Raw genomic sequence first — 59,049 nt, 5'->3', positions numbered from 1 at the left:
AGGCATTCATGATTTAAATGAAAAAAACAACAACAAGATACTTTGGATCAAATTTAAAAAATTGCAGTTGTAGAGAAGTTACATTTATAAATGAAGACAATGAACAAAAGTTCTCCTCCAAAAACATTTATTACCATCCTTGAAACCATACCATGTTGTACTATTAAATTATTTCTCCAATAAAAGACAGAAAACAAAAATAAAATCAATAAAACAATGCATTTTAATAACTTAGCTTAGAAACTGTATAATCCTATTTGCTAACCATGTGAAAATCTGACAATTGTTTGACAAATAGTGTGACCAAATTTTTTTATTTTAATGTCAATATAGAATACGTTCTCTAAATATTTTCTGTCGGGCCACCAATGTGTGTTTGAGCTCACCAGGATAGCTCAAGTTAACGCATAGATAAGGCCAAACATGGAACATTCATGTGCGACTGATGGAAACTCAATAAATCACAATCCCGATTTTCTGTGGTGGCTGAAGACAGTCCTCTTCCTCCCTGAGGACAAACAGGGCCATCGTGCACCTCTCAAGTTCAGCCTGAGCTTCATCTTTCTGAACAACCTAATAAAAGAAAGCACATTTGTTAGACAAGCTGCTCTACTTGGCAAAACAGTGTCTTATGTATGAATGTAAAAATCCCTTTAATGCTCCCTCTGAGTGCAAAAAACACCTAGGATTATGATGCATCAAGTTAAATTTAATTATGTCAATAAATAGTCCAAAACAACGGACATACATATACACACACATTATATTGCCAAAAGTATTGGCTCACCTGCCTTCACATGCATATGAACTTGAGTAACATCCAATTCCTAATCCATAGGGTTTTATATGATGTTGGACATTTGCAGCTACAGTATAACAGCTTCAGCTCTTCTGTAAAGTCTTTCCACAAGTTCAAGGAGCATGTGTGTAACTAATGTAAATACATACTATGATAAAAAAAAAAAATAATGGCCCTGTGTAAAGGTTGTGCTGCAGCTGATAATGCCACTGACCTTGTAACATTTTTCAGTCCTTAGGTTAAAATGCAACAGTTGGTCCACATCTTCCACTAAATACACCATAAGACATTTCAGGAGATACTCTCTTCATACATTCACCTCCAGGCTCTAGGCATGTAAAAACAAACAAAGTATTATGTTAGGCTTTTGAAGCGTAATAAAATGAACATGGCAGACATTGAAACCTGTATTCAGACAGCATTCACTAACCATAAACAAGTTGAACTAAAATGTTTTATTCTGCTAGTTTTGTTTTAATTTAGTGCATCACAACCAATTTGATTTGAATGCCTTGCTCAGCTCCTGTGGCTTCCATTCACAATATTACATTTGACACCAAGCAAATTTCTGCTTTTTCGAGCAAGTACATACCAGATCAAGAACTTGAAGATGAAAATTATATCTCTGGTCTTCTCTCTGACAATTCCTCCCTTGTTTCTGATTATTTCAATTAGTTTGTAGTGTTGTTATTAACTCATAATTATGAGATAATTCCTGAGATTTTTTTTCTTTTGTGAATGCAATGCGCTTCCTTAGAAATGTTTGCTTTTAAGCAACGTAAAAATATCAGTTTTGTAATTAAAATTTCCATTAAATCAATGTAGAAACATACTTTGTATCAATGACACAGCAGTTTCACTTTTTTTAGTGTAATTCTTTATATTAAATTCAATGAAATGAAGTACATTAAATTAAGGAAACAGAAACAAATGTTTTACTTATAAAAATTTGTTATAAAAATTGGTTGTTTATGTAACAACCTCCGCAAACCATTGACTTATTGAAAGTCCAAAATTCTGAGTGCTTAGATAGAATATATTAGTTACAGTATATATATATATATATATATATATATATATATATATATATATATATATATATATTTTATAACTGATCCCTGAGGGAAATTAAATGAAGTTTTTAATAGTTTACTCATTATTTAGATTGGGGTCCAACAATTGGTATATAAATCTTACGCTAGAAAAAAGTTTTCCCCTGATTTCCGCCAAAATCTGGGAATCACGTAGTTCTTTAATAGTTAAGTTTTAAATAGTTTACTCATTATTTAAATAGGGGATACGTTTTCAGCTAATTAGATTTATTTTTAACCATCACAGCAATGGCTGCATGTCCATATGTTTTTAACTACAAAACAATAGCAGTATGGAAAATACAGTGTTTTTAAACTTTTTTTTTTTTTTTATGATTTTACTGTTGTACTGTAGGCATAGCTCCTATGGGTCACAATCATTTGCTAACCTATTAGCTTAACATGTGTGGCAATAGTTTAACTATAAAATATAATAATTTACAACATAATTATGTTAACATAATTACCACAAAGAGGCTGTAAAACTGGTTCATTTTTATGGTATGCCTTGATGCATCTCTTCAGGTTTGTGATATTTTTCCCAGCAATTGTTTGTCTACACCGTTTGCCCCTCCGATATTACTACACATCGGCTTTTTTCCCCGATCAATATGAAGAAAATGGGCCCAAATACCGTCTCTTCTCTTTTGCCAGAGTAATACTGCTGTACTGACAAAGAGTTAAAGATAACTGAGCTTGTAACATCTCATCAAACTACTCCTGATATGCCTCGCGCCGTGACCTGGAAAACACGGCTTCTCGTGCCATAATGAATGAGTGAATCTCAGTGGATATTGACGAAAATTATATGTTGATAAAAAAAGACAGATGTTTTATTAGTTTTTATTTCTTTAAACCAGATTTTTGTCCCATCTTTTTTCAACAATATTGCATACTGATTTACAGTAGTCACTGTCACTGTTCATTGATATCCGAGACGTCTCATCATTGTCTCATTTTGGTCACAGTTCGAAATTATTTTAACTAATATAAAGCCTGTAATTTGACTGAGAGATCCAAGCAGTACATGGATGTTTAGCAAGCATATAGGTTGAAAATTGTCGGTATAAAATTACGCTCCTGAAAGAAGTGGATCTTGGATCGGTATGTTTAATTGAAGTTGAAATTTTCATAAGAGAACAAGCAGAGAACCATTCCCAATAGAGGTTGTATTAGTATTTTTTATTAATAGGCCTTGTGTAACATTTTTTGTGTTTGAAATATATTTCCACATTTTAATAATACTGTTTATTCACAATATTCTGTGTCCTCAAGCTTAACTGATTTCATACAAGTGTTAATCAGTTCCTTTGAAGTCAGTCTCCTTGGTCATGATTGATTGTCAAACCAAGGTTTACTTCATGTCCTCTTGTGTTTCATTTGAGACATTAAAGTTATTCTCTGCACCCGTTGGCACTTCATGTCACATACTTTACTGGCTGCTCTTCCACTTGTCAAACACAAGCTTAGCAGCGACCGCATCTTGTATCCCCATTCCTGCATTGCAAAAGAGATACCATACATACTTAATCCATTTCGGTTTACACTGAGCAGCAGCTGCTTGTTTATTCCAGCACTTGACACATACATTATCAGAAACAGATCGTCCTACACATCCTTCAGTACGCTTAATTTATAATGGAGGCCATAAAACTGAATCATCACTAGCTGTAAATGAATGAGCTTTAAATATAGCCTGAAAGACCTTTTATTGTCTAAGGGAAACAAAGATACAGCTGTCTATCAAAAAGCAAACATTCGTGACATTTAGTGGTTCATATTTTCTTATTAACTGAAATTCTGTCTGCTTGTGAGAAACTGTCTAATTTCTTCCTGCCTTAATAGAAAATATTTACCCAGTGACTTAAACACTGTCGTCTTGTCGCGCAAGGCCGGTCGAGTTCCATTTAAAACTTCTCCAAGTTCAGCAAATACTTCTGCCTGCAGGAACGCAGAATTAGATTCTAATTAAACCTTAAAGTTTTTTTTTCATTTGTGTGTATAGTTATCATTGCTGTGATTCGAAACAGGAGAACAAATTTTACAGTAAATACCGTCTTGCATGTATTCAGTTTCACTGTACGAGTATATAAATGATCAGTGACTAATTCTTGGCTTACCCCAGTCAGAATGATGTCTCCAGACTCCAGTGCTGCTCCCTCTCTGCTGTCCACGTAAATCACAGCGTCTCTCATCAGTGCATCATCGAGTTCTCTAGCGTCTGCCCGACAAGCACCTACCGCTATAGTTGCAGAGAGATGTGTTACACAGCTTGTTTTCCTTTAGTTACATTGTACTGGGTTAAATGGTTCTTTTTATTTAATATGCCATGTCCAAATGTGCAGTAGATCTTAACCTGCTATATGAGCACCGGGTTTAACCCACTCCTTAAACAGCACTGGTTCACTAGAACTAGTGACTGTAATGATGAGGTCTGCTCCATGCACTGCATCTTTGGCAGATGAAAATACTTTAACAGGACCCTGAATACTTGCAGCAAACCGCTCGGCAGTCTCTAATCTCCGACTGCACACACGCACCTAAATATGAAAAAAGATCAGCACTAAATAAACTTCAATGACAATTATAATATAACTTAGTTCTTTTTAAAAGGTTTAGAGTATCATCATAATACTGAACTTTTTTAAAAACATGTTCGACATTAATAAGTCACTCAGACTATATAAAATAGATGGGATGGATCTGATGCTTTTACAAATCAGTTGATCAAGGAAACTGACAAAACTTCAAGATGTTGAGAATAACATTGTTCTTAAATATGGCATATAACACGATGTGCTGGTACTGAAAAATAATTGACAACACGGGTGTAGCTTAACTGCACCAATCTTGTAGTGTTTTTTTTTTTACTTGTGACTTCATCATACATGCTTTCACCTTTGGATGAATATATTTACCTCTTTAAAGGAAAAAAGCTTTGTGAAAACTTCATAATGGCCGACAGCCTGTTGTCCGCAGCCAAGGATGCACAAGACGTCTGACTGAGCTGGCATCAACAGCTAGTGAAAGAAAAGTAGTATTTATCTTCACTCCTGCAGCAGTAATGTGTGGTATAAAAGCCACAGTTTAAAGCAGGGCTCTTTATCTCCAGTCCTGGAAGGGCAGCACCCAGCACAGTTTGTAATTCACTAAAACCTAAACAGCCACATTGAACCTGGTAATTAACAGATTAGTTGAATCAGCTTTGTTCAGAAGAATAACCAAACTGTGCTGAACAATTCTGGTTTCCTCCAGGACTGGATTTGAAGAGCCCTGGTATCTCCAAAAGTTCAATCAGGGTCTTACTTTAGCAGAAATGGCTGACACAGCCGCTGTCCTTTTATTAGTAATATCTTTTCCATTCATAACCTGTACAAAGAGGTGGGGGTCAGGTGGGATGGGGTGGGGGAGGTGTTGGGGGCGAGAGAGGACAATGAAGTACAGTGACTACCTCACCATAATAGTTATTTTAAAGAGTTTACAGACCACAGTGTCATAAAAAAAACTTGCCCCTTCCTGCTTTTATTTTATTTTATCTTTGTTACACTTGAATCATTCTGATCATCAAAGACATTTTAATATTACACAAAGATAATCTGAGTAAACATAAAATGCAGTTTTTAAATGCTGACTTTATGTATCAAAGGGAAAAAAAGCTATCCAAACCTGCTTGGCTCCAAGTTTAAAAGTAATTGCCCCTAAACCTAATATTGATGGCAACAGCTGCAATCAAGTGCAAAACTGGCAATAAATTTTTCACTTCTCTGTGGAGGAATTATGGTCCAATTCCACTGTTTCCACAATGCCAAGCAGAACAGTATTGCTCATCATACTTTAGTATTACTTACATCTGGTTTTTAGACAATATACTTGAATTCAATTAGTTTACATGGAAGTTTTCCAAAATAACTCTGTGCAGTTTTGCTATATTTTGTTGTGGTAGACTCACCGCTGTGACATTGCCATACACGGGGTTTAAAAGTAACACAGTGGCTTCTATTGATGGTAAGTTCAAGTTCTCTGGCCGTCTGTAGGTAACCAACAACTTCGTGCACAAAGTGTCCTCATATGCAATATATGCAGGCATCAGCCCAAAACACCTGTTGACAGAAACCAGCGTTAGTAATCAGTCTGATTTTATGCTCTGGTCCTGATTCTAAGGTTAAGGATCTCCCTCGTACCCGCTGTGATTGTGTATCAGGAGCTCAGATCTCACGGGCTGCACCACATCACCTGAACGCCGGGAAAACCCTCCCATAACCAGCTCCAGTCGCGGGACCAAGTCTTCGTAAGTAAGAAGACGTGTAACGTCTTCGTTACTCAGAAAAACTGGCTGTTCGGGCATTTTCTTCTCCATGTTCGTCCCCCGGGAGATGCTTGACACCGAAGCTCCGAAGCTTATATCGAGCAGAAGGGGGCGTGTCCAAGTGAAGCATCAGTTCGAGGCGTGTGTCGTTTCCATGAGAGTTACGTGACCAAGGACGAAACTTAAACCTTTTTTGTTTTTTGTTTTTGTTTTTCACTCGAACTTTACCTTTACTTTTTATCTGATGTATGATTATAGGAAATACACACAAAACCTTTGGTTTATATTAATGACCTCTATCTATCTCATAAACTCTAGTGTTATTGTATCTAGTTTTTTTTTATCTCTCATTTTCCTCCTCCTCAATTTTTTCCTTATTGTGGGTCTGAATCACTTGATTAGTGTATTAAATCATTTACACAGAATGGCAAATGTATATCTACCCTCTGTTGAAAGATTCCAAACAGCTTGTTAGTTGTATTCGTGTTCATGTTCATATTTTTTTTAAATAAAGAAAAAAAAAATAAAGACTTCTTATTTGTTCTATACTTTTTTTTATGTTCTAGTTCTTAACTTAATTTTCACATATTCAGGGATGGTGATAGTGTGCATAAACATTTGCACTTGAACAGTGTTTTTTCAAACAACAACACACAACTGAAACATGACTGTCAGTGCTAAATGCAATATTACTTGCAGCTGCGTGCTCCATATTAATTGTGCTGCTTGCTACACAATAATTGTCCACTAGATGTCAGTATATGAGCCCTTAACTAAAGCTTCATGAAATGAACCTTTTGGTGAAACTATTGGATATATCTATTAGTGATGGAAAGTTTGAATCATTTTAATGACTCGGCTCTTTGATTCTCTTTCATCAAAATGAAGGAATCTTTTTTTCAGTCATTTAGGTTATTTTGATAAGAAATAAAATAAACTGTTGCATTTTCAATAGAAGGACCCGCAATACGTCTACATACACAAATGTTTTATCTGGCTATAGTTTCAGAAATGAAAATATTACAATGCAGCTAAGGACATATTATAAGAAACAGAATGTGCAGAAGGAGTAGTAGAGTCATTGAGAAAGAATCGCTTAATTCCGTTTTTCCTATATACTGCACTGCATAGCGTCTATGGGAGTCACGTGACAAAAGAACCACCGACTCGGAGTAAAAGAGTCATTGAGGAAGAATCGCTCAATTCTGTTTCCTGTACATAACCTACGGAGGTTTTGCGATGATTTGCGCGCGCGCGCCCAGTAGAACACGAACGAATCACTCTCCGAGACTACTCGTTCGAGTCACGTTAAAGATTTATTCAAAAAGAACGAATCGTTTAAGAACGACCCATCCATCACTACTGGAAAGACTCGACACGTAAATGAGGCTTCATCTCACCATCTCTCGATATATCTATTAGATAGAGGTCATTAATATACACCTAAAGTTTTGTGTGCATTTCCCACATTCATATACATTAGATAAGAAGTAAATGTAAAGTTCATTGTGTATGCAAAACAACAAAAAAGTTTAGGTTTACTGAATTTCCCCAAATATCTCACTGTGGCAGCCGGTCAATAAGGAGCGCCCCCTTAAAGTTAGACAGAGAAGAATGCTACATTAATATGTAATTATTTAACATAATAATTTATTAATGCAATAAAGCCATTTAGTCACAATATTTCCCTGTATTTCCTAATATAATTTATTTACAATAAAAAAATCTAAACTGTATTACGTTCGTGTTACTAGGCGAGGCGCCGGACAAACGAGTGTCTATGTAGGCACGAAAATGTTTGAAAAGCATTTGATTTGAGGCTGAGCTCCAATTGATTTCTTTTAAATCATCCATGGGGCGCAGCACTGTGCGCCCCGAACCCTCCTACTTTTGTTCTTAGCGAATCAATATTGTTTTTAAATATTTAGGCTGTGATTGGACCATTCTCAACAAATCTTATTATTTAGGGGTCGCCACAGCAAATCATCTGCCTCCATCTAACCTCATCCTCTGCATCCTCTTCTCTCACACCAACTAATTTTATGTCCTCTCTCACTGCATCCATAAATCTCCTCTTTGGTCTTCCTCTAGACCTCCTGCCTGGCAGTTCAAACCTCAGCATTCTTCTACCGATATATTCACCATCTCTCCTCTGAACATGTCCAAACCACCTCAATCTGGCCTCTCTGACTTTATCTACAAAACATCTAACATAGGTTGTCCCTCTGATGAACTCATTCTTGATCCTATCCATCCTTGTCACTCCCAAGGAGAACCTCAACATCTTCAGCTCTGCTAACTCCAACTCTGCCTCCTGTCTTTTCTTCAGTGCCACTGTCTCTAAGCCGTAGAGCATCCCTGGTCTCACCACTGTCCTGTACACCTTTCCTTTTATTCTCGCTGATACTCTTTTACCGCACAACACACCTGAAACTTTTCCTTACCCATTCCAACCTGCCTGTACCCGCCTCTTCACCTTCTTTCCACACTCTCTGTTACTCTGGACCGTTGACCCTAAGTACTTAAAGTCCTGCACCTTTTTTACCTCTGCTCCCTGTAGCCTCACCGTTCCTCTTGGGTTCCTTTCATTCACACACATGTATTCCATCTTACTGCGGCTAAAATGCATTCCTCTGCTTTCCAAAACATACCTCCACCTCTCCAAATTTTCTTCCACCTGTTCCCTGCTCTAGCTACAAAGCACAATGTCATCTGCAAACATCATAGTCCACTCCTGTCTAACCTCATCTGTCATCCTGTCCATCACCAGAGCAAACTAAAAGGGGCTCAGAGCCGATCATTGATGCAGACCCACCTCCACCTTGAACTCTTCTGTCACACCTACAGCACATCTTACCACTGTCTTACAGCTCTCATACATGTCCTGCACCACTCTAACATACTTCTCTGCCACTCCTGACTTCCTCATACAACACCACAGCTCCTCTCTCGGCACCCTGTCATACGCCTTCTCTAAATCTACAAAGAAGTGATTGATGTGGATGCCAGCAAAAGATGAGAGAAAATTCTATAATTCAATCTAGATATAATTCTATTTAAGAAAAAAATAAGAGCTTGGACCAGAACGACCTGATCTTCTAGTTAAGCAGCAATCAAGTGATCTTCTTATGGCTATTTACAGGCGATTATTAAAAGTTTCATTTTAATTTTGTCTGGGCCCCCCAAAACATTTGCACCAGCCGCCACTGATCTCTAATATGATTCAACAGTGAGACTTCATGAGAACAAACCTTTACTTAAACCAGGTAAAATACTGAACGTGTCAGTCATGTGATTTCGGCAAACGCGAGGCTTCATTTGCCATCACATGACTCTCATGGAAATGTTAAAAAACTTAAAAAAATTAACCCGTGTGGTGTTCATATTTTTGTTACTTAGCCAGTGTTCTGGGTCTGGTGGACCCGCTACAAGTTTTTAATCTAACACAATAAATTGTTTTTTTCATCCTGATTACAAGCAATATAGAATAACAGTTCCATGGTGGTAAAATAAGAGGAGACGGTGCACCCACTTGTCCCACACCGTCCTGATGGCAGCTAGATTGTCTCTCTGTTGTCAAGCTGGTCTGTCATCTCGTTTATCAAAACGGATAATCCTGGAAACTATGTGGACGTTTTCCAGAGACATTGTTGCATAGAAATGTTCTCTGTCAGTTTCTGCATCCTACTGGGATTCTGTGGATTCCCCTTTGGACCTGAAAACTCCAGCAAGGATAAGAACCCAAAAGTAGGCATGTGAATGTGAAAAAAAATATGCCTTCCTTCTAAATTAGTACAATCCAGAATAATTTTCTGGATGGAATCTGGGACAAAAAGTTCAAAAGAAGACTTGATGTCCTGCACATAAGTAACTGCAATCCCTGTTGGCCCTGGTTGCATCCTCATCACATTGGCGGCCATGCAGGGTGGCTCATTTCTTGGGCAAGAAGACTATTCAATTTCATAATTTTTGACATCCGTATTTTTTCTTGAAACATGCGATGGCTCTGCATTTCGTCTTCATTTTGGAACTAGCTGATGTTTATTCCCAACCTTTACCTCAAAGTCACTGTCAGACTCTGAATTTTCAGAAATGTTATCCTCACATTCTGAAACCTCTTCCATCATTAAAAGCATCTCTCTCTTCCAAAATCAGTTGCAATGTCCTCTGAACAGAGAATCTTTTGGCCATTTTGATCAGTTGTGATAAAGAACCACACTGGCAAAGCTATATTTATTGTGGCCAACATGGAATATGAAAAATGGGATAGAATATGAGTAAATAAAGATTAGTTCCCACAAGACAGAGGGTAAAGTGTGCGGAAATGTGAAAGCAGACAGATGCCGGTGCTTGAATTTTGGCGCAATGTTGTATGACAATGTTTGCAACTTTGTGTGGGGTGACAGGGACAAAACACTTACACACTCACACGGCCCAGATAGGAGGAGGACGGAGTGAAGGTACACAGGACCTACAATTTTCACACTTTTATTAGGCCTGGGTCCAGTGGACCCAAACATCCACTATGTAATATCAATGTGTGGGACCAGAGCATCAGTTCAGACTGATTACTAACACTGGTTCCTGTAAACAAGTTTATGGGGCTGATACTTGCAAATATTGCACATGAGGACACTTTGTGCACGAAGATGATGGCTACCTACAGACATGGAGGAAACTTGAACTTACCATCCACACAAGCCACTGCGTTACTCTTTAACCCTGTAAATGGTGATGTCACAGCTGTGAGTCCCAAAAAAATCAGCAGTAAGTTCCTTCAGAAAATTTTCATGCAAACTTATTTAATACAAGAATATTATCTAAAAACCTGATGTAAGTAATACTAAAGTATGAGGAACAATACTATTCCACTCAGCATTGTGGAAAATGTGGATTGGTTTTTAGATCTACTGAAACCCAAAGTTAACTTTTTTGTTGGTCTTGGTGTGCAGCGATTGAGGGGGGAAAAAGCATGGTGGTGGCAGCATCACATTGCGTCTTACCTTTGGCCTCTTGTTTCTCTGACTAAATTGTCACGTTGTCACTTTGTCGCCTGTTTGCACATTTACACATGCACTTTATGTTGTCTCTTTTGTATAGAACTTAGTTAGTTTTTCTGTTAACTTAAAAAATGTCATTCTGTCTTGTGTCAGCTAATTAAGTTTCTTAGTTAACTAGTTAGTTTTTGTTTTGTTTATTTTTTTTATGTTGTATGTAGCACAAGGGTCCTGAAGGATTGTTGTTTTGTTTCACTGTGTACTAAACTGTATATGGTTGAAACGACAATAAAAGCCGATTTGTATTTGTACTTATTCTCTAATGACCTCCTTACCTGGTCAGTGACTTAGTGAATGGCCTCCTGGTGGAGGAATTGTAAATTGGCTGCTTTTCAGTTTGATGGGCCATGACCGGTGATCGACTTCTGATATAAACGATTTTTTAGCTTCTAAGTGGCGCAAAAGTGACAGATGATAACATGGTTAACAAAATACTTTGTATTGTTTAAATTTTGTGCTTTTTTTTAAGTGAGAAGAGTAATGTCATAAGGAATGGGCTACATTTTATTCAAAGGCTTAAAATTGTAAAAAAAATAATAATAATAATAAAATAAATATGGGGGAGATGTAATATTAAATCAGAGTATGTATAAAATCGTGATACTTCATGATGGGTATTGTGATAATATCGTATTGGAAGGTGACTGGTGATTCCCATCCTTAGTGATTGGTGCTTGTTATAAACTTTGTCTTTAGAGATAGAAAGGTAGATAGACAGATAGCTAGACAGTTAGATAGATTACTTTATTACTCCCAAAAGGAAATTACATTAAAGAAATTGGATCAGTTGTTAAAGTCCAGACTTAAATCCGATTTAGATGCTGTGGCATGACCTCTGCAAAAATTCCTCCACAGAGATATGAAAGACTCATTGCCAGTTTTGCGACCATTTGATTGCAGCTGTCGCCAACAATTTTTAGGTTAGCAATTACTTTTTACACATGGGGCCAGGCAGGTTTGGACAGTTTTTTTTCCCGGCATTTGAAAAACTTATATTAACTCGGGTTATCTGTGTAATATTAAAATGTCTTTGAGGATCTGAATCCTTTAACTGTGACAAAAATGCAAAAAAATTATAAATAAATGCAGGAAGGGGCCAAGTTTTTTTTCAAAAGCACTGTGGTATGAATGCTTATTTAAGGCACTGTAAACTCCATGGTATAAATATTATGCCACTGTAGTTCATTGTTCCTGTCACACACACATTCATAACACTCTCTGCAACAATAGCAGTAGGTGCTTGTCGGCCAGACTGGAGAGACCTCGATGACATACAGATAAGAGAAGCTGTGATTTACATGGACAACAAAGAGGGAGCAGCACTGGAGTCTGGAGACGTCATTCTGTCTAGGGTAAGTCTAGAATTTACCACTGATCATTTATATACTCATACAGTGAAAATGAATACTTGCCAGATGTTATTTATCATACATTTATTTATCATAAATACAAATTACAGCAGTGATGGCTGTAATAAGCACTATCACCAACACTCATGATTGAACACTGAAGCACAAACTCCTGTTTGTTTAGAGCACATACACACATTTAAAAAAAATAAAATAAAAATCATGCATTACTTCAAGGGTTAATCAGAATCTAATTCTCTGTTCCTGCAGGCACAAGTGTTTGCTGAACTTTGAGAAGTTTTAAATTAAACTCCACCAGCCTTGCGCAACAAAACGACAGTGTTTAGGTCACTGGGTAAATATTTTCCATTAGGGCAGGAAGAAATCAGACAGTTTCTCACAAGCAGACAGAATTCCAGCTGATAAGAAAATATGAACCACTAAGTGTCACTAATGTTTGCTTTTTGATAGACAGCTGTATATTTGTTTTCCTTTAGACAAAGGGAATTTTAGGCCATATTTAAAGCTTATCCATTTAAAGCTAGATCCGGTTTTAGGTCTCCATTATAAATTATGCGTATTGAAGTATATGTGGTAAGATCTGTTGCTGCTAATGTATGAGTCAAATGCTGGAATAAACAAGCAGCTGCTGCTAGGTGAAACCGAAATGGATTAAGTATGTATGGTATTTCTTTTGCAATGCAGAAATGGGGATACAAGATGCGGTTGCTGCTAAGCTTGTGTTTGACAAGTGGAAACACAGCCAGTAAAGTATGTGACATAAAGTGCCACCGGGTGCAGAGAACAACTCTAATTTCTCAAACGGAACACGAGAGGACAAAGTAAACTTGTTTAAAAGACTGTTTTCAATGGAACTGATTAAAACACTATGAAGTCACTGAAGCTTGAGGATACTGATTTATATCTAGATAATAGTGTTAATATATAAGTATAGTAGAAATACAGTTAAAGCACAAAAAAATCTAACATGACTGAAATCTTACAATGAAATCTTATTAAAAAAAAATAAAAATAATAAAATAATAAAACCTCTATTGGGAATGGTTCCCGGCTCGTTATTGATTTATGGTTCTCTAAACTTACTGATTCAAGATCCACTTCTCTCTGTATACCAATTTTCATTATGCTTTTTAAATAATCCAATATTCTTGCTAAACAAATTAATGTTTTTTACAGTACTGCATTAATTATTAATCAAAGAAACTAATTACATTGCTCAGGTCATGATGAGCCAGTGAAAACATGTTTTGCTAGTGTAACATTTATGTATACCAATCGGCAAACCCCAATATGCTTCTAAATAACGAGTAAAATATTATAGTTAAGCATGTGATTTCCAAATTTTCCCTCAGGGATCAATTATAAATATATCTAATATATCTTGTTTAACCGCTCAGCACCTGCTGAATTGCGGACTAGCTTCAACAAGTCGATGGGTTGGACTTTTTGTTTTAAAACACAGTGATTGGCATTGGACTGTTGATTGGAAGGTCCTAGGTTCAATCCCCAGCACCACCAAGTTGCGTGAGCAAGGCACTTGCTCAGATGAAAATTATGAGATCAAATGAGAGTTGCTCTGCCAAATACTTAAATGTAAATTAGTGTTAAAATTATAAATTGAAGCTATATACATAGATTTGGATTTTTGGCAACTTTCATGGGCACCATTGCCCCATATAAACAAAACATATAAGGCTCTCATGGTTGGAAGAAAAAAAGGATTGTTTGGTTCACTGAAACAAACATGAAAAACATTCTTAAAAAGGCAGCAGGAATTTCTTTAAACATAACGAGGAAAAGCTTCCCCATCTCCTTGAGATTAACTCTAGGATCCTAAAACAGACTCAGAGAAGTAAATCAATCTAATTCTAATTACAATACAAAAGTAAGAGAGATGTATGGATGTGTGGGGATATGGTTTATAGAGTCTTCCCTCTTTGGTTTAACACATTTTCCCTTCCAGCACCTCTCCTTAGGCGAGTGCAGGCTATAGACGGTTCTTTATACACAACCTCTTTAGAGGAGAAGGCATCTTGGCTTTGGTTTTGGAACTGGTGGTGGACACAAGACTGCACGGATGGCTTCATCGAACACTGTCTTAAGGCCACGCTGAGTCAAGGCTGAACATTCCAGATATTTCACGGCACCTGTAGACATAGATTAGAATCTTATAGAACGGTACAAAAAGCAGCACGAGCACAAAGATTTGTGTCATTATTTAAAGGGGTGGTTCATGGGAATGTGCAACATGCGGTACTTTGCAAAAGTATTCATATCCCTTTAACTTTTTCACGTTACCATGTTACAACAACAAAGGTAAATGTATTTTATTGGGGTTTCATGGGATAGACCAACACAAAGCGGCACATAATTGTGAAGTGGAAAAAAATGATAAACACGTTAATATGCTTTGATCTAAACCATTCCCTTGCAGCTCTGGCTGTATGTTTAGAGTGGTTGTCATGCTGGAAGGTGAACCTTCACCCTGGTGTCAAGTCTCTGGTTTTCTTCGAAGATTGTCCTATATTTGGTTCCATCCATATTCCCATTAAGTCTGACCAGCTTTCCTGTCCCTGCTGAAAAAAGCATCCCCATAGCATGATGCTGCCACCACCATTCACAGTTTTAGTTTTCCACCACACATGGTTTTGCATTTAGGCCAAAAAAAAAAGTTGAATTTTTATCTCGTCTGACCAGAGCACCTTCTTTCACAGGTTTGCTGTGCCCCCCACATGGCTTGTCACAAACTGAACTTCTTATGGCTTACTTTCAACAATGGCTTTTTGCCATTCTTCCATAAAGGCCAAAATTGTGGCGTGGTGTGTTCCTTGGGTTTCAGGATGCTGTTTGGTTTGTTTGGTCACTAATGTTCTTTAACAAACCTCTAAAAGCTTCACAGGATAGGTGTATTTATATTGAGATTAAATTACACACAGTTGGACTCAATTTACTAAATAGGTGAAGGCAATTGGTTCCCCTGGTTTTTAGTTAGGGGTATCAGAGTAAAAAGTGTTAAATGCAAATCCACTCCACACATTTCCACTTCACAATTATGTACCATTTTGTGTTGGCCTATCACATAAAATCTAAATAAAATACATTTCTATTTATAGTTGTGATGTAAGAAAATGTGGAGTTCAAGGGGCACTATATAAGACAGGGCACTATGCTTTTGCAAGGCACTATATGAGACAGGGATGCTGAAGTGGACAAGTGTGCAATGCACTCAAACTAAGTCAGTAGTAGAGTAAACTAGATCGTATAATTGCGCAGTCCTATTAGTATGTAAATCTGGAAACCCTTTCCATTGCTAACCTATTTCTTTAGCCATAGCAAGGCCTTGTGGGTAAGTAATGGGAGTCAGTTTCTTTTCTTTCAGCTTCTCAACAGTGTCCTTGTCTTCTCTTAAGTCAATCTTGGTTCCAACGAGAATGATTGGGGTGTTCGGGCAGTGATGCCGGACCTCTGGGTACCACTGCAGGGAAACGAGAAGATGAATCATTCAGACTTTTACATATAAGAATAAAGAAATATAAACTTATTTTATATATATATATATATATATATATATATATATATATATATATATATATATATATATACACACACACACACACACACACACACAAGAAAACAAAAACTTTTTTTTCAGACAATATATTCTTTTAACATGTTAATAATAATTATTAACCAAATGTAGTCAATGAACCATCTTATCAGGTATTTTACAGGAAGTGCCATAAATGCTACATTGCTATCCATTTAGATGGGTGGATAGTTCATGAACTAAAAACTTTAACTTTTTAAAAATTTTCCCAAAACTGGTTATGTTATAAGGGAGTATATATGTTAAAAGTGGAAAGCATGAGCAACCACTGCTGCGCTAAATCCATTAGCAATTCATCTTGTGCTGGAAATTCAACTTTATCCTGTTTAATACCGTGACGCATTGTTTGTTCTGTTACTCCAACACATCACCACGATAACTAGCCTGCATACCCAATCCCTGCATCTCACATGAAATGAGTCAACTCCAACATCTGCAATCTTCAAAGAAATAATAATCATAATATTTCAGGCACAAGAGTCTGAGCAAACAAAATGCTGGAACTGCTTTACGCAATCCTCCAGACCAGACGCGTTATATCGGGCTCTTCCTCTTTCCTCGAAATCCAGATGTTCGTCTACACATGTCCGACACTTTGTATTATTTTACTTTCTCGTTCGCGCAGGTTTAAAAGGCAAGATGCTTACTTTGGCGCGGACGTTCTCGAACGAAGCAGGGCTCACCAGTGAGAAGCAGATTAAAAACACATCCTAGAGGGGGACAGAAAAATATATGCACAAGTATGAGATGAAACTACATCAGTAATGTTGAGTATGCAAGATAATTTCTGTGGCATTTCTTGTTTCAGCACGGCTGTGTGGAACCGGGATGAATGAAGTAACAGAGAGATCATTTAATGTGTGGCAGAGTGCAAACAGAGGAAGTATTCAGTTTCATTACAAGAATAAGGTGTGGTTAGGACACAAGCAGATACTTCATGCACATTGAAACACAAACAGATTTTTCATGACAATTGACACTGGCACGACAGGCTTAAATAAAGCATTAAGCACAATCATGAGGACTGAAAGGAGATGGACTGTTAATATTCACTCTGCACTGAGTTTGCTCTCGGCGTGGTACCGTTTGAGGGTAGGACAGAGGCCTGAGTCTGTCATAGTCCTCCTGTCCTGCTGTGTCCCACAGCCCCAGATTCACTGGCTTCCCATCTACCATCACATTCGCAGAATAGTTATCAAACCTGGTGAGAGACCGTGAAGGAGGTTTGTTTAAAATTATGTTACATGACAGGGGACTGAATTTAGCAGAGGAGTGTATAACATTACTTACACTGTGGGGATGTACTCTCCGGGGAAGGCGTTGGTGGTGTAGCTGATCAAAAGGCATGTTTTACCAACTGCCCTGTATTTGAAGAAATAATAATCTGCTAAGAATACTGTAGTGTACTGTATATAAAGGGTGTCACAAATACCAATATTCAAATAACACCATTGTTAGCAACACCCTATACTGAAATAAATAAGAAAAGATTTTGCAATACAAAGAATATTTTTCAAACATTAAGATTTTGTATGGAAACGGGCAATGTAGATTCCAATGATAAAATACATGCTCTAAAATACAGTACATCACCATGTTCATTAAAAAAAAATAATAATAATAATTTTATCATCAATATGCCACTGTTTGACTTTTTACAAACAACACACACACACACGAAGACCAAATAGCCTGGTCCCATAAGCATTTTGCCCAGTTTTAAATCAGTACTTTCCCTCTTATACTAGACTCATCATAGTTTTGAAACTAGCAATCGAACAGTAGGATCGAATAGAGTAAGATCCAACACCGCTTGACTTTTCTCTTTGGAGTCATCTGAAGCCAGTAGTCTATCAGAATATTTATATAAATTTACTTTTTTGTTTGATTATAAATATAAATTAATGTATCTATATACAATGCTAGGGCAAAAACGGTTGCACACTTAAAGATTTCATTGACCATCTTCCGCTTTGATTGTGGTGTACAGTGTGGTGGCGTACTAATGTGTGAAATTCTTTTATGCTCCCAGAATCACACTTTCACAACTTAAGTCTATCAAGGAAAAAAAACACATTGATGCGATAACCTGGTAATTCACTTCATTCAGCATGACAGCTGACTTCCTTTTATTGCCACATAAGGTTGCAGCGCCATGATCTGACTAACCGACACTAACACTTCCTCCAGAGACTTGTACAGTGGGCACTATATGCAAGATATGCACTATTCTTAACCTGACACACCCATCACTCCGGAATAGGGTCAATCTGAACCTATCATGACCTTTTTCAACTGCTTTAAAGTCCAATCTTTATGCTCCCTTAAAAATTTATTTCTCTCTTCCTGGTGAGTCCCACTAATAAGCGGTTTTCTGATGACCACACAGCTGTTTAGTCTCAACCTTGCGAGGTTTCATCACAATGTGTGTAATTAGAAATAATCTTATTTTCACTATTAAACTGTGATTTCTTCCGTTAGATTTTACCATGAATCTTTACTAAGCATTTCCATGAGGAATCTCAATTCATTATTACTATTATATATATTTTTAACCACATTTCTTTCACAAAGTCGAAGATTCAGCACAGACCCTACAGGTTTTAATGTCGTCCTAAAGGGTTCTTTAACTGAAAATTGTTCAATACTTAATACAGGCTAATAATTTTGTCCTGAAGGGGTGACTATTTTTTGGCCAGGTGGTCTACATGCCATAATTTGTATATGCTGTATCTATACATCTCTCAATCTAAACACACATTATTTGACATGTACTTTAAATAACCTGCCTTGCGATAAAATTGGCACCCTGTCCAGGGATAGGCTTCAGGCCCTAGGATAGGCTTCAGGCCCCCCCCGCAACCCAGAATACAGGATAAAGCGGTATAGAAGATGACTGAGTAAGTGAGTGAGTGTAAATAATGCAACATTTAGTTACTGTTATTGAAAAACCACACAGAACTTACTTAACACATGAAAGTGCTTGATAATGTATAAACAATTGTAATTTTCCATTTTCTGATTTATATTCACATAAAATCCAACACAAATATTTTTTCCCCATTTGACATTTAGATAATTTAATAAAAAAACACGAGGCAAATGCAACAACAACTCTCACAACCTGAGTGAAATGTCATAATGATTATGAATGAACTACACACCTTCCTTGACAAATAGTTTGTGAAGGTATTTATGTGAGAATTTTTTAAAAACAAAAGTTGTGTTCTTTTCCTGACTCCATGACACGTTAAGTGCGATAAATAACATCCTTTAATAACAAACACAAGACTAAATGTTACAAGCTTAAACGGTTAAATGGTGGTATCTCTAATTTAGCCAGTTTATTTAAAGATGAAGTCCTTAAATCTTTTAAGACACATAGAATGGATTACCAACTTCCTAAAAGGGGGATTTTTTTTTCCAAATTTCTCCAACTACGTCACGTTATTCAATCTGAAATGAGATAGGGGAAATTTTGCGGGGAAATATCTGATAATGAAAATCGTCTCCTTTTCCTGGGGGCACTGAAGGGTCAGATTTCCTATATGTATGGCTCCATGTTACCAGAAACCTCTTTACCTTTAAATCCTCAAAGAAAGATTTGGGAAAGGGATATGAGGCAATCACTCAATTATGATGAATGGCTCTCTATTCAGATGATTTTTTTCTTCAACTTCAAACTATATGTGTGAGCAAAACTGTGTATGTTATTTATATGATAAAGTTTTTGTTTAGCCCCAATATGGGTCTATAAAAATGGTTCATGGTTTGCTAGCTAGAAAATTCACATTGTTCCCATTAATATATTTACTAAATCCTTATATTTATTAGTTTATTAAATGATATCACTTATCTGACAAAGAATTTTGTATTTATCTTATGTTCATCTTCTCCCTTCTGTCATGACTTAAATCTAGTACTGAGTAAATCTGAACTATTCTGAAGGATTTGGGCCCCTTTGTGGGACTTACTTGAACAGTTAAGAACCCAGTCCTGAGTTGCATTCAAAAATCTTTTACCCATTTTTCTTTTCCCTAATTACTCTTTCAATAGTTTGTTTTGCCTCTTGCTTTCCATGATTCCAGTCTTTTATACCAAAATATCACTAAAATGATAAAATGTGTTTAAATGTCTGCTCTGAGTGTCAACTGTATACTGATCAATTGTTCTGTAATTTTTTTCCCTACCTTGCGAATGATAGCATGTATAGTTACCTCAGTCCATGCTACGTTCTTAAGTTTTATCAGTGAAACGTTTTCTAACAGGTGGCACGGTGGCATAGTGACTAGCACTGTATGGTCTAGATGACATACAGGTAGAAGTAGAACTTTATGTTCATGTTGCTTACATTATCAGAATATACATTCTATTGCTTTAACACTTTTAGCACTTTCTGGCATGTGGATTTTACGTTATTCATCAATCCATTAGTCGACTGTTAAATTAACCACGTAAATAAAATGTAGAAGAGTTAGTTCCCAGACTGCTGACCCAGGAGCAGAAGGTGCATGGGTCAAAGTCTGCCATAGAACAGATGACCCTTCATCCATGTTGAGGATCATTACCGGTGGCAAAATGTGGGTGGATGGGTACGATCCTGAGACGAAGCAACAGTCTTCACAGTGGAAGAGCCCATCATCACCATGTCCGAAAAAGGCGAGAGAGATCCACAGCTCGACCAAGTGCATTCTCGTCTTTTTTGACATTCAAAACATTGTGCTTTGAGAACTCATCCCCAGGGTTCTGACTGTCCGTAGTGAATTCTCCTGGCAGGTTTTATAGCATTTAAAGAAGGAAGTACATCTAAAGTGACCGGATCTTAAAACTTTTTGATACTACCTCGTATTACTTAACTTAGTATTCAGGAGTAGTAGCAGCATAGATATATGAGCGGGGCGTTATTAAAGAAGATGAACTGCGTATTTTGGTCTGCGCATGCGTACTGAGCGTGGGCAGGGCAAACTAATAGAGCACGAGCTTTGTTGTTATGGAGATAATAAAATCAATAGACATGATAAAAACAATTAAACGAGTGTGGTTTAGCGACCTGTTCGGGTTGTAATAACCAGGCAATAACAAAGTTTATAAGCTTGTTATTTATTAGAACAGGATATGCCTCTATTAAGACTAACACTGCAGGAATGCGGAAAACTAATGAGCAAGTGAGACAAGGTGATAAAGAGTGAGAAAAGAAAACACTGCCTAGTTTATAAACTACAGAGGCTGACATTAATAAGCTGAGTTTGGTTGTTTTGTATTATGATCAACTTTGACGGTAACAGAAAGTAAAAATCTCTTAATAAAAAAAAAAAAACAAGGAAAACAAACAAGACACACACTCACCCGTCTCCTACAACCACACACTTTATGGCCTGCATGTCACAGCTGGGTCTCTGCTGCTTGTTGTTTTAGAATAAAAAAAGTAAAAATAAAAGCACACACACACTCCCTCTGTCTAGCAAAAAAAAGCCTCCAGTTGAACAAACAGAAGCCACCACCCAAAAACAAACCGGGAGAAAATCACAGCTCCTTTAATAATAATACCGCCCTCCTCTTTTTTTTTTTTTTTTTTTTTAGCTCACATGCCTGTGACTCCCCCCGAATCCGTATTATGACGGACATCTTTCTTGCGCTATGATTGCCTGACTTTCCTCAAACATATCGCTGATTGGTTCAACTTAGTGCGCGCATGAGTCCTTAACCAATCGTAAAGTAAGAAGGCGGGGATTATTGGGAATACGAGTGGGAAGGAAAAAAGGCAATAAGGAAAACGCTCTACCGCCGTCTACTGGAGAGAGATGGGTAGTACACGTGGAGCAAACACAGTGAGATACTGTATTTAAAAAAATAATAATATTATTACTCTGATAATGGCATTTTCTTCCACTGAGGTGACTGACTAGATTTTTAGATAAAAAGGTGATTTTGGAACTTATAGGAGTGAGTATATTTTCTAATTAATTTCAATACAGTTAATTCCTTTATCGACTATATTGCTTCATTCAGAGTTTTAGGCCACAAGGCAGGGACCCAAAAAGGGTCACACAGACCCAAAAAAGGACTCGTACCCGTACCCTGTGATAACCACTAAGCTACCGTGACAAATAGATGTGTGTGAATGTTTTTTTTAAAAACTGATTTTAGTACTATCATTCAGGCATTTTGTTTCATTTAGGTGTCTAATTAAATAGAAGGGTGATTTGGAAACACAGGAATTAATTGTATTTAATTAGCGAAAAAAAAAAAAAAAAAAAACTCAACAAAAACATACATCTGCTATGGATGGTCTCATGGGAAAATACGTCACCCTTGTGCTCTTACGTGCAAAACTTTAAATAAAAAAAACAAACAAAAAAAAACATTTCATTCAACACACACTCAGTATTGTTTGATTACAGTAAAGCGTTATGAAATGATTTATAATTTTACCAGCTGCATCCCGGATAAGGCTGGGTTTCCTTTCGTCTTTACTTCTTCTTCGTCATTCCTGGCTTCTAGGAAGGAATCTAGGGTGTATCTACCATACAATAGGAGGGCAAATGTTTGTAGACACCGTTTATATACGTATTTACTGTTTCCTGAACTACTATATCAGATTTAGTTCCAAGTTGCTGTTATAACTCCACCCCACTTTTCATGGAAGGGTTTCTCCCAGGTTTTGGAGATTTTTCTCATTCAGCCACTAGTGAGGTGGGGGTCAGATACAGTACTAACGTAATCAAATGTAGTCAGTGTTCCAGTTGATCACACAGGTGTTCTGTGGAGAAGAATCCTCCAGTCCAAACTTGGCAAACAGTGCCTGCATGCAGCTCAGGCTGTGCACAGGGCCAGTGTCATGCTGGAACAGATTTGAGCCGCTTGGTTTCGGTTACAGAAATTCGTAATGGTACAAAATACCAAAAAAAAATTTAAAAAAGAAAACATTGCAGCAGTTTGGTGATACACAAGTATGATTATCAAGTGTCCACAAACATTTGGTCATATAATGTGATAAACAGTACCAGGTAAAAGACACCTTTTAATTATAATGGGGAAATTAAACAACAGTCAGTTGCTATTTTAAGACAAGGACAGTATTGTAGATAACCTTAGATTAGAGCACTTATGAGGCTTTACAGAGAATAAGTAGCAGACATCTCCAGATCAGCTGTTCACTTCCAGTCTTGGGTCTGTGTACATGGAGTTTGCATGTTATACCTGTGCTTGATGGGTTTTCTAAAAGGTATGCTGGTTTCCTCAGACAGTCCAGACATGCAAATTACCCTTTCTGTACAAACTCCAGGCCCTCGTGAATCTGTACAGGATAAGCAGTACAGAAGATATGATAAATGAATGAAAAAAATAATAATTAGATGGCGTGTCCAAACTTTTGATTCGTACTACATGTACATCACTGGTTGACCAGAATGGTTTTATAGGAAGTCGCCACTCTTCTTGGGTCTGACAAATGAATAATTAATTCTTAAAGCATCTTAAAAAAATTAATCTTTATTTAAACATCCCACACGAACAAAATATAACTTCATTGCAAAAAATCCAACCTGTGGTCCCTCGATAATTACAAAATGATTTGAAAAGCATTTACAAAAATACACAATATAAAGTCTTACTAAGATCAACACAAATACATAAAAAAATAAATAGTGATTAATAACAGTCTCTCTTAGCTGGGCACTTGAAAAATCATTACACTATATAGGAAAATGCAAAATTATTAGACACACTTAAAGCGGACAAACTATTAACATTATGTACAAACATGCTGTTTAAAATACACTGTAGTCCATTTTGTTTCGAATCAACATACTGAGTGTTCTTCAGTGCAGTTCAGACCACGCCGAGTTCGCTGCTCTGTCTGTGTCGCATGCCGGAGTAAAATCACACAGAGGTGAAAGAGGAGAAAAAAAATAATAATTAAAAACACAGGTTCCAGATGGAGAACTTTCTATTGTCCGAGAGGTACGGAAGTGCAAAGCACAGAGGCAACACTCTGAGTTAAAGCAAAAGTGATCATGTGTGTTTCCATGTTGTGTCAGTGTGGCGTGGGATGTCCTCTGTGAAATTCCACATCCAATTTAGTGTTCGATCACAGCTGTACCGGCTCGCCGTGAACCCGGAATCGGTACAGGCACGTGTACTCGGGGTGACCCCAGTTACTCAGCACTCGCAGCTCAATAATCTGGAAGGCTTCCGTGTTGTTTTCCTGGAAAGATTCAGTTAATGACATAAATATCATCATCAACAGGCGCTGCACTGATAAAGCATATTTATTTTTAGTACAATGTGTACAACTTGTAATGATAAAAGAACACAGAACTGAACATTGGGAATTAACTCGGGCTGCATATCTCATTATGGTTTCCCATCCTGCAATCTTCATTATTTCAACTTTAAACCAGAGGCATACCACAGGTGGCGATAAAGAGCACAACAGCACTGGGACACTGAACTACAGTACATGCAGCCTATATTCCCTATATATATTCAATGAGATATGTACTAGAAAGTAGGGAGAAGTAACTGGTTTTGAATGTGGTTTTTGGCAGACAGTCATGGAAGCTTGTTTAGCAAGAAAACAGATCTGATAACCTTGTGTCATCCTAAACACTTTGCCCCCAAAGTAAACCTTTCAAAATTGGTCCAGAATGCATCAGAACAGTCGATGTTGTTCAGGCTGCGCCCTTGTGCCTACATCACAGCCGTGCTGATATTCAGCAAAACAAAACGACTTCAAGTGTTATATTGCTTAATTTTGTCTATATACATCTGAATATAAAATAATGCTTTATAACTGTGCCATTATTATAGCTCCATTTTTCCTCTATGTTAAAACGCTTCCCCAGGTATTGTGTGTAATTAAGGCTTAACCTCTTAGACCATGTATATTTTATATATATATATATATATATTTTTATATATATATATATATATATATTTTTATATATATATATATTTTTATATATATATATATATATATATATATATATATATATATTCAGGTTTAGTTTAGAATTTAGTTTTTTTCCTCTCAGAGAAGGATGCTACATAAGATTCTGACAAATAAAATCAGAGAAAAGCACATTTAACATGCAGTACTGGGCAAAGGTCTTGAAGCAGCCCTTACATCTTCATATCAAATAAAATTATGTATATTAAATTAAAAGAATATAAATGCTTTATTGCAATAGCCTGTAAAGTGCCTAAACTTACAATTTAAAAATTGGTAGTTTATGCAACAACCTCATTTCCTGTCTCATCTGTTCCAGTCACTCAGAATTCAGGATCACCAGGACACTAATCGCCAGCCTGATAATCAATTATCTGTACCCGTTTCTCACTGGTTCATGCCTTAATTTACATGTTTTTTTCTTAAATGAACTATTCTTTAAAACTACATTAAAAGTCTGGCTCTTTGGAAGCAAACAAGTTGTTCGCACAGTGCTTTAGGAAATCCCATATAAATGAGACCCCATCCAAACAGGGCTTAAAAACATTTAGTGCGGTTCTCTTACCATGACCAGGTAGGTCTGCAGTGCGTCTCCATCCTCTTGGTAGACGTACTCCCCGAGCAGCTGCCCCTCCTCCTGCTGTTCATCCTCAAGACCCTTTACAGAATGGCAGAATAGAATGAAAGTCACCCTTTTACTGTACAACCTTCTCCACTTCAGAATTAACCATAGTCTAATTAAAAAGTACTCCTACACATACCACAGTATTTTAAAACAGACCTTGACATTACAGTGAGCGGACTTGTAAAAGTGGAGTGGCATAAAAATGACACATATCGCAAACATAATCTTTAATTAATAATTTTTTTAAATAAAGAAATTTTGTTGTACTTTTATTGTGCTATATATAAAGTTATATATTAATACTTATCTGCTTGGAACTGAAAAATGTTAAAATCTGTAACATAATATATAAAGCCTAATCTGAGCCAACTCCTGAAACTAGAGTCGAAAAGAGTCACAGTTTATTGTAGCACGAAGAACATTTTCCCAATGACTATTATAGATGGCTGCCTTAATATAGTTTTAGCACAGTTTATATTATTAACCAGACTGCATGTCTTCAAAATTGTCCGTCTTGATTTGCATGATTTGTACAGACACCAACACGGGCTACTGAGAATCTAAAACAGTACGCAACAACAGAATGCATTTTGTCTCTAAAGCTTGAGGGGAAACAATTTACAGATTTGACATGGAAGAATATTCATTTCATCATTAAGCTTAATTGTGAGTCTTATTTATCTTAAACTGATTTTCAAATCAACAAATCTGTTAGCAGTCATGTTTCTGTACTGTGGTCTTACATAGACCGTGAAGTTGCGTGGGGCGCTGCTGATGTTGCCGGTAGGTGAAAGAGCTTTAGGGATGTGTTCCAGGGAAAAGGCCGTAGGAACGATCTTTACACACAGACGAATCACCAGATAGCCGGTTGAACCTTTAAATGCCCAGCAGTTACCAGGATGAACATCCGGCTGATGTGGGAGAACGACAAAAGAAAGGAAATCGTGTGAACTTGTTGTTTGGATATTACTGTATGACATAAGCACCAATAAGTAATAAGAATGGGGCTCACCTGTATTACTGCACGGGGAGACTGCGAAAAGTACCAAAGTGGAAAACCGAACAGACTCATCAGTGCGGTCTTTGTCTCGTATGTCTCGGAACAGCGTGTGCTCAGGATGCTGCCGCCTAAAACAAACATAGTACAACGGTTAGACAACTTGGATACAACACTCACTTTCTAAGACACAAAACAGCATTTCGAATCGAACCCTTGATTCCTCAGTTGTACGTGACTATCATGGCGATCTTTAGCATTTAAATTAATTTATTAACTTTTAGAAATTCAGAAGCAATTCACACACACTTTTTTTTTTTTTACCCTTAACTTTTTTTATGCTTATAGTGAAGATGAACCGGTCGATCGGCCAGTGACTAGAATTGAGTCTGAAAAGTGACTGAAAAGTTTCCGATCTGTATTTTTCTCCAAACTGAGTTAATTGGTCTCAAACCCACACGCTTACACAAAATACTGTGTGCCAATGAGTCAAAAATTTCTCATCGTCAAGTTGAGTTTGAGACTTTGGAGGCATTTAAGGTGGGAAAACATTATCATTTTTTAATAATCCAACAGGTGGCGCACTCTGAACCATTTATACATTTTTATATAATGCAGTAGGTGTGAATTACTTACTAAGTTAGTTTAGAAATAAAAATTAAGGCGAATGACAGCCGATCTGCTCAGTTAAATGTTAAACCCTTGTATTTGAAGTTAGTTTGTATTGTTTAGATTCTCACTTAAAAACCAAGCACAGCATTTTATGTTATAAGGAACAAGCTACATTGAATTATTCGTTCAACCTTTTAGATTTAAAAAAAGGATATTTATAAAATCGTGATACTTAGAATAGAATCGAAGCGGGACCTAGTTGTTGTAATATTGTATTGTAAAGTGACTTGTGATTCCCGTCCCTAGTCTCCAGTGTGTACACAAAAAGAACATTTCATTTTTTTCCTTCATTTTTGTATGAGCCAAAGCTTAAACAAGCCAATGAAATATGTCCCCCCCATTGTGAACTCATAAGACGATCACCCCCTCCTCCGAGGCTGGTTGCTCAGCTGTGCTGTTCTCTGGCTGGGCGTGGTTCAGTAGGAGCCCACGTTACCTTGTTAATAAAATAAAACATGGGGCCTTTGAGGAGCAAAATATTCCAATGAAGATGTTTTTGCTATTAAAATCAGGCATGTGTATTAGTTAATTTTACAAGTAAAAAATACAGGAACCAAAACATCTCATGTTTATAAAAATCTTAACACTAGGTGCATTCCCCCAACCCCCTCTGGAATGGGAGGGAGTACTGCACTGCATAAAAGACCTGTTCCTCTGATACGTGTAGTGTGAGAAAATACATGCTTAAACACTAATGCATCTGGGCCGCCACAAAGTAAAAGCGTAACTGCAAATGTTAATTCGTAACCAAATGGTGCCTAGTCAGAGCTTAGAGTTCCTCTAAAACCTACTCACTACTGTAAACTTCGTTTTGATACTGTACCTCCAGACTCCAGAGCGTAATCCACAAGCCCAATACGGTCCTCAGAGTAGCGTTTCAGAGCGTTCTGCACAATCAGCTGGACATCCTAGTGCAAAAAGGTAAAGGGTAAGTAAAGGTGTCGAGGAACAACCTAAAAACTTGCTATATCCGTGACGCTTACCTCTTCTGATAAGCCAGATTGCTCAGTGGCGTGCAGGATGCTCTGCGTGATCACCTCTTCGCTTGGCTTTTGTTGCATCTCCTCCATCTGAAGCGACAAGTTACCCAGAATACTTTTCTCGAGAGCACTGAGTGATACCAGGAGGTCCGAGTTGCTCACGAACTGAGTGGAAAGCCAGTCCATTAAAGAACCCGGCAGCTTCACGTCCTTCTGCTCACTTCCGTACAGAAGAACCTGGAGCTCCTTCTTGACCTGTGCAGATATCTGCAGGGCAAACAGAACCAGCAATGATGTGACTTGTACCACTTGAAAGAAACACTGATACGACATAAATAACAAAAAGTGAAGTAACCGGCACACGACTTACTGTGTCATGAAGAGAATCCAGCTGTTCGCACCTTCCTTTACAGCCCTTCACCCCCTGCAGGTCGGCCCGAATGCTGCTCAGGGCATCCTCCAGCTTGCGCACTTGTGCCAGCAGGGTCGCGTGAGAAGCACTATCCATTTCGCCGCTACAGAGAAAGCGATGGTCAGGTGTGATTACAAAACTTTGAAGGAACATTTTACCTTGCAGTTCAACAAAGCAAAATGTATAGAGATTATACCCCTTTAATACTTAGTATTATTGTTCTCAATACATTAATTGGCGGAACAACAAAGCGTGTAGCGAACACAAGCAATCTCATATTTAACCGGAAGTTAAAAGGACATTCTAACATAGATCTCAGCGAGACGAAACTTGCCAGAAGGACCAGAAACTTGCTACTTGTCTCTAATCCAGTGGGTAAACGACTGTAATTTGTGTTATTTCACTATAATATTGGTTAGGCACTCAGCTAGTTTGCACAATATAAACATACAACATAGCACTAGCATTATATTCTTCATGCATTTTATTACACTTAATTTTTATTTAATTTCTATCGTATTTCTTTTATTCATATTTATTTCTTATTTGTAAACTTAATTCTCTTCTAGGGTCAATGGCAGCCGTAAAATGCATTTCACTACATTTCGTACTGTGTATGTTTGTGTATGTGACAAATAAAATTTGAATTTGAATTTTGGTTGAATTATACATAAGTAATTAAAAACTGAGTGCAGTGATTAAAAAGCATGTTATAACTCCAATACAGATGTAAGCCTTATGGTAACACACCTGACAGTAGGCGGCATCTCAACCTCTGGTCTCGTTTGTAACTCCTTAAAACATCAAACATACACACAAATCACTTATATGACCTATAGCGAAATGAAACGTGATTGAAATCAAGATCGACTTCTGATCCATACTACTGTACCTCAGTCCTTTGCGCCAGCTCCTGAAGAAGAGCTTCGATTTTGGCTAGGCGGGACTCCTGAGTTTGGTACCCGGCTTCAAACTCTTCCTCATTCTGTAGGAATAAGACAAAACATCCTCTACTGATTATCCTGTCCTAACTCCATCTGGAAATAAGGGATTATCTTTCTTACAGACGTACCTTCTGCGAATGTCCGTCCTCTTTCTCCATCTCTTCTTTTAGCAGGCTTAATTTCTGTTCTAGAAGCATGCCCACCCACTGGCCCATGGCCTCTTTATCCATGTTTGTACGCAGCTCTTCCTTAAGTGAGCTGCACAGACCCAGGACCTCCGTGTGTCTCTCCTCCTGTTCACCTCCTGATGCGGTCACTTTATCCCACAGCAGACCCAGGCTCTTCTCTATCTGTGCGAGTCGTCCCGAATCGACCGCAGATACAACCGGCGGTTCCTGCTGAAGCCACGGCAACGTTAATTCCCCAGAGGGTAAAACTTTGTAGGCAGAACTGACACACTGGATCCTCATTTACCTGAGACCCTGTCTCGGACACGATGATATCATGTTGAACCTTATCAACTGGGGTGGGTAATGTAATATCGTGTTCAAAAGCGGCGGCTTCATCTATCGTCGAGTCTCTGGTCACGTTTACAACAGGCCAAAGTGTCGAGAAGCTGAGCATTCCCCAGTACCACAGAACGGCTAAATAGCAGAAAACAAATTAGGACAGAGATGGAAAGAACAGGTTATTACAAGTTTTTTGGGAATTCATCAAAGGTCTTAAACATGAACGCATGTGCACTGGTGAACTCACCAAGCGTAAGCACAAAGGGAAGAATAATCAGGAAAAGCTTCTGAAGTATAGGCAGGATCCTGCAGAAAAAGATCACAGGTGTTAATTCTGAGTGAAATTTGTCTTGAGACATGTTCACAGCTTTAAAGGCAGAAAAGTTTCAGTTAAATATTTAAAGTCTCAAATTTTTAGCATATTCTGCTCGCTGCAGGAAAAGAGCTTGAATTAGTGGCGCAGTGGTAAAGTGCTCGCCCTATCATCCGGAGATCCGGATGATACTCCGCCCCAAACGGTGCGTGAGCGAGCAGTTCGAAAAAATGGTCGGTGACATCACGTGGGTTGGAGGAATCTCGTGATAAGTCTGGTGGTAGAAGCTTAATGTGGGAGCCCCCTAGTGACTGGGAGGAATTGGACACTACTAAATTAGGGAGAAAAAAAAAATCCCCCCCCAAAAAATAGTAAAATTAAAAAAATTTATTAATAAAAAAAAAAGTGATATCACAATGATGTTTAATAGAGCAAATGGTGCTCCATGCTTAATGAAATACATATGCACAGTCCAGCTCTATTGCAAAACATTGTCAGTGACTATGAATTAAATCTCGTTTGCTTTCAAATTCACAGTGAAACCATGTCAAGGAATTTCAGTTTGAATGCACGTGACAGGTTCCTACATGCACGGGTACAAATCTCTGCTTAAAACTTAAAACACTTATTTAAAAAAATAAAAAAATAAATAAACTAACCTGGTCAAAAAAAAGACGTTGAACAGAGACATGAATGTGACCAACTGGTACCATGCCGTTCCCAGCCAGTGTAACACCCCTGAAGCTGCACTCCCTGTAAGAACACACACACACACACGCAGTCAACCATAAATCAGGCCATGAAGAAGATAAGCATAATGGGGTAGGGAGTTTGCAGGGGCCGCGACCACAGATATTAGAGTAATAAGCTGAGAGCTGAGGAAGAGAAGGAGGAAGAGAAGGAGGAGGGAGAAGTCACGCCTTGACTCCGCTGTTAGTCAAAGTGTTAGGGAGAGAAGCAAGGTCAGCTTACACACTACTGACAAGAGAAGCTCTGGTGCTTACTGCTGTGTGAGGAAAGTACCATGATGGCAAAATGTTGACTTTATGACAGCTATAGCCTCAATTGGAGGTCAATTCAGCCTTTGAATAATCAAATTAAGAGTGTTAAACGCGTGCTATTTTTAAACAAGCGCCGTTTTCCCTCCTGAGGATGCTGCTTGTTAGGAAGGCCAGGGTGTTAAAGTTTAGTTTCACGTGATGCTGAATTGCCCAATTGTGGCTTTAACCAAACAGCTAAAAAGCAATGCATTGCTTTCTGACTTGAAACAATCTGATGAAGCACCAATGCTAAATGCTGTCCCTCTGCCAAGTCAAAGCAACCTGCATTGAAAGTTCCCAATGACGAAGAACACAGCTCATGCTTGTGAAGACTAGAATGTTTTTGGCTTCACACCGACACACAGGCATGATGTTACTCAGAGACTGCACACTACAAAAGGGACAAAGGCACAGTATTTGAAACAGGATTAGAAAGGGGTTAGGGAAGCAGATTATGCTCAGGAAGTCCTGTAACTGCATCTCATGCAGGGATTTTTTATTTATTTTTTATTTTTTGTGCAAAAAGCTGAAAATCCCATAGTAAATGACCTGGAGACACTGCAGCCAAATAGAGAACAGAAGGAATCTTCCTCATGACAAACCAGGCTGTTGAAACAAGGTCCTGGAACGCCTTTAACACACTGCTGCCTGGACACCATCAATGGGGAGGAAAGCAGAGTTATTTACTCATCCGTTTATAAGAAAGCTCCAAACCCAACACACTGAGACGTTTTGAACCAGGGAGTACAAAACCTGTGAATGTTATGAGGAGCCACAGAATCTCGACCAGCCACAAGGCACTGGAGGACCCTGTGGAGTCCGTGATTGTCCTCGACGTCTGTTTTTCTTTGCAGTCGTCACCTGTTGGGGTTCGATGAGATGTACAGGAAAAAAAAAAAAAAAAAAAAAAAAAAATTTTTATATATATATAAAATCATCATCAGAACTGGATTTATTAGATTTAAAACATCAAGTAAACAAGTATTAAAATGTAAACAGGAGTGAACCATTTTCCGATCGGCCATATATAAATGAAACGGATATGCCTTTGTGTACAAACGCAACAGTCTGCTCAAGGTTTGCTGCCATGCATTCTTGGTGAATCATGCCGTTTTTGTTTGCAGTGCACGAGGACGTGACTCATCTCCTGCTGAGCAAAGTAATAAACACACCTACGAAGAAGGGATCCGCGGACAAAGCACTAAAAGCCCGCCTAATGTTTTCAGAAAGCGGCTTTCAGTGCAGTGTATGGCATCTAACCTGATCCATTCAGACGTGCAGAGCATGTACAGTACCCTATGATTAGTCTTCGCTATGTGGTGTGTATATGAGAGAGTGAGAGAGCGAGAGAAAGGAAGAGAGGAAGTGTAACATAGAGGCGTACTTACACAGAGGGCCATTAAGAGCGTGCGTGTCCTTTTGAATCACCGTTTCATTTACATTCATGGTTCCACAGTAACTAGCATGACCTACAGAAAACCAGCACAACAAAACACAAAAATCATTCTATTCCCTCAGGCTCCCTTCTGCAGTTCTTACGCGTCTGATCAGAGCCCAGGATGTGCAGGGGTGGATTCAGACAGGCGAGATTTGCATGTAACCAAGGTAATGCCCATAGGAGAGAGAGAAACATTTGTTTATGTGCAATACGTCAAGCTCAGCTTTTTTTTTTTTTGGTCACAGAAGGGTTAAATTGTGTTGGACATAGTGAAGAAGTGCCTGACGGGTGAAAAGTGCATAGGGATAAAACAGAACTTGAATCAGCAGTTGGTGAAAATCATTCATTGACACTGAACATCGACACCAGAAACGAAAGATGTGACGTGACAGACAAGCACCACAGGAGACCCTTAGATTAAAAACTAACAAATGATCAAGAACAAAATTAAAATATAAAATCAGAACAGGGTACTGATCACATGCTTGACCTATCCGAGAAATCTTGAAGGATAGCGGTGTCAGCAATGACACAAAGGATTGAAAAGTGGTAAGAGGCAGCAGTGCTCAAGACGCCGTTATTACCTCCGTTAGCACTGCCACTGCTGGTCTTCCTCAAACTGATATACTGAGCTGGCAGTGTGAGGGCTGCAGCGGTGGTGGCACCTGCTTTCCTGCACACCCTCACACACCGGTCTGCCAGTGAGCACAGCTGGACTGAAGAGAGATCGGGGTTAAGACACAAAAGCAAAAACGTTAACACCAATGCAACTCATAACTTCAACAGCTACTGTACATACACGGAAACGAGAATGTGGAAGAAACAGGTGAAGTTAAGGGCAGAGGTTAAAGAAGGCTGTGAATCTCAGTATTTTTCAGTGTAGCTGTATGGACACTGATTTGCATGCAGTGTGGAATCCTAGTCCGAGATGAAGACAGAACAGGAATCATTCCAGTTAGAGTTGGAAGGGTCAAAGAGATAAAAAAAAAAAAAAAAAAAAAAAAAAAAAAGTATAAAGATAAGAAGAACTGTATATTTCTGACTTGTTAAGGTGAAAACACCCAACAACGTGTTGAGAAATCATACACATTAGTCCTAAGAGTAAGCCTTTTATTTTACTTGCATCATGGCCTCTCAACTCAACCGTATCCGATATAAATCCACCGTGTACGCTTCCCTGTTCTTAAATGAGAACTGATTAGAACAGATTGAGTCATTTTGACTCGCACCTCCTATCGAGATTAAGATAATGGACTGATAAATTTTTTTCTTCACATAACATAAAGTCCAAGTCAAAAGCAATAATTACTCCTCCTGTCACAGATACATTCCGACCTTCTTGCACAGTATTAAATAGATTTGTTTTAACAAACGTGGGCGCTGATAAGAAGATACTAATCTGGGTGTTAAACATCCAGGAGGCAAAAGAAAGAAGGTGAAACGAGGTGAAAAGTTCAGAGATGATCGCATGCACTGGTGATGAAGACGCTCCGGTGAAAAGAAACGGAGCAGAACCTGAGTTCAGAAGGCAGGTGGAAGGATGGTACCTTTGCCTAGTTGGCAGGTCTTGAGAACGCTCTGCATGAGTATGGCAAATACACAGAAAACAGAGGTACAGACTCTCCTGCTGTAATGCAGGAAGACCTCCGAGACAACTCCGAGCACACCTACAGACAAACCACATCCAGGTTTAAAAAAAAAACAACTAAAAAACACTTGATATTGGAACATGATGCTCCAGAATGTAATGCTTAACACCAATACGTAATAATAGAGCGATTGAGACATAAATGTATAAGTGATTATTAATCAAGGATCATCATCATTAAGAGACCAGGGACTGCTCTAAACTATACTTCTCATCTGACACTGACACTACTAGAAATTAACGAAAGAAAAAGGCGATGTGATTTTCATCAGACCTGCAGCACTTAATGTGCAGCCTGTGCTGAGCATAAAAAAAAAGAAAATTTAAAATGCTCGACCCACATACTGTAACACTCCCACAACACCTCGTCTGTAAGTTATAGAGAACGCAAAGATATATCTCACCGGCTCTGTGTCGTCGGCTCCTCTCTCGGCTGTACACTGTAGTGTGAGGAGGAGAAAAGGCTGTGCTCGCAGCTGTGGCGCCTCCGTCCACTGCCGTTCTGTTCAGGGCAGCTAAGGAGTAAGAACAGGAGGAGGAGGAACAGTTCTTGGAGGAGGTGGAGGCTTGGAAAGCATCTCTCCGGTCAGAGTGGCTGGCCACGCAGTTATTGCAGATGTAGTCACTATGTAGGGTGGAGGTCTGCGTCTGAGCCACGTGCATGCCGCTGTTGTTAAGAGAGAAGCTGTGGTCCGCGTGGAGAGTCCGATCTAAAAAGGTAGCATCCGGAAAGTATACGCAGATTAAACACAGAGGCTCTTTTTGAGTGAATTCATACAGTGCTTGAATTTATTTATATTTTTTCAGCTGCTCCAAATTAAATCGAATAGCATGGACATGTTTCGTGTCTGATCTTTCCTTTTCCAACTCTTAGCTCGTAGTTTTATAGATGGGGGAGAAAAAAAAAAAAACATGGGGGAAATGTCTCATCCAAAATGTGTAATATATATATATATATATATATATATATATATATATATATATATATATATATATATATATATATATAAAAAAAAAAAAATCACACCAAATAAAAAAAAAAAAAATAATCCCCCTTCTGCGGTTGAATGTTAATCGCAAGAAACTTGAATCAAATTCTTCACTTGTGCTGCACTGATCTCCACCAGGCGGTATAACATTACAGCCACCAAATTAAGACTGTTATACATCATCTGTTATACTGAACTTCCAGCTGCCTAACACACACTGTGACCGCACAACAATCCCTGCTTTCTGTTTCAAGCCAAATGAGGATGTTCAACCAGGTTCCTCTCAGGATTTCTTCCTATTGCCATCTCAGGGAGTTTTTTTTCTCTTGCCACCATCACCCCCTACTTCGTTACAATAACCACTGTTAAAAGCGGTATGCAAATAAAATTTAATTGATCTAAACTGAAGAGCGTGTTTCAAACCACATTGTGAGAACTAACTGGTATGCCTAAATATGCATGATAAATAAACATGATGCATCTGCGTACTATTTAGCTGGGAATTATGCAGTACAAAACATCTGCTGCTGGAGTGGTGTTACAAAAGTGTTATGAAGATAAAAAAAATAAAAAAATGTCACAGAGCAAAATCTGTACCTCCACACTTAACACAATACATCTGTTCCTGGTTAGTTTCAACTCCCTCTCTTTCTCTCCCTTTCGTCGCCAATTATTAACCGTCTTTGTAGCCAGACTACTACCCACCCTTGCCCTAGGTGGTATGATGATGTTTGATGTTGACTCAGAGATACAAGTTTTCATCCAAACACCACTGATACAACATCGAGTGTAAGCTGCTCTTACAAAATAATCTAGGTAACTCACCAGCTAAGCACTTCATCATGTCCCAGGACTTACAGTAATAATTATACTTTAAACCACTAAGTATTCTCATTCTATGTTATGAATGAGTAATTCCACAAAGTTGTAATTTGCCTGTATGGATCCACAAACAAGTACTATATTCTAAATATTTTAAAAGTATTTGAAAATGAGACAATGCATCCTTAAACATTTGAATAAACTGTATACTGCATTGCCCTGAAGATCAAGTATAAAACATTAACCAGTAAAACCATACAAAGAAAACGCCTTGTCTGGGTAAGTATATTTAAGTTAACATTTTATAAAGTACATTGTCTGTTTATATACAAGTATGAGTCAAAAAATTACCCGCGCTCTGGTTATATTAAAACTTCTGTTGTCCGCACTGACTTATCAGTGATTTCCGCTCAAGGCCACTATGTCACCAGGTGTGGATGTGTTACATCAGTTCATTTGTATAGTGCTTCAATTGTGATTTGCACGAAAGAAGAGTAGTGAGGGTGTACCTGGTGCAGTTATTTATCAAGGAACGTGTTTGACCCTTTTTTGAGTATAGCTCAAAAATTTGTTTGCAAATATCCAAAGTTTTTGACTAGTGACGTGACATAGGGTTTCTGACCAAGAAAAAGCTCAAAAGTAAACTGGAAAGTTGATCGACATTTTATCTGGGATTCTGAAGGGCCAGTATTGAAAAAAGGTTCAACCATCAACAGTGCTCGTTACAGTGAGATGCTTTCGAAGAGCTGAGGCCTAAACCTCAGATTAAACAAAGTTCATTTTGAGGTGTTAAAGCATTCTCCTGATCTCGCTCCATCAGACTTTTACCCGATTGGTCCCTGGAATGCAACCTTACGGGGGGCGAGTATTCACTCCTGATAAAGTGAAGACAGTGGTGCATTCGTTGCTCAGAGCTCAGGCAAAAACATTTTTTAAAGAGGGAAAACGAAAGCTTGTTGACAGATGGACAAAGTGAACTGAAACACAAAGAGATTATGTAGAACAGTTACGTATCTTGCCAAACCCAAGCCAGCTTCTATGGCTATATTCATGGCAAGAGTCATTTGTTATTCAATATTAAAACTAGATAAGATGTTTAAAATTATTTTTTTTAAAGAACTTTAAAACTACATTTGGGTTTACTTGTTTAAAATTTGTTAAGAGGTGTCAACAGAATAAAACAAGTTCCTTAAAGGAGTAAAAGAGTTACAATCAAATAAAATACGTTTGATGGACAGCTGGGTTCGGCATGATACATCAGTCTTTTTTTAAAAGTTAATTAAAATGAATTCTACAGCCCCTGTAGCGGTAAAGTACTCAGCCCATCATCCAAAGATCTCTAATTCAATTTATGGGTGACGCTGTAACCCCTCAGAGGCCTGGAGAGAGCTGATTGTCCAAGCTCTCCCAGAGGGGAGGGGTGGGAAGGGATGGGAGGCACTTAGCGCTCTCACATCTGTCACGGCTCTACAGCCAGCCAGGGGCATCTGTAAGCTTACGCAAGCAGAAGAAGCAGATAGCGCTGTCCTCAGAGTGTCTCATGCCGCCCCCCAATGGTACATGAGCGAGCAGTTTGAAAAAAATAAGTCTGGAATACGTCACATGATTCAGAGGAAACACGTGATTGTCTTCGGCCCTCCCTGACTGGTAGTAAGGAAAAACTGAATCTCCAGCCAGAGCGGGGATAATTTTTCACTCACCCTAGTAGATAAAAACTTAAGATACAAGACATTATATATATATATATGCGCATGGCTTATTCTTGCTTACAGGGAGAAGAAAAAAAATAATAAAAAATTTCAACAAGAGAGAATGCAATACCTTTGAGATCTCCATCCTTATCCAATCCTAAATCAGGATAGGGAGAGAAAATAATGTTTTAGCAAAGACTCAGCAATACGTAAATTAATACGCAAAATAAGTAAATTTTTTTTTTTTTAAGTCAGAAAGACACACGGATATGATCATAGAACCTCTGGTAAGGTGCACTAACCCCAAAAGCTGTCAACAAGGGTGCGCTCCTGGATGCTCGACTCGTCCAACATGGAGGAGAGAAGTGAGGCATCACTCGCAGCACAACTGAGCGTGCTGCTGTTATGGGCTTGTAGTGCCAAGGACTGGCTCTTCACTGGAGTCTGAAAGACAGAACTTGAACCTGATACAGAGCGTTGAGATCTTCGGCTCTTTACGGTCCTAAAAAGAATGGGAAAAAAAAATAAAAGACTGGTGAAAAGCCATAAAAAATTTAAAAAGTACATAGTACATAACAGGAACAATTTGTGACTTATTAAATGTTAGTCACACCTTCATGTAACAGATCTATACTTTTGATATCTATATTTATAATTGTGTTAATGCTTTTAATTAGCAATGATGCTTCCTGTTGCTTATTGGAGAGTGTGAATTTTAGGCTTCTATGATAATGCCACATATAGAGCCGGGGAACCGAACCAAGATAACTTTTTAGCCTACACCGATCTGCTGCAAAACCATCAAGTATCGAAAAATTCCTTTGTACATGATGCCACATTGTGACACCTAAAGACTATATCGAGAGGCTTGACTCCTGTGCATGTTACATAGTTTGGTTTTATTTTACATTAATAGGACACCTGAGTTAGTGTGGAATACATTTCAGAGCAGAAAGCTGCATAATGCACGCCTACAAGGAGTGGGAAAAAAAAGTTAATTCATTCATTCATTAAAAAAAATAAAGCAAGCCAACTTCCTCGTCATTCAAGTTCACCTAACATTACAAAATGTCCTTAAAATTCTCCACCACCAGATAACATTACTGAAAATGACGCTGCGACTGGGATTTTAGTAGGAAACGCTTAGCAAACAACTTCTGCAAACTTGGCAAAGTGTCTGGAAAAACGGGATTTGCATTTTATTTGATGACATTAAACACTGATGTGTATGAACGTGCTACAACACCTCTATTTATTGCACATGCTTAATGTTCAGTAAACGTTGGGCAGACCGGTTCAGTTTGCAACACAAAAAGTGAATGTGAAGGTGAGCTGTAAAGCTTGCATTAATCTTATTTATATAATGAATTGCTGCAATTCTGTGAGCAAAGAAAGAATTTACCCCTCCCTTTCTCTTCAGTCAAACTAGTCTTATATGTGTCAAGTGAAGAATACAAGAGTCAGGATCATCCGGTGATGTGAGACAGTGCTTAGAGTATCTTTACTAAACCGAAAAAAATACATAAATGTAACCACGTTTTTACATTTTAATGTGTGAATTCTGTGCAAGCGCTTAAGTAAAAGCCTGAACGACAAATGTTAAGACAACTTCATATCAGAAACATAAAACTACAAGGGTAAAAGTAAAAAAAGATATTTATTATGCTATGAAGAAAAGCTCTCTAAACAATTTACATGTTGGCAGGCAGAACCACATCCTGTGCGGTAAAAGCAAATAATTTTTAAGTTTGTCAGAACTCTAGCAAAATCGTTACAATTTTTTATTTATTTTTATTTATTTTTTAAACGCCACTCCTGCCAGCTTTGACCCATCCCTGTCAGTCTAGCACATTCTTTTCCGTTATCTTATTAGGCATCCCGAGTACACTTTTATAATAAAGAAAAAAAAAAAAAAAAATATATATATATATATATATATATATATATATATATATATATATATATATATATATATATATATATATATATATATATATATATATATATTTTTTTTTAATACAAAATCTATATATTTATAAATTGTGATATTAACAGCTGGTCCCTGGTAATTCCCTTCCCTAACATATACTGGATCTCTTTCATATAAAACATACGAAAAGCATTAATTACATCACGATTTAATTGAATCCAGGGCTTTCTCCAAGCACTATGTTGGCACGTGCAGCGTGGGTGGAATTTGTTTACTTCCTGCTTCCTAGGTGGCACACACACACACACTCAGCCTGAATAACGAATGTTTTTGTTTTATTATACAGCATAAAATGTGTTCTTTACACTGAATTGCATATTTACTATACCGTAAATCTAGGTGATGACAAACAAGCTCATAAGGTCATAGAGTACCCTCAGTCTTTCACAACTTTATATATTTAATTACCACATTCTTTGTGTCATGTAATAATCTGCTTTGTACGATGTAAAAAAATGGCTTCCTGCCCTTAGTCGTAATTACAAAGTCACTTTGCTGCCCCTTTTAGAACTTAAAAAATATAACAATAACAGGTTATGGATTTCGCTCAATTAATGGCCTTAAATGACCTACAAATAGCAAGGGCATCAGGGTATTTTTTATGTTTTAAAGCTGAAAATATGGCAGCTTTATCACAATGAGGCAGCAAATAAATATTTTTTTCTTTTTCCCCTCAAAATGCCACTCCTGCCAGTTCTGACCCATCCTGTCCATCTAGCCCAGATCTATTTCTGTCCGTTATCACATTAGGCATCGTACCGTGTCCGAGCACAATTGCAAGTCACATCTTACTGGCTGGCCGGCCCACTTTTACACTGGTAATATTTTGTACCAGAGTTCAGTTGTACATCCACACTCGGTGATCCACTAGTTTAGTTTAGCTTATTTATAAAGCACATTTAAAAAACAACCATGGTTGACCAATGCCACAAAAAAAAAACCCCACACAAATCAATCTATACATTAAAAGTTGTCAAAATGTCTCAAAAACTCAACTTAATAAAAAATAAAAGCCAAAGAATATAAGTGTGTCTTAAGTAATGACTTAAAAATTTCAACACTCTGAGCAGACCTTGTGTGAGCAGGTAAATCGTTCCACAACTTCGGTCCCACCACTGAAAAAGCTCACTCACCTTTATATTTCAATCCGGCTCTCTTAACATCCAGGAGCAACTGATTTGATGACCTCAGTGCTTTAATGGGAGTGCGAATATGTAAAAGTTATAAATATGATAAATATACAGGTGCCAACCCGTTTAAAATCTTAAACAAAATTTTAAACTCAATCCTGAAACGGACAGGAAGCCAGTGTAGTGAATCTAAGACTGGGGTAGCCACTAGGTGGCAGTGTGCACCTCATTGATTTTATAAAAGCACAAACAAAAGAAGAAGAATTCAAAAGTAGTCGACGTTCACACTACAACTACTATCAATATTTTGGAGAAAATCGACCCTCTCGTCTGACTTCCTGTTTTATCAGCCATGGTCACAGTTTATAGGGTTGCTGCATGCTACACACATACAATGCAGAAAAGACGAGTGGCGCCAACATCTCGTTTTAAACAGCAGTGCATTTCCATGCTTAGGTATGACCTTTATGTCCGAATGAATTCCTTGCCCAAAGACGCCATGCCCGAGACCACATTTTCAAGTGCTCACATTACTAAAATGCGTCATGGTATGCAGTAGAGTCGAGTGTACTCAGAGCCGTGACCAGGTCCCTCATGTTTGTATCTACAAGAGATATTTTCCAAGTAAGCCATTGGCTGCAATTTCCAAAATATCCACAACTTACAGGGACCAGGGAATAATAGCTGAGCATGCTGTTTCAGAGAGTACTGATGCATCCAAAAATAATCAATATAGCCCTTCTCTTTCACACGAGATTCATATCTGGACCTCTCCTTTAGCCTCAGTAAAAGAGGAAAAAAAAAAAAAAAAAAAAAAGGGTACCTCCACGACTCTAGAAGTCAATAACAGAGCGCAGAATGAGAAGATAAGTTGAGCAAGTTTATGGCTCATTTTCATGCTAAATGCTTAAATGACTTGCAGTATTGCAGCATGCAAAGTGCATCATTACGATGGTGAAATTTTCTTTAAAAAAAAGATAGCCATTCAATTTAAAAGTGGCTGGCAAGGTCACAGAAAGCTTGAACAGACCACCACCTGGGTGCCAGGACAGCAACCAGTCTAGCATGTCTTTCTTGTGTCCTGAGAGATGGTAGGTTCAGCAGAGACGTGCTATGATCTCAGAGGGAGAGCAATGCAGCATGGAGAGCGAGAAGTGACTTAAGGTAGGCGAACAATGCTCCATTTTTGGCTTAGTAGGCAAGCATTAGCGTTATTTTTATTTCTTTTTTAAATCTGATGTGGGCAGCTATTGGAAGCCAGAGAAGGGAATGCAGCAAATGGTGCTGCTGCTCAAGTTAACTGAGAGGGGAAAGGAAAAACATTGCATAACAATTGGTTTTCTTTAGCATGTCATAACTCAGCTTTTTATTTCAGAATCCGGACATACAGCATTATCCAACTTGCTCAAAATTCTGATGTCATTGACAAATGATAGTATGCGAATTTCATTAACTGATTAGCCTTTCCTACCCTAAAAGCTGTTCAGCAAGATAACCTGATTAGTCAGCCTTGTAGAGAGGTACACATAAACCGATCAGCCATAACATTAAAACAACCTGCTTCATACCGTGTAGGTCTCGCTGTGCTGCCAGAATAGTCCTGACCCACTGAGGCATGGACTCCTTGAGAAATCTGAGGGAGTACTGTGGCATCTAGCCTTAAGACACTGGGTCTTGGAGTCGGAACGGTTTGTCCATCACATCACACAGATGCTTCAGATTGGATTGAGGTCAAATCAACACCTTGAGGTTTTTTCTTTTTTTTTTTTTTTCCCCCCTCAAACCATTCCTGAACATTTTTTTGTAAGGCAGAGCCCATTATCCTGCCTTAAAAAAAAGTTCTTAATGAATGTTTTCCATAAATGAGGAGTAGCTAATTGAAATGTAAACCAAAACAAAAAAACAAAAAAACAATATAATAAGTGATTATTTGGCATATATATCTCCATATATTTGCTACTTGCATTATACAACTGTGAGAGTAGGTCAGTACAAGGAGAGAGCCGCTGCCTGCCAAAACCCACATTCAACACCAGTAACAGGATTTTCAGGAAAATGCAACTGATGAAGTTATGTCATCTTTAAAAAGAAATAAATAATTAAATTTGAATCGCCTCGTAACCATCCGTGTTCTTTTATTTACGGCTTACAAAGCTAACTAGCTCCTGACACAAGCCGGAATTCCAAATCACTCTCCACCTCCTAAACAAGCGCACTGCTTGGTGTGCGTTTACTTGTTTTTCATTCAACAATATTTATTTTTATCTAAAGTGGGATAAGTGGAAATGTGTATAAAGACCAGATATTCATCAACGGCACCTCTTGTGTGATATGGCTAAAATAACTGAGATAGATAAGCAAAAACATTGAAATTATCATATTTGAAGGATAGCAAATCTAATTTTTTGCAAATCTTTTAAATGTGACGATACTTACTTTTAAATTAAGGGAAGAAAAATATGCTTTTCAATTTATTTTCCATATGGAGATAGCTTAAGTACTGGCAATATAAATGTGAGAATTAAAAATGCTCATTGGACATTTACTTTTAAAAAAATAAATAAAATACTGTATATAAAAATTCTTGTGGGCATTTGCTAGTTACAGTAACATCGGGAATTAGCTTGTGATTCATTGTTTGAACAAGACCACTTTAAATCTAAAACAAAGAAAGAATTAAACCCTTGTGATATCTTTAGACTATAATATGGTGCAAACGCTGCTCTTGCGAAAGTAAATAAATCTTTACTGCTTGCTTATACAATTATCTGGCCTACATTACCACCTAATTATAATTTAAAAAAACAACAACAACAAAAAAAAAACATTGTCCATTATGACAAAGGTTGTCATTATTTAGGCTTTCTTTTTGTTCACAAGTTATATGCATGATATTTTAAATCGGAAACTAATTCTCAGTCACTGCTATTATAAATACAGATTATCCTCATTAGTAGTAAAGCCGTCTCACTTGCTCTCCCGGTGAACACGGCTTTCGGTAGCGTAGGAAGCGCTGCGGTTGATTGAGGAGTCCAGCAGGCTGTCGTCTCCATAGTGTGAGGAGTTGGCACGCAGACGCAGGCTGCGTCGCGACATTCTGGGCGACTCGAACACGGGGGCGAGTTTGTGCTCCCTCTCGTACTCCAGAGCAGCAGTGGAGTAACTGGAACTGAAGGACACACACAGGGATCAGATTATATTTAGTGTTATTATGTAAAAGGTATGCTTGTCTAATTCATAAAATTTACTTTGATTAAAATATCTGCAGTGTTAAAATAGAATGCGCTCAATAAAGCAGGCCTAGCCTCAGGAAGTACAATAAACTAAATACTATGGTGTATGCAACCATACATACGTGCATACATAGACGCGCGTGTATAATAACAATAATAAAAAAACATATCTATATGTGCATTTTATATCTATCTATCTATCCATCTATCTATCTATAATATTTATTTAACATTACACACAGCTCTGAAAAAAAGAAGTAAAAAATAAAAAAATAAAAAGAGACCACTGCAAAAATAATCATTTTTTTATGTTTTTTTCATTACAGCATGCATTAGTAAGATAAACCATTTTGTTTAATTTTTTGTGGACTGCTGACAATATTTCTTCTAAATTCAAAATATAATTATTGTTATTTAGAGTGTATATTTATTTATTTACTCCCTAATTTAGTCTCCCTGTCACTAGGGCGCTCCACATTAAGGCTACTACCACTCAGTCGGGAGGCCGAAGACTATCATGCGTTTCCTCCGAACCACATGACGCCAGTAGGCCGCATCTTTTCGAGCTGCTCGCAGCGTAACACACTCTGAGGACAGCGCTATCTGCTCCTTCCACTTGCGTGAGCTCACAGACACCCCTGATTGGCTGTAGAGCCGTGATTAATGTGGGACCACCAAGTACCTCTCATCCCTCCCCTCTGAGAGAGCTCGGCCAATCAGCTCTTTCTAGACCTCTGGCTGCGAGAGGTTACAGCATCGAACTCGCAATCTCCAGATGTTAGGGCGAGCTCTTCATTACTGCGCCACTCGGAGGCCTAGTTTGTATACTGTATTTAAAGGAAATAACATCACCACAACATATCAAAATAACCCAAGATCATGCAGTATTTGTAGTTTCAATAACTCAAATAAAACTAAAGTGTAAACAAATTATGTTTTTACTAAATAATATTAGGAAATCAGTATTTGGTGAAATTTGCAATTATTGCTTTCATGCGTTTTGTATGGTGGCCGAAAAGTGCAAAAAAAATAATAAAACCGAAAACAACAAAATAACAAAATCAGAAAACACAATGACATATCCAAATACAGAACACCCAATGAGAAAACACGACAGTTCAGTCAAAGCGGAAAAGGTAGGTATAGTTTGCGAATTAAATTCTTATCGCTGATTGGATGAGACATCGGTCACTCAAGACATAAGCAGTACTATCAAGTGAAGTCAGAATACATTTTTAAAGCACATTTAACACAACTTAGTTGATCAAAGTAATATATAATCCTAGAATATTGAAATAAATTCCTTAAATTAAAATACATCTAAAATGTCTGTGTGGCTGCAGTACTTCCTGTGTATTTTGAATGACAGATGTCTTGTCCAATCAGCGGTAAGAATCAACATGCCTGTGTGGTTTGTGAATTAAATTCTTATTGCTGATTTTCAGATGTCTCGTCCAATCAGCGGTAAGAATGACATTCGAAAAAGTTAAACCACACCTTATTTGGCTTGTCGATTCTTACCGCTGATTGGACAAGACATCCGTCACTTAAAATATAGTACATATATATGAAGTACTGCAGCCACACGAACATGATGAATTTTCATTTAAGGACTCATTTAGGTATTTAAGGATTATACAGCACTTTGGTCAACCAAGTAAATGTGCTTAAAAAATTATTCTGACTTCACTTCTTATTCTCATAGTACTTTTTTTGTATGTCTTGAGTGACAAATGTCTCATTCAATCAGCAAAAAGTATTTAATTTTGGCGAACTATACCTACCTTTTCCAGTTTTGAGTGAATTGTCGGTGTTTCTCATTTGATATTTTGTTTCTGGATACGTCCCTATTCTCAGCCTTCTTCATACTTATTAAACAATTTACAACATGCTGCTTTCCTTTCCAGCTTAATTCAAACCATGCCATGTGCACATGGGGATACTGAAACGAGAAAGTAGCTAAAAAAAAAGTTCTCGTTAAAGGTTAAATAGAACAGTCATGGCTTTACAATACTCAAGCATGTGAGCAGCACTGCACAAAACGACATAAAGGACAATAAAAATACTAGGAAGACTAAACAGCAAGGAAATCCACTTGGCGCTAAATACAGAGGGAAGTTCTTAGCCCCAAGTTAAAGCAGAGGGGGAAAAAAAAAAAAAAAAAAAAAAAAAAAGAAGTGGGACATTACCATGATCTCTCGTCGACTAAATGTTTCCAATGCAGAGCGGAAGGTTAAAAAAAAAAAATATCATAAACCACCAACTGCCATTTCTCTGGGAACAATTCCTGCGTTCACTCTCCTGAACTTTGGAGCCATTCTGATTGTAACAGGCCTGCTATATTGGCCTAGACAGCTGAAAAACAGGCAGCTGGCATGCACCGATATGAACTACAAGTTCACTTAACGCTAAAGAACGACCTCCACACAGCCTCAGAGGTCTTTTGTTGTGCAACACAAAAGCTTAGAGCTAACTGAGAACATAACCCTTAAGAAAGCCCACACAGTTAAAATGTCCCCAAAAAAAGAGAAAGAGAGAGTTAAAATTGAAAGTAGGGCGATACACACAGCGCAGTCCAGCCCCAGCTCTCCAGGTCCCACCTGTCGTCAACGCTCATGCCATGGAAAAATCCCACTGGACAAACATTTCCACCTACGCGAACTCACGGACTCACATACATGCAAACATACAGCCGCTCAGCAGATCAGAGTGAACTCTGGGAGCGTGCTTACTCCACTTCCTGCTGGAAGCACAGAAGCCACTTAATGACTCACACAATCCCCTCCCTCCATCCGGAGCTCTGCGTTTCTGCCTTTCTTTATTGCTCAGTGCCACCTTGCCCTTTTTCTCTAAAAATATAAGATCACATTGCACTAGACTGAACAAGACGAAGCTAGATTTTTTTAAAACTGTTTCATGCAGCTCAATGCTATCATCAATCTGCTTAGGAAAAAAAAAAAAAAAAAAAAAAAACAGACTTTAATACACTTTAATTTCACAAAGTATTAACTGAGGTCTTTTCAATTTATATCAAACTGACCAATATTTAATATTATGCAACAAAAACAGGTTACAAACAAAAGTGTTCCCCTCAGAAAAAATGCATTAAGCAAAATTTATTAAAATCTATTAAAACAATGAGTTTTCATCTAGTTTCCATGTACAGCATTAGTTGATCAGCATATCAGCTTACTTATAGGACAGTTACACAACAGCCTCGGCACTAGCTGTCATATGGAAATGCTTTCATCTACATAGCGGACAACATGCAAAAATTAGGCTAATGCTAAAATGCTAACACTTAGTGAGTGTTCCCCACGGGTTTTGGAATAACCTAAAAAGGAGGGACGGGGCGTGGTCTAGTACTGACTAACGTGATTCTAGCTGTTGCTGGGTGTGTTTAAGTGAGCTCTAGTTATTCTTTATACAAATCTCTAACTAATGAGCAAACTAGTATAGATTATGCCATTAGCATGACAAAAGAAGCATTAAATAAACAAAATTTTCACCCTTTTGGTTTCTCATCATTTGATTATTTATTCGCAAGGGTTAACATTGTGCTTTCCTCTGAACCCCCCTCCCCCCAACAGTTTCTTATGCTGCGTTGCAGAGCAGTAGTACATGGCCAGAAGAACCAACTAACATGCATATGCATGAACTCTGGAATACCTATGATTGGCTAAAGCTGTCCTGATTGACCGGAGACAGCAACATCCTCCCGCCTGCTCAGAGAGCTTTGCCTCCTAAAATGTTGGAATTAGGATGTATCACACCAGAAGAGTTTGTTTTATGTTTTTCCTGCTCTGCTCCCCCTTTCTCAGTCCTTCCACTTTCCCCGGGCATAACTGAATTTCATAACCAAATGCAAATTTTATTTAAAAAGGTGGGAAAAAAAAAAAAAAAAAAAAAAATTCAAGTACCCACAAGTACTCAATATACCATGAACTACATGTACTGAAACATTTACCATTAAAAGGCCAAAATAATTCCTGGTACAGACAAGTAAATGCATCCTGAAGGTAAAATTAGACAAAAAGCCTTCAACATTTAACAAGACAGCTTTAGCAACTCAGGACGTTCCTTCAGGCTCCTTCTTTGTTTCTTTTTTTAAAATTCTTCTTAAGCTAAGCTCATGTTACATTTCACCCATACTCAAGAGTTGGGAATGTGCGTTAATTGCTCCAATACGTGTGTGTGTGTATATATAAAAAACAAATCAGCCATAACATCATTAAGAAGGATTGCCCAAAAATTTTAACATGCATGTTCTCCACTAGGTCTCCGACGAAAGCAACAAGCTTTCAGTACCAGATCCTTTATGTTGTGAGGTAAAGCCTTCATGGATTGGACTTGTTTTTTCAACACGAGTCACCATCTCAAACTCGTTGCTGTGTTCCTTAAACCGTTCCTGGACAATGTTTGCAGTGTGACACGGCAGATTATCCTGTACAAAGGCCATTGCCATCGGGGAACTCTGGTCAGGAACAATGTTTCAGTAGTTTGTACACATCAAGGTAATATCCATATGAATGATGGGACACAACGTTCCCAAGCAGAACATTGCCCAAAGAATTACATTGCCTCTGCCAGCTTGACTTCTTCCCATAGTGCATCCTGATATGTGTTCCTCAGGTAAGTGACTATAGGAAATGTAATTTTACTTCCCCGGTAATGTTAAGAATGATAAGTGTACCTTATTTAAACACAGAAAAGTCCTACTTTGTTTGACTACTATGTTGATTTCATGGCACTTGCTGAACTTTTAGAATTTTTTTTAATAAGGAGCCATTAGAAATTTAAACTTTATCAACCGCAACATTAAATTGAAGCTGCTGAAAGCATTTTTTTAAGCTTCTTAACTTGTTTTCAAATAATAATTCAGGATATAAAGACATAAATGGTCTCAGTAATAATCTACAAATTCCACACCGTATCCTGCTGATCTTTAGATTGAAGAGAACTTACAACTGCAACTCATTTCTTCATATCTTATAAAAGCAATGGATGACATGTCTGGAATGAAGGTTTTTATTTCAAAATTCCTGACAGCAGCTTGGATTACAAAACAAGAACAGTGACCAGAGAGGATTTGATGTAGAGATTCTGGTGTCTGGTGTTCATCTATTATCAGGCCAAACTTTAGCAGTATAATATAGATGGGACATTTAACAAAATAAAACACTTTAGCATCTTTTGTGTTTACTTTTTGAGTTTGAGTACTTTTTAGATGTACAGGCTTTTTGACTGATCCTCAGGCATGGTTACTATCTAGGTCATGTTTCTAAAAATGGACGTTGGAGTCACCAAGTTAAGCGACCTAATTCAAGTAGTCACTTTAAAGGATCAGAAAAGATTTGAGAATTGGCAAATGGCCTTTAGGTATATAAGAGATTAACAGAGAATGTTTAAAAATTAATTACCTTAACCAACAAATCCATTTTGTAGAACTAACCGGGCTGTGCGATGAATCATATTTTTAGTTACAATTTAGGCTTCAGACAATTATAAAAACCTGATGTTTTTAAAAGGAGTGAGGTATTGTTTTAAATAATTGTGATCTCAGGGCTGCTCAATTATTGAAAGAATTATAATCATTATTTTGTTTAATGCTAACTAAAAAGCTGTATTAAACATCAGTAGGAAGGCTCAGGTTCGATTCCTAGCCAAAGCCCAAATAAAATTGGAGCATTGCATCAGGAAGGGCATTCGTTGTAAAACCTGGGCCAAGTTGTGTGCTGATCGCATGGAACGCTGTGGCGACCCTCGACTGAAGCAGCCGAAACACCAACAACAATTATTGAACAATAGGGAAAACAAAAGGTTTATATTATGCACATATCGCTCCTTTTGGACCCACATACATGCTAAGTGTTCCTATACAGTGCATGTTTATGGGAAATGCAGATGCTGATGTGGTAAAACAATAAAAGATGGTGACCGTTTATTGTTCGGAGGATGAGGAAAACACGATGGTGCATGTGAGGAGTCTGCTTTACAACCTCAATCACTGTAAAGCTGCTTAATTTCCAGTACTGCTTCACATAATCCCACCACGACACGGAGAGGTTTGAATGAAGCCCACCCTGAAGAGCGGGTGTGACCAAATATGCTCGACACTGATAGCAGAGCAGCAGGTCATCCAATTCAATCCAGAAAACCTAGTCAGCAAAGACTCACGTCAGCATTACCGGGCTGTACTTGAGGAAGGCGGCCAGGTCTAAAATGACAAAGCAAAACAGCAAGGCACTAATGTTGCGCAACGCGATTGATTTAGGGCTACTTTAGTGTGCTTTAAAAAAATTTCTTTTTAGTAACAGATAGTTAAATCAAAGACAGATCCTGTGTTCGGGTTTCCCTTTAGCGACCATGGTATTTATGATAAAGGTAACAAACAAGGCAACCCCTGAGCTGTCTTGTTTTTTTGCGGCAAAACCATTAGCATGCTATAAATATCAAGATGAAGACACTACATGCTTCCAAAAAATGCTTTTTATTTAATTTAAGCAGACAAAAAGCCTGAAGGCTTTTCTGTCTTAAACCAAAAAGAAGGGAATAAAGTCAGGGTGTGCAACATTTAACAGAAAGGGCTGAAACAGAAACCTGAAGAACAAGACAGACAGAATCTGTGTCAATCATTCTTACACACCCACACTCCACTATGTGAGCAAGTATAAATTGTATTTTTTTTTTTTTTTTTATAATTTATGTAAAGATTTGGGGATTAGAACTGAATAGTGCTATGAGAAAATCTTACTTCTTCCAACTGCATTTCAAACTTGTGCAAGTCTGAATGATCCAGAGAGAACAGAAGATTAATTTCAGTAGGACAACTGGTCATGTACACGTGCTACAACGATTCACTAAGCAACAGTGCCCCACACACACACGACAAACACACCCTCAGACAAACTCACTCAGTCTATTTCCATAACTTCCTGAAAAAGGAACACACCCCTCGAGAGAACAATTTCAGAACGGTCACAGCTCATTTCTCATTTTTCTTATTTCAGTTCTTTGTCTCTTCACGTCCAACATAAATTGTGCGAATCACCGCAATCCGTTTTCTGGGTCATATAAATACCCGTAGACAACTGCTCAGAGCTTCAAGACATTAACTTGGGCCGCACCCAAAATTTAGATTTTTAAAAGAATACCACAAATACCATACAGTAAAAAGCGCCATGCCCGTTCATGCACCTTATGAACAGGCCGTGAAATAGACATGTGAAGCAACATGAGAGATATTTGGGAATGCACACCCAACAATTAGACACGGTCACATCTGTGCAACAATTAAGCTCGGGACCAGTGGGCTTATCTCAGTGTTTAACACCGTATATAAAAGATATACATATAAAACAATAAATAGGTCATAGTGTCCGAAAACAAATGAGACATGCTGTAATGTGGGCTGGAATATAACCACATGAAAAGTAAATAGCGAACTCATGCTGTGTGTGCAAGCCTGTGGTTGGCAGATAATCAAGATGAAACAAGAGGAAGGGGCACGAAAAAAAAAATTATGATGTCATGGTTTAAAAAAGGCAAATCATTTACCACGTCAATAAAGTAATTAATACAAATTATTGACGAGAGCAAAAATAAAATAATTCAAGTAAAATAATTTTAAAAATAAAATAACATTAAGGGGGAAAATGGGAAAAGAAGGGAAAACATAACCATGACTGCAAAAAAAACAAAAAAACATAACCAAACAATTAAAAAATGAATAATAAAAAAAAAAAAATCTAGACAGCTAGTTTTATCTCAGAGTATATATATTGGTTATCCTTTTTAAAAATTGGATATCTGGTTAACATTTTAGCTTTAAATAGATTTTTTTTTTAAAACAGTCTAATAATAATAACAATATTATTAACTGTTTTAACTTATTATATGGGTTATAAGTTATTGTTGAACAAAGTCATGAATAGAAAATGTAAATGAATCTTTAGGGGGAGGAAAAAATAAGAAAAAAAAAATTTCAAAATATTGAACCATGCTATGAATAGCAGATAAAAACCATTTGCTTGTGCTGCGCTAATTTAGATTTGAACACCTAATATTTAAAAAAAAAAAAAAAAAAAAAAAAACTACAAAGCCGAAAGCAGCTTTACGGGATTAAACCATCTAGATATACATTTTTTTTTAAAAATCCCTAATAACCTACCCAACAGGAACATATGATTTAAAGATTTTTTTTTTTTATTAATGTAGTTATTTTAAAACCACTGTAATATCAGTTTAGAGCAAATGCTAGAAAATATCCAAATCTAAGCACAAGTAAATGATTCCTTAGACGGGCTTGATTGAGGAAATCCGTTTCCAGTCATCATCAGTCATCCAGTCTTGCACCATGCTTGAGTGATTTATTTTTTTTTAAAAGATAAATTAAAAAAGCATGCTTTGAAGCATGTGGCTCACCTGAGAGAGTAGGTATAGCCGGTGTTGTCTGCTTCATGCTGTTGAGCAGTGTGTGTGTGCACTTTAGAATAGACCATGGTCTCCTTTCAGCTGAGTCAAGCAGCAGGCGGCGGGGTGACTGTTCAGCACAGAGCGCAGTGTTTCTGCAGAGAAAGCGTCCTGGTGCTTTACTAACTCCATTACAACAAACATCTCTGACAATGCTTACTCTGGCCTAGGTAGTGTGTTTAGTATTAATATCTATCTGTAGGATAGTGTTGAGCTGTGGAATGAGGCCAAGGCTCCCCCAGGAGCTCAAGCTCAGCACAGCTCAACTCAGATCAGCTCAGATCAGCTCTACAATCCCAGTGACATTGGAATAACTTGACAGGATGAATTGTTTGAGAAATGTAAAATCAACACTATTACTATGGATCGAGACCATTTCAACTCAAAGGGATTCGACCAAAATAAGCTACAAGACACAAGGTCAAGTCAAGCAGATGGTAGTGTGAATTCTCATTGTACTCTTTTATAGCAAATAAAACAACCCAGTTATGATTATTAATCAGCTTCCCAGCGCACAAAGACCTTCAAGATGATAAACCAATGCACTTATGCACAAACACCTACCTTGTGTGCTGTTTAGCTCGGATCACTGCAGTGCCATGAGCCTCGCTGCTCTTATGTAATTTCTGTTTTTTGGAAAAATAATAATAAACGCTCAGCTCGGGACAAAGAAATCACAAGTCCTGATACCGGTTACAACTCGAAGCCGCCTCCTCGCAGTCTGCGACAGGCACACGACGCTTAGGTGTGTCTGTGGGCGTGAATAACGCCAGCTAACCCCTTGTAGCCGTGTAGGGAAGGAAAACTAGTAGCTCTGTTCGCGCCTGATTCCCAACAAAAACACCAATATGGCCTCTGTGTGCAGCGGGAGCAGCGGGAGGAGGAGATACAGGAGGAGGGGATGGTGAGGATGATGGAGGAGGAGGAGCGAGTTCAGGCGCAGAGCTTTACCCCGGCTCTTAAATAGACAGCGCAACGCGTGCACACAGACGCGAGCGCGAGCACGCACGCACGCAACGCAGACGCAGACGCGAGCACGCGCGCGCGCTTCCAGAATAACCCGCAGATCGCGTTTCACGTTTCAGCGTCGATCCAAACACACACACATAAACAGACGGCATCAGGAACAAACACCCAAACACACCACAGTGCAGACATACCGTACTGACTGAAATAAACAAAACTAATAAAACTAAGCGTTATTAATGACGTGCTACATGCTAAAATTCCCACTCGAACACATTGCTATCAAATATTATATTACATCATCAATTGATATATTTATTATGATCAAATAATAAATAAATAAATAAATATTCATACTATAATAATAATAATAATAATAATAACGAGCCATCAGGCAGCATGTGGTGTTATGATTAGCACTGTTGCCTGTCGCCTTGCACAGCCAGGGTCTGGGTTCGATTCCCGCCACTGTGTGCCTGGAGTTTGCATGTTCTCCACTTGCTTGGTAGGTTTTCTCTAGGTACTTCGGTTTCCTCCGCCAAGCAGATTAGGCTAACCCGCATTCCCAAAATTGGCCAGAGTCTGCCCTGTGATGGATTGGCACCCAAGGTCATCCAGTGTGTACCACCTTGTGCCCCAAGTCTCCTGGGATAGACTGCAGAACACTCAGGAGCCCCCCCCAAAAAAAAAAAATTATCCAGGATTAAGCAGTATAGATGACAATGAGTTATAATGAGCTCTAGTCATGTGACAGCTATACACACCATTATTAGGGAGAATTTGGCATATAATACTGTTTATATTTTTGGGCACTTTTATTTAGCAGGGGTTTAAGAAATAATTTTAAAAAATTTACTTAATAAATATGGTAAAAAAATATAGAAAAATAATATGGACAAAGTCAAGATAAAAAAATATATACGTTGTATGTGAAAACAATTGCATAAACACATACTGTACTGTTAAAAAATCATATATATTTGGTCATTATTTTAGTTCAGGGAGATCAAAATAAATGCATCAAAAAGTGTGTGATATGTGACTTACCATAATAAACAAAATTCTGTTTGTACGGACATGGGTGTTAACAGGTTAGTGGTAGCCAGCATCATCATTAACTTTTATGGCATACCATGAGAATGTCAGAGGCATTCCTCACCAACTGGAACTGTAGGCAGTGTCATCTATGGTGAAAAACGGTATGCTTACAGCTACTGAAACCCCGGATCAGACAGCAGAGCGTCTGATTTAGGAACTAACAGTAGGCAGTGTCATTGAATGTAACAGTAGACAGCATCATCACCTTTTATGTCATACTGTGAGGTAATAATATGTCTGCCGAAACATTGGGACAGCATGAGGAGAGGCAGCAAGTTGAATGCACGCTCCATTCGTAGGTAATTGTAGCATGCAGGTGTCAGCATTTAACCTTTAGTAGTAATATTTATCAAAATTAATAAATAAAACAAAATACTATATGCTTTTTTTTACTGACAGTATTCAACAACACCAGCATCCCAAAAAACAATTCATAGGCAATATTTCCAAAGTTACAAGCAGACATTTGGATTGAATGTCATTGTATTTATGTTAAGCACTTTGGGGCATTCTTGTTGTTAAAGTGCTATACAAATATAGATAAGTTGAGTTGAGTTGAGTATGCTGCAGAATTAAAGTTTATCTTCCAGCATGACAACACCCCAGGTTTGCCCAAGCTTGTGTTTTTGAACTTTACAAAGCCCTGACCTCACATTCACTGAACTCCTTTAGGGTGAACTGGAACACTGACTGAACCCCAGTCCACCTTAACTAACAATCCATTAATTCTCTTATGGTTGATTAAAAACAAATCCTCACAGCTATGTCTCATAATTTAGTGGAAAGCCTATCCAGAAGAGTGAAGGTTTTATAAAAGCAAAGGAGGACTAAATCTGTAATGGACTGCTCAATGTGATGGTCAGGAGTCCGTAAATCTTTGGGAATGTAGTGTATGTTATAAACTAGATTTTCAAGAAGGGAAATAGGGCAACATACAGAATGATGGATTGGGACCCAACATGTGACAGATGAATGAACGAAAAATTGCAACAAAATGGTGCCATACACTAAACAATCAACAAAACTTAATTGTGGTAGAATTTTGATTTTTTTTTTAACACAATTCCCGGTAACGCCACTGCCATCTATAGCTAGGACTCCAGGAAATAAAAGAAAATAAATAGGTGGGAGGGCTGTCAAACTCTCTTTCCTCTGTCAATTACATCAACATAAATTATGGTGGACTGTCAGCTTATGTATGCAAAATAAATCAGGTAGTGCTCAGGTTCTTCAGAGTGCTGTGATGATGCATTTTTTTTTTTTAATGGGGTTGTCTGGTTTGTCTTGAAGGAAGCACATTCTAGTCTTAAACTTACCTGAGTGGTAAGATGGTGTAGAATGGGGAAACTGGTTAAATGGCAAATGGTTAAATAGGGGAGAATGTTAGAAAACAAAAATAGCAAAGAAGCCAGTGATCAAAGCTAGTGATATGGATAAACTGTCAGTATCGGTCACATTGTCATTACAAGCTGAAAGAGAGAGCAATTCCCATCACCATCCTCCCTATAAAAAAACAAAAAACAAAAATCGAACTAGCTTGGCAGTGTGCAAAAATCAACAGAATAATCGACATTTGTTTGCATTAGTTTTGGTCAGCAATGCTGGGTTGCTTTGGGGGTTTGATAGCAATATACAGTAACAGATATATACTGTAGAAGTATTTAACACAGCCAAAAGACTTCCAGTACAGTCACGCTGGGTGAAGAAAAACTAAGCTGCTACAGTACGATTTATAACACTAATGTTAAACTCAAGGCCCACAGGCCAAGCATGACCCTTTAAATATGCTAAAAAAAAGTCAATGAAGCATGAAGATAACACAAATGGATGACTAGGTACATGCATGTTCTTCACAGAAGTACTGTAAGCCTGTATGAGTTCTTCTAAAATGTTTTGCTGTGGTTTAAAGTTGTGGTTTTGTTCCGACCTCAATATTTGGAAAACAGCTTTATCAAGAAAATAAATTAAAAATCGAGTAAGTACAATAAATGTTATTGCATTACCTAAGTGCATACAGTTTCTGTTACGCCTTCCTTACTTGTACTTTCAGAGACTACTGGTGTTAATTAATACCATGGCATAGAAAATGCAAATAGCCTTGAGTCTTGGCACAAAAATGCTGATGTGATCCAGGGAGAAATGTTCAAATTAAGAATCGCAGGTAGATACTTGATCAGGTGAAAAGAAAAATGTACAAGTAGATGCACACGCATTTCAATTTGAATTCTACATTTTACTGTAGTCTATATCAACTAGAATCCATCACATAAGCATCTGTTAATGAATATATTAATATCTCAAGCATGACAGTTGTCGAAACCAAAGTAAGTATGCTATTGTAGGTCAACTAGTATTAATCATTGTACACACACTCCTTGTGACAGATTTTGCATCACGTTCTTCATGTTAAGATTTTCCTTCATTGGTGGTTTACTTGTAAAATTTTATATATGTATAATTCTTTTTATCCCAGAAAAAATGTAGATCACCTTGAGATATTTAGTCTGTCACTTTACAAAACCATGTTTTTGTCTTTATAAGTGTTTCCTCTACACAGTTGTTGCCTGGGTGCACAGGAAAAAAACATGCAACATGGAATGTTTGGGGAATTTTAATAATTAAAATGTATTGCCATTTTCCACAAATGCATGACTCACTAGTGACTAACAAAATGATGAATATTAAATAATGTCACAGAATTCTCATTTCTATCTATCTATCTATCTATCTATCTTTTTTCTACCGTAACTTCGTGGCATCCAAAACATGCAATAATCTTCTTTGAACATGGTGCTTGATGGGTTTTGCAAAGGCACTTGACAATACTGTTCTTGCAAATACTAGAAAAATCAATTGAAAAACAGCAGTTTTTGCATCATCATCATCATCATCATCATCTGTTCCCTGGCAACTTGCCCTCAACTTGTTATAGTTTAAGCTAAAATGAAATCAGCCCCAGGCCTCACTTTTTTATACTGCTGGTGTAATTTTCTTCGCAGTGCTGTTGGCTTGGTTCCACACAAGATTGAAATAGTGTGTCTTAAGGCACTGGGTTAGCTAGGAATAAAACATGACTCTGCTTGCTGTTATAGGAACCCCAGACCGAATAGTTAGAATAGAACCGAATTCTTTCCCGTTTAACAGAAAAACACTTAAGGTTATGGAACATCCACAAGAGATGCCGTTTCCGGTTATCAATTATTATATCACGTTACATACAACATGACCAAAAGTTTGTGCACACCTGACTATCACACCTCTATGTCCTTGTTGAACATTTGATTCCAGATGCAAGTCCTGCTTGTTTGTTTAAGTAAGCTGCACTCTTCTAAGAAGAATTTCGACTAGCTTTTGGATTATATCCCTGGGGAATTTGTGTTCATTCAGCCACAAGAGCGCTAGTGAAGTCAGGCACCGATTGTTCACTCAGTGTTACACTTCATTCCGAAGGTGTTCAGTGGGGTTGAGGTCAGATCTTTATTTACTGTAGTTTTTTTCTAACATGTTTTACACTCATGTTCTTCCAGTCCAACCTTCTTGTCAAGTTGCAACAAGTTTAACATTTTTAGAGAACACTACTGCATACAGTACAAACACATTCTTTCAACAGTAAGATTTCAACATAGTGATGATAGTTTGGGAAAGAACCAAGGTGTGTGAAGGTCAGGTGCCCAGTCATTCTCACACCAGTTTCTTTTTTAACAAGTCAAAAAACCAATCTTATCATGATACCAAGACCCCGGAACCTCATCCATCTTAAAGAAACCTTACTGACTTTTTACAAAAGCACAGACACTGGGGACTCCTGTCATAAAATGGTACATACAAATCTGTAGTAACTGTAGTAACTTCTGCTATGTAAAATGACATAATTTACTTAGTAAATTATTATTACTTATG

General features: G+C 37.8%; 3 protein-coding genes across 11 annotated transcripts; all 3 read right to left on the bottom strand.

Annotated features, from left to right (window-relative positions):
• Window positions 1-3,057: 3,057 nt before the first annotated feature.
• On the bottom strand, window positions 3,058-6,273 carry LOC128541291 (ketimine reductase mu-crystallin-like). The gene is made up of 8 exons (XM_053511644.1): window positions 6,072-6,273; window positions 5,840-5,990; window positions 5,197-5,259; window positions 4,809-4,910; window positions 4,247-4,430; window positions 4,011-4,132; window positions 3,747-3,831; window positions 3,058-3,387 (listed from the first exon to the last, which is right to left on the bottom strand). Exons 1-8 carry the CDS (start codon window positions 6,245-6,247, stop codon window positions 3,323-3,325), a joined length of 948 nt encoding a protein of 315 aa, XP_053367619.1. The 5' UTR covers window positions 6,248-6,273; the 3' UTR covers window positions 3,058-3,322.
• A 6,398-nt stretch (window positions 6,274-12,671) lies between these two features.
• On the bottom strand, window positions 12,672-21,705 carry LOC128541292 (ras-related C3 botulinum toxin substrate 1-like). Of its 2 annotated transcripts, none has more exons than XM_053511645.1 (6): window positions 21,577-21,705; window positions 17,521-17,592; window positions 17,284-17,431; window positions 16,878-16,940; window positions 15,939-16,098; window positions 12,672-14,770 (listed from the first exon to the last, which is right to left on the bottom strand). In XM_053511645.1, exons 1-6 carry the CDS (start codon window positions 21,609-21,611, stop codon window positions 14,640-14,642), a joined length of 609 nt encoding a protein of 202 aa, XP_053367620.1. In that variant the 5' UTR covers window positions 21,612-21,705; the 3' UTR covers window positions 12,672-14,639. The 2 variants fall into 2 exon arrangements, with proteins under 2 accessions (XP_053367620.1, XP_053367621.1); XM_053511646.1 differs by having other exon boundaries at window positions 17,314-17,431.
• A 2,000-nt stretch (window positions 21,706-23,705) lies between these two features.
• Window positions 23,706-54,007, bottom strand: sun1a (Sad1 and UNC84 domain containing 1a). 8 transcript variants are annotated; one of them, XM_053511635.1, is made up of 24 exons: window positions 53,650-54,007; window positions 53,038-53,180; window positions 44,352-44,549; window positions 38,563-38,762; window positions 38,391-38,417; window positions 35,163-35,468; window positions 34,658-34,777; window positions 33,695-33,826; window positions 33,061-33,141; window positions 32,426-32,533; window positions 32,222-32,320; window positions 31,292-31,385; window positions 30,567-30,625; window positions 30,285-30,454; window positions 29,939-30,208; window positions 29,759-29,851; window positions 29,617-29,660; window positions 28,825-28,969; window positions 28,458-28,721; window positions 28,298-28,382; window positions 26,818-26,933; window positions 26,549-26,716; window positions 25,746-25,838; window positions 23,706-24,436 (listed from the first exon to the last, which is right to left on the bottom strand). In XM_053511635.1, exons 2-24 carry the CDS (start codon window positions 53,112-53,114, stop codon window positions 24,320-24,322), a joined length of 3,066 nt encoding a protein of 1,021 aa, XP_053367610.1. In that variant the 5' UTR covers window positions 53,115-53,180; window positions 53,650-54,007; the 3' UTR covers window positions 23,706-24,319. The 8 variants fall into 8 exon arrangements, with proteins under 8 accessions (XP_053367610.1, XP_053367611.1, XP_053367615.1 ...); XM_053511636.1 differs by having other exon boundaries at window positions 29,939-30,205; window positions 53,650-54,006; XM_053511640.1 differs by lacking the exon at window positions 34,658-34,777 and having other exon boundaries at window positions 53,650-54,006.
• Window positions 54,008-59,049: the final 5,042 nt, after the last annotated feature.

This window comes from Clarias gariepinus, chromosome 14 (assembly GCF_024256425.1).
Source record: "Clarias gariepinus isolate MV-2021 ecotype Netherlands chromosome 14, CGAR_prim_01v2, whole genome shotgun sequence".
NCBI lineage: Eukaryota > Metazoa > Chordata > Actinopteri > Siluriformes > Clariidae > Clarias > Clarias gariepinus.
This window is presented reverse-complemented; position numbering and strand designations above follow the sequence as displayed.

Bases quoted from the DNA above. Each gene is read 5' to 3' on its own strand.
- LOC128541291 (XM_053511644.1), bottom strand. From the start codon at position 6,247: ATGGAGAAGAAAATGCCCGAACAGCCAGTTTTTCTGAGTAACGAAGAC. The intron at 4,431-4,808 runs GTAAATATATTC...TTTCATATTTAG, and splicing joins AGCTTTTTTCCTTTAAAGAG to GTGCGTGTGTGCAGTCGGAG. The intron at 3,388-3,746 runs GTAAATATTTTC...TTTGCAATGCAG, and splicing joins GACAGTGTTTAAGTCACTGG to GAATGGGGATACAAGATGCG.
- LOC128541292 (XM_053511645.1), bottom strand. From the start codon at position 21,611: ATGCAGGCCATAAAGTGTGTGGTTGTAGGAGACGG. The intron at 17,432-17,520 runs GTAAGTAATGTT...GTCTCTCACCAG, and splicing joins GGAGAGTACATCCCCACAGT to GTTTGATAACTATTCTGCGA. The intron at 16,941-17,283 runs GTGAATATTAAC...GTCCCCCTCTAG, and splicing joins GAGAGCAAACTCAGTGCAGA to GATGTGTTTTTAATCTGCTT.
- sun1a (XM_053511635.1), bottom strand. From the start codon at position 53,114: ATGGTCTATTCTAAAGTGCACACACACACTGCTCAACAGCATGAAGCA. The intron at 44,550-53,037 runs GTGAGCCACATG...TGTGTCCTTCAG, and splicing joins GGCTATACCTACTCTCTCAG to TTCCAGTTACTCCACTGCTG. The intron at 25,839-26,548 runs GTAAGACCACAG...CATTCTGTAAAG, and splicing joins CACGCAACTTCACGGTCTAT to GGTCTTGAGGATGAACAGCA.